Raw genomic sequence first — 72089 nt, 5'->3', positions numbered from 1 at the left:
ATATTCTCAAACCATAGGGCATGTCTTATTTTTATGCTTACATTATAAAAATTAACGTCTTGGACAAAAACCATCATACCAATGATCTCCATTGACTTTTACAGCGGCAACATTTTCTCCTTTCACCTGTTGATTTTTTTTTTAAGTAATTTTTATTTTAAAATTAAATTTAATAGCTATATTTTTAATTATTTTATGTTGAAAATATTTTTCAAATATTTTTATTTTTCAGTTTAAATTTTAGATTTAAATTTAATATTTAAAAATTATCTAATATTTTTCATTCTCTTCTATTTCTTTGTCAGTCCCTGAGGTTAAAAGACAGTTCCATCTTCTAAAGATTTTTAATGTTTTTCCTTCAACAGATGTATGTATTTGTTTTCAAACAAATAATTTTCTTCATAGTTCTATATCTGCCTCCTATTAAATCCTCTTTATTGTTTGAAATCTAGATGTGGAAAGTGGAATAAAAGCACATATTGCCATTCAGAAGAGGAGCTGGCATCACTGCAAATAAGATGCATGCCTTATAACAAAAGAAAAAACAAACCAAAAATATTGAATTTTGTAAAAGAGTTATCCTAAGCCCCAGGATGAATCTTTATTCCCATTTGGGAATTCTCGCATTACATAGAGTGATGGATTCAGAGTTATCTAAAAAATATGTGTCACAACCTGAAAAATTTTTCTAGTTGTGTCATGAAACTGGACATTTTCTCAATTTCATTGAGAAACCAAGAATTTTTGTCCAGTTTATAATGTAATTGTAGTGAAAAAGCAAGCTCTTTTCAAGAAAAAAAACACAACACATTATTTTTCTTGGTTAAGATAGTATCAGCAAATAAAATATTATCAGAAATAATTAGTAATTGATAATTTGGTTTCCAGTACTAATACTAAAATATAATATATTATCAGAAAAAAGTAACAACAATTGCTGCTTGGTTGACCAGTACTACTATGTGTCACTGAGTCACCAGTACTACTATGTGTCAGCTAATGCTGACATGAGCATGAGAAATATTATCATTTAGGTCAGCTATACAAGCCTCTTTTTTGCATTCTGGAATTTTATCTCAATGATAGTTAAATCTACATACTAAAACTAATGATGTCGAAGACGTATTTCCCAGAACTGTTAACTCTGACACACATGGATTAATGTGTCTGTACACAGACACACAGATATTTAATTTGACTTTAGTAAAATACAGTGCTGCGTCTTTTGTGAGAGTAAATTATCAGGATTTTTCTCAAAGATATTCTCAGCTGTGAGGCCATCCTATTTTCAGCCTGGGAGCTTCAGCTCTTTGAGTAGGGGTATTCTAGTCTAAATAGGATTTTGAAGATTCTAGGTAATAAATAGTTAATAGGAACTAAATAGTTAAATCTGGTTTGATCACTAAATGTAAAAATATGAAAAATCGTATCCAGATTCTGAAATGGTACCGTTCATCCTCAAAATTTTAAATTTGGAAATTAGAAAGCATCTATAAACATCTGGTGTCTGAACATGGTATATCTAGGAGTTACTGTGTCCATTTTATTTGGAAAAAAACCCCAGCATTAAGAAATCTGATTTGTTCAGGAATTTGACCAAGTTTCTGCTGCCAAGAATAAAAATATTCTGAGTCCAGAATATTGATTCTGTTCTTACATTATTGTAGTTTTGGATATTTGGGTATATTATAAATATTTTGATATGTTATTTGGTATATTTGGGTATATCCCTATGTGTATCTCTACCTTTTTCCTGTGTCATTTTCAAGTTCTAAGTGTATGTCAAGAACCTGTTGCTCACAGAACAGAGAATTAATCCCTACCCCAAAATATCTCCATCTAAATTGAGTTATCTGTTAGTTAATAGATAACTAATACTTTTTCTTACCTATGGGTGCTTTATTACACCATTTTCATCCTTTGTAAGTTCTTGTTTCCAGACATAATACTTCAGCAACTCAAAAGAATATAGGAACTAAATTTAAAAAGTGCATATACATAGTTGAAGACCTCACTGTCTTACTCACTTTTCAGTTGTTCTGATAAAAATTGCTTTGAATTAATGGGTAGTACCCTATTGACTTTGGAAGACGTGGAACAGCCTGAAATATACTGACAGTATTCTGAGAAGCAAATGTCAGAAAGTGTTCATATCATGTTAAGCAACGCGAAGTATACATACACAGATGAAATGTTTATCACTTTTGTTGATAAAAAGAAATCTATTGGTTTACAGTATGGTCACATTCAAATAATTTATATAAAGTAAACCAAAACTGCTATTGATCAAATTATTAATTTTACTTTAAAACTACCATCCATTTCTAAGTAATGGCTTAACATTACTGGAATGTAAATCAAGAAGATTCTCTGACAAAAAATACAAATTAAGATTACAGACATCTCAAAAAATTCTCCAGCCAAATCTAAGTGGAAATTTACAGCTCAGAGCTTTGATTTAGGCTTTCTTGCCTTCATCCCCTGTCCACATACTTAAGATTGCTAAAAGATCAAAAGCATTGCAGAGTTGTTCTTATGGCCCTGGGAAGGCATTTTCAGCACCTTATTAAAAACAGAAATCATTTGGAAGTCTTAATCTGGTTTTGCTATTAGCTGATCTGAATCATTTGAACAGTATTTTATTGTAGTATACTGTACAAACAGGAAAAGCATTTGAGACTGTCAAGGCATTTTTATGGGCGGAAGATGCATATCTCCAATGAGAGTTTCAACAGTAATATATAGGAAGTTTATAGTTCTGATATCTTGAGATTTATATTTATATTTTTCTCCTTTATTTGCTGAGAGTTTTTAAATTGTTGTTTTGCTTATTTCAGAGAAGAAAGTGTGAGACTGGTTTTAATGAATGAAGATGCAGTCAAAGTGTACATTTCTGTAAGTTTTCTCTGGAACTTGTATCTCCTGATTCATACCAAAAGTCAAATCAAAACTAATTTCTGTGTCATCACTTAAAATCTGTGGGTTTTCTGGATGATAAGTAAACTTCCATAAAAAACATCATTAATCAGTCCTATGGATAGGCACATATGTATAGTCAGGTGTTTTCTTGATATTCTGGGGGAAAAGCTGGATATATGAAGCAGTAGTTTCAGCTTCTGTGGACATGTTCTTTGTATGCATTCTAGCTTCACAATGTACGTACAGAGAATAGAGTCAAGTAAGGGGATAAGAATAAGGTTTCTGTTTCCATTAACTAAATTTTGCTACATCTGGACTGTAGCAAGCAGGTTCTTGTACACTTTCCTGCTCTTTATAATCTCTGCCTTTCCTCTGGTTGGCTAGTTAATTGTTTCGTTAGTTGATTGATTACATTTACCTTTGAGAAGGTGCCAGCATGGCCCACAGCACCTATTTTATTAGTATAGTTCAGGAAACTAAGATTTCCTTCTGTGGATCCATAGAATTCAGAAGTTTAATTAGGCCATGCCTCATCAGAAATTCCTTCCAGACATCAGGTCTGATACCATTTCGCAGAACAATTCACACTTTGTGAGCTCCTCTTCTTTCAATCATCTTCTTTCTGTGAACAACCAAAAAGAAACATTCTGCAGCTGAGAAAAGTGGGTTTAAATACCTAGAGTTGATCTCAGATTTCCTAATAGGACAATTTTCCTTTAGAAACTGCCACTTTGACTAAAATAATTCACTGAAGGGTATTTCTTTCTTAAGATCAAGAAGAAAATCATCACAGTTCTTGTTGGTCTGAGGTTGAAGGATTTTTATAAGGTGAAAACTTTATTTCTACAGTTCTGTGTATATATAGATCTTAAAAATCCTGTAACAGAGATGTTTATTACAAAGTTTAAAAGAATTATTTTATCTTGAAAATGTAAATAATTAGGTTTTAACTATGTGTCATTTCCCACAGAATGCTAATTCCTTTTCTTCATAAATGAAATTGTGTCTTGGAAAACACTTCTGGCACACTGTGGTAAATTCTACATGTAGTGCTATTTGGTAGCAAATTTTATGCATCTGCCATGTTGCCTAGCGTGAAAAAGTAACAGTATGACTTAAAGTTCCTTACCATATCTCATATGTTTAGGTACAGTTTTAATATTAAATCAAAATTCAGAACAGATAGCAATCAAATCTGCAGTCAAAATATAGTTGTTAACATGTCATTGTTACATGTCAATTATGACACTACTGTGGCAAACTGCTCAAATGCTTACATACATAAATGTTTTCTGCATTGGCCTAGACTGCTCAGGACCCTATATATAAGACTATAATCAAAACTCTGCCTGTGGAAAAGCCCCCACTTTTTCTTGAGATATAATTGAGATTGAATGATTAAGTTACTGCCATGACTGAATGACAGCAGAAAAAAAAATTATTTCAGGATCGCAAGAGTGGTTTCTTCAAACCAAATAAATGCATTTTGTTTCCATTTCAGTGTTATGTTAAATTTTAAAAACTATAAAAATATATTTGATTTCTAAATAATATTAATGTGATTTCAAAATGGAACATTGCCTAAGAATTACACTGAAATATTTAGCAGAATCAGTGTTCCAACTTTTTCACCTTTAAAAACTTTCACAGAAAATTGTTTTGTGAACTCTGGCTTGACAGACAATTTCATTTGATCCAGAACTGCATTTTATGGCAGAGAAATTATTTGCCATAATAGGATCAGCTGTAATGCAGACTAAATTCCACTTGTTAAAAACAGGAGTGGAGACCTCCCTGCTTCTGCTTAATGAGCTCTGTTTTATTTTGCAGTTTTTATGGTAAACCTGAAGGAATTAAGAACCAGTTGGCAGGCTGACTGGGAGAGTTACTTAACACCTAATATTGTCCCTTCTTCAGCACTTGGTCTTCAGGATGAAATAATGGATTTATTTATTTTTTTTTTTTTTCAAAATATCTGGTGATACTCTGGAATTTAGAGAAAATCTCAGATTATAAGCATAGGAGAAACTGTTAAGCTTACCTTGTTTCATCCCTAGTATGACAACCTGCAGGACTTGCCTGCATTAACTTGAATTTCTAAATATATTTATTTTAGAAGTTCTCTAAAAACATTTCTTGACATACATTCTGTTTTGTTTGTTACCTTCTGTGGAGTACCAGGTTTAAAATTTAGTTCTGATAGGTACATGGATGCTAGGTAAGCTTCCTGTAGACATATTTAGCCAGCGACTAGTGTCTATGTCTACATCAAGAAGTACAAGGGTGCCTCCCATCTCCCAAAGCTATGTTCTTTCTCAATTTCAGTGTGACTTAGGCATGCTCTGTGAAAGGAGGTAAGGACAGACATCCCGAATATGACCTAGAGCATACTCCAAGAGGTCTCTCATCTAGGTAGCCCTAGACGTCAGCAACACCGGAACTGCTGTGCTCTGGCATGCCACAGCACAAGGAGTCTGGGTGAAATGCAACTAGCTGACTTATTAGCCTGCACAGGTTTCTTTCACTGTGGAAGAACCTGTGTGATGTACTAGAGGTTGTATGTATTACACTTCGTTAAGATACCTGATCTTGACAGGACTCTGTGTTTACGCTGATACACTTCTGTTGGCAACCTCAGCTTCCTCAACATAGCTAGGCCATCTTTCTGTTTTTCCCTCTTCTTACCAGTTGCCAGTTAAATACCAATATCTTCTCTGTTAAATTCTTGTTACTGAGCCAAGTAAAGAAATTTCTTCCTGACTTTTCCTTCAGGAGAGACCTCCACAGAACTAGTTTGGCCTAGCTAATTATTCCTTTGTTTTTTTTGATCCATGGCCTACTGACATAATATTTGTACAGGCTTGAGTTCTGGCCAACAGCTTTCCTGGTTTGTTCCCTCTAATACCGTTTTGTCTTTGACCCCTCTCCTACAACCAGACCACACAATAATAAGTCTCTGTTCAAACCAGCTGGTGAATTCTCTTAGATATTATTCCCTTGCTGCTAGTTCTTGCGCCAATCTCTGACCAATGCAGGTGGATATCATTTGAACCTTGTGCTTGTACATGATGTTTTCTGTGGTAGGTAGGAATACTTTTGTCACCTCCCTTCAGTAACTTTCCAACTCTCAAGTATAAAATTAAGAAAATTAACCATTTTTTTCCACCATCATTGAGAAACAAGCATTACAATATATTAAATATTTTCAGACTTGCTTTTCTGCTACTGCTGTATTTGATAACATCTTACTTTTGTCCTAAATTTGATTATGAATTAGCTCCCATGTTCTTCAGGACTGTTATCCCAGGAGCAATCAAGATTTTGCACCACACTGTTCATACTATGGCTTGATACAGATAAGTTTATCATCATATACTCAGCTGTGGAACAAAATGTGCCTTTGGAACACCTCTTCAGAAGAAAATTTAAACAAAGAAAAACTCATTCAGCAGTTTCAAAGGCATGCTTAATTATCAGCCATTAAATACTGAATAGAGTAGCCTTCACTTAATAAGTAACAACTTTAGAACAATGCTGTGCAGGTGGTTAGTCATTTAATCTGGTTGATGTTCTCGTTTGATCATTGAGTCTGATACAGATTTTACTGTTTATATTGCTGCCCTGCCACCTGGCTATCACCCAAATGAAAAGCTTGGCATTACGAAGAAATTTTTGTTGGTGTCTGGACATCTGTCCCATCCTGCCAGGCTTGTTTCTGTTTAACCACTACATTTGCTGATATAAACTTGATTGCTATAATAGAACTACAAGGAACAGAAGACCCAAATGTTATATACACTGCAAAAAAACTATCAAACATTAAAAATATTATAACATTGAGAAATGGGTAAATCTATATGACTTATAAAATACACATTTCCTATATTTTAAAGCTTCATTTGCAAACAAGAAGTTACACTGGCCTGGTTACAGAGGTAGCAGCAGAGTTCTCTACGTACAAAACCACTGAAACCTTACATTTTCTACAGCCATTCCCAAACTGGCTTGCAGAAAATTTCTTCTTCAAAACACAAATTGCTCCTAAGTGAAGAAAAACAATATAATCTTTAAAAACTTATTTTCTATTCAACTAATGATAAATTCAGCTCTTTAAATAAATTGTAAGCTATTTCCAGCAAGATCTTTTTGGTAAATGTGACTAGCACAATGGAGCCTTGATTCTTTTTCTGAGTAGTAACCAAAAACTTATGGTATTGGAAGCAGTAGAAGTGAACCTTTTAGTCATTTCCAGTTGTTAGGAATAGGTCAAAGCCTAACCATTTTATTTCTATCAAGAAACAAAGGTAACTGGTGTAACTCTGAATAAAGAGAGCTTGGGGTGGGGCAGAAGGTAACTTGCAGCTTTTCTTCTTGTGTGAGAAGTGGTGAAAGGGAAATAGTCTCAGAGTTTCAATTGTTTCTGTCTCCCTCCCCTTTTCCTGTTCCTTGTCAACTCATCACCCTCAATTTTTTGTTTTGGTGGCCCTGAAGTTCTTTCAGAGCTTTCTATTCCAAAAGCCACCCATCCTAGACATCTCATGTCTGCTACCGTGTCCCTTTAAACAGTTAGAAGTGTTGTCAGCCAAGAATTTGCAAATTTCCCTATTTCTGTCCTTTCCAAAATTCTTTTTTGCCTTTGTCCTCTTTGTTCCACATAAAGCTTGCCAGTGCCATCCAAGTTCTGAATCCCTTCTAGTACACTTGCTCCTAGCTTGCCAGTACCCGTACCTGAACCAGGTACTGTCTCATGCAAGACTTGAAGTCCTCTGAGCTCTTCAGCTTTCACTCACCTCAAAGTCCTGGCTCCGCAGAGTCCCCATCTGAATGGCCCACCTAAGAAGGCTGTTATCCTACTTTTTTTGTTCCAAGACAAACCATAGCTTCAAATCCCTTTACATACTACTTTTCCCATCCCTCTTGTGTTTCTGTTAGGCAGCAGCAGTCTTGTTATTAGTTGCTGTAGCTGAGCATGCCCACCCATGCTATTCCTGAAGAAACAAAACACTGAAATGGCTTTTAAAACAGTCCAGATACATGCTTACCATACCAAAACCTGGCATCTGGGCAAGACTCTAAGAACAGGAAAGAAAGACATATCTGAAAAAATATCTGATTACTAGCCCTCTACAAATAACTCCCATCATCAGAACTAAAAGGGGAGGCTCCATCTTTCTTCTTTTTCTTCACTTTAATATCACAATTTAATTCTCTAGGTGTTACTCAAATAGGTGACCAAAAAAGCTCTAAAACCCATTTAGTTGAGCTTATTCTGAAGGTTAGTTAAAGATTTCACAATGCATTTGTAACTTCTGACACTAAAAATCAAGCCCAATTTCTTCAGATACTTATGTGAATGCCCTTTTAGACTTTTGGTGTAGGATACAAATATGATTTCAGGTTAAACCTACAGAACATATGCGGTGGCATTAACGATACACAGACTTCAAGTCATATTACGTATGCAACAACTGGTGTCTGTTCTAAGCTTCCAAAACCATGGATATATTTTGATGTTGTTTTGGTATGGGTAGACATAATATTTGAGTTATTCACCAAACGGAGTTACTCACCAAATAATAAAATGTTACAGCATTCTCAAGTTAATAAAATTTCACTAGAAGGTAAATATTACCTAATCCAGTGCATCCACTGATGCCGAGAAGCACTGATATGATGAAGGGAAGAGTGTTATACATAATATCCTGAGAAACTGCACCACACTGAGTAAATCCGCAGCAGACAGAGCTCGTAGACAAGTTATGATAGCAGCTTTAGGGAAACCTGTCAAAGGGAGAAGAGCAAATAACTATAAATGTTCTGCTTACATTAATAATTTTGCTTCAAACAGAATTGTTTGGAATGTACAGGGAGAATTGTCTTCTGAGTCTTTGTCTGTCCTGTCCTTCAGTCTTTACTTCATGATTATGCTTCTTTAGTCTTTTTGCCTGTAAAGGCTGTTTGGTCCTCTCATCTGTTTTGTCTGTGGGAGAGAGGCCATATCCTTCACAGATGAGTGCAGACTGACTGTGCACACAACGTTACCTCACCACAAAGCAAGAATGGGAAAGCTTCTGAAGAGCCACTGTGCTAGTCAGCTGCTATTTGAAATAGCAATAACTTTTATAAAGTTGTTTTTTTTGACTGGAGAAAGGATTCTCTTTTCCTTCCCAGTTAAGTAAGGTGAAACTTCATTATTCAGGCCAGTCTCAAAGAAAAAAGTATTCTCCCAAGGCTCAAGCACTTGTGCTGGGCATATTTCTTTTTAGTGTAGACCTGTGAAATTCTGTCGCTATAGAATCTAAGCAGCTGTTAAAGACTGACTTTATTGGCCTTATATTTAAGAAATAAAGTTCATCCATAGGATATCTATGTTGATATTCACTAACTGGAATTACACCCTTGTTATGCCAAGGCAAAAATGTTTTAAAGTATACTATGCTTTTAACTAAATGAATTCCTCCCTATCTTGATGTAAAAATTCAAGTTCTGTCTTTTTGGGTGCCTATCTTGTTAAATGTATACCACCTTAATTTTCAGAGGGCTACAACTGTACTTTGTTAGTACACTTCCTCACCTGTACTTCCTGATGTGAAGAAATAGCTGTGTTTCTTGTGTTACTGACAACTTTAAGGTGAACAGGGTGATCTGACACCTTGTCAATTTTGTCTGGTATAGCGTGAGCATACTGGAAAGGAGAACTGGTGCTCAGCCAGACGGCAACATTGTTTTCCAAGAGTTGAAACATAAATTATTTCTCTATTGATTCAAAACAATCTGCCAAGTCAAAAAATGTATATGATTATTATTAAAATAATTACAACTACAGACTTGATTTACCTGCATTGGAATTATACAACCTAGCACTGTGTACAGTGAACATAACAGAGTCTGCAGCAGGACTAGCCCACCTATTGGACAGTGAAAAAAAATCTTGATGTTTAATTTCCTTATACTTCTCATGTGGTTTTAATTGTAACAAGGAAAACTCCCTGATCTTACTTGGTGATGCTAATATAGAGAATTTAATTGAATCTGTATGTTATAACATTCATTTTAAAGCTTAGTACATGTACCAAATAATGAACCCTCATTGGTTCATACGAATTTATGGAAGTATTGCCAACATGTATTAAAGATGGGAAAAGAGGAGTCAAAAGGTTAAATAAATTGCCCAGTATTACATAATGCACCAGTAAGAGGGCTAAAATTACAGCTCATTATGTGGTACTCTGTACTCCAAACAATGCCACCTTGGGACCACTACTTCAAAGTAGTTCTAAAGTAAGCATAAATTCGTATGTGAAAATTTTGAGCAAGATCACCACTAACAAAGGGAATCTGAGTTTTCCTGTAGTCAGTGGAGTTATATGACACCAATGTGATGCTCGTATATAAGAAGGGTTGGAAGGATGATCTGGAAAATTACAGGCCTGTCAGCTTGACTTCGGTGCCCGGGAAGCTGACGGAGCAGCTCATCCTGAGTACCATCACACAGCACGTACTGGACAACCAGATGCTCAGGCCCAGTCAGCATGGGTTTATGAAAGGCAGATCCTGCCTGACAAACCTGATCTCCTTCTATGTCAAGATGACCCAACTATTGGATGAGGGAAAGGTTTTAGATGTGATTTACCTTAACTTTAGCAAGGCCTTTAACACAGTTTCCCACAGCATTCTCCTGGCAAAACTGGCTGCTCATGGCTTGGATGGGCACACGCTTTGCTGGGTGAAAAACTGTCTGGATGGCCGGGCCCAAAGAGTTGTGGTGAACGGAGTTAAATCCAGTTGGTGGCCGGTCACGAGTGGTGTCCCCCAGGGCTCGGTGTTGGGGCCACTCCTGTTTAACATCTTTATTGATGATCTAGAGGAGGGGATGGAGTGCACCCTCAAGTCAGTTTGTGACATTGTCTTACGTGACAATCTAGGATTCAAGAAAAGTTCAGCAGTCTGGGAGGCTTTTCTGAATGATATGGTCTCCCCTCTACTTTAGAAATATTTTACCAACAATCTTTGTTATGTTCAGAAAGCTTATTTACATTTTTAATAATATTCAGTGAATATACTAACTTGTGGATTTTTTGCAGCAAGCAGGGTCTTATATGTTACTATAAAGCATATGTAATGTTGTATGGGTAAAATAGCACCTTAAAAATGAAAGTACTGTGGCATTCTTTGTCTACAAACATAAACCAAGTTAAAGTATGTAATGCATGACTTTTTAAAATTCTAAACAAAATTTTTAAATCTATTACTTCCTGTACTCTCCAATTTGTAAAGTGACATTCTTATTTAACCTGAAGTCTGCCGATTATTCTTCTTTATTATGTCATGTCACATAACAGGCACTTTTTTTTTTGTTCTATATATTAAAAAAATGAAAGTAGCTACAAGTTTACTGTTATAATAGATGTGCCATTAAAACATCTTGTGTTTCATGTCATAAGTCTCTTTCAATTACTTTCTGCCTTTCTCAGAATGTTGTTATTTACTGTCCAAGAGCACTAACAAAAGACATCATGACTTTCATGGGTATTAAGTTCTCCTCAACTGTGACTTGAAAACATTTACTCATCTTTTCAGGTACCAGCATGCAAAATTCACTATAGCTCCAGACAATAAATTTAGCTCTAGGGGAAGTCTAAATGGCAGAATTTATAAAGTGAACCAACATACAGACATAATCTTAAGAGCAACTAAAGAAAAGGGATGATGACATAAGACTAGGCTCAGGCCTAGGTTTCTCTTAAGCAAGATCAGAAATAAAATAATAGTCTGGCTATAGCATTCTTATATTACTTCTATTGCCAAATGTAGCCATGATGTGTAAGTAAGAATAAAACAGACAAGAGAATAAAGCAGGCTACATGATGCAATTTTGGTCTTCAGAGCTGTTTCAGGATTAATTTAAGTTCACCCTTTTCACACTTGAATGTGCATGGAAAGGCCCCCCAATCACTTGTTTTAGGGTTGTTTGAGCAAAATACTGTTTATGATGAAGAAAAATAAAACACAAGTTAAAGGAAATAGCTAGAATATATAGATGAATTAAAAGAGAATATTAGGAAAGAGTGACTATTATGAAAGAGTAGGCACTTCCCTGAGTGAGACTATAGTCATACAGCCAGCTGCAATCCAGAAGTTATACTGCCATGACGTGCCCTATGCCTGGAATGACAAGTCTGATACCTGCTTTTGGCTGCGGTATCCTGGCTGTACCACCTAGCTAGCTTTTGATTCCTGGACTATAGAATTCTCCAGAACATTTACAAAAGGTACATGCACAGGAATTTAATTCACACTCCAAATGAAGGAGGTGCTCAGAAGAGTGAAATATTTCTTAAATCTAGACAAACTCAAGGAACTTTGGAAAAAATCATTATTCATATACTGTGATGAGTAACTTACAGTTTAGCTGTGAATGCAAACATCTCAGATGTTCCTGTTCTTATCAAATGCATATCTACTTTATAGTCTATGAAAAACCGTTATACTCTTCTTACAATATTAACTAGTGTTGAGCTTTGGCATGGTTGGTTTTGGGTTTTTTTGTGAAGTCTCTCTGTCAAAGAGATAAGTCCTTGAAATCTGACTGTGGTGTTTCTCCTTTGTATTCTTTACACCAAATTTCACACAGTGGAACTTTGCTTCATGTGTATCCAGGTTTGTATCTCTGCATGGTCAGAAATAAATTTATTCTAGTGAGCCAATATGCTCTGGGATATTTTCCCTGAAGAATTGGAAAGGCATTTGAGAAGTTAGCTTTAAATACCTTATTCCTTCAGCTTTGTTTTAATTAATTTAAACTGGTGTTTCCAGTCTTAGTCTTCATGTATCTGATGAGAGTCATTCTATACCAAAAAGTATTGCTCTATGAAAACTGACTGCTAGCTCTCCTCAGTCTGAACTCCCTTTGCCTGTCTGCTCTGGTCTGGGTTTAGTCTCTTAGAAAAAGGGAAAACAAAAGAACAGAGCTGCCACCTCAGATACAGAGCTACTACATGTCCACTGCTTTGCAGGCACATGCAGAGTAGCTGTGGGAGACAGGGGATGTACTGGAGAGAGAAAGAACAGGAAGCAGTCAGTCAGTTAAAGAGCAGGTAAGACTATCCAGAGATGTTCTTCAGTCCCAGCGGAATGTAAACAGCCCTGTGTGTTGGCCCCAATGTCAAGTTCATGTCCTAGTTCTCTGAGGTATCTGAGATGTCTCTGAAACACCTGAGACACATAGCATTTATGTAGTTGCTCTTATAGTTAATATTGCAATGACCCTAAAAGCATGTACAAGACTAAGTATCTCTCAAACAAACATTAAATAGAGATCCATCTAGTTCCCCAAATTTCTGCTGTGGAAAAAAAATACCTTCAAGATAGAAATAGCCTTTAAATAGCCTTAGTGGTTTGAAAAGTTGCTACATAGCTTTTGCTTTAAAACTTGGAAATACAAAATCACTATTGAGTTCAAGAAAATTGGCCACCACACTCCCTGGTATTGGTTGGGGTTTTCTTATGTTGTAGAGTCAGAAAGGGGGGAATAGTGGAGTTTTGTTTGCTTACTCTCTCTGCTTTGTTTCTGTTTCTTTACAACTTTTCCTCTGCAAAAACAACAATTAAAACCATTTATTTTTAATTATCTGCTTTTATTTTTAATTAAAACGGAGATTCTTAAGTATCTCTGGGTATTTAGAGCTTGAACTTGAAGCACAAAAAGCTAAGAAAGTAATCAATAGTATCAAAATCAACCATTCACTATTTATCAGTATTTAGGCAAACCACATGAATAATGAAAAAAAAATGAAACACAAGAAGAGTTCCAAATACAGTGAGGCCAAACATTCACTAAGTATTAAAATCCATATTCTGTTTTCCAAGTAATCCACCAGCATTTACAGAAGAACAGCATGCTACCTTTGCTAAAGCAATCTAATGAATAGGCATCAAAAATTAAGTTTTGAAGCTCAAAATATTGTTTAATTAATATGAATAGCTTAAGATGTATATCTAATGGAGGCAAAGAGACAGAGAAGAAAACTTCAGAAAAGTTTCATGCAAGCAAATAAAAGAATGATTCTAATCTGATTTCAATTATATACAGTGGATACTGTAATGTGTAAACAACACCTATAAAACAAATGTAAGCGTAGTTTAGCTGATTAAAACAAGTGCTTTTTCTACCATTTGAATGACAGGTAATCAGTATTTTCTTACCTTTTTTTTGATTTTGTATTTTCATAAGTGTCCCATATTCACTTAGATCCTTTCTGCCTCTGTGCATGGAGTACAGCACCAAGTCATGCAAGGAGGATTAGGCCTCACCCTGTGAAAGGGTAAAGCTGTTTCCTAGGCTGTTAGCTCAATGAAGTTTAAGATCTGTCTGTGCCTGTCTTTCCTGTGACAGGTCTGAAAAGCAACCAGACTTCATAAGAAATGTCTTCCCCATTTGTATGAATGTCTTTACTTACGGTATTCAGTTTCTAGAAAACCTGTAGGCCATAACCTTTTTCCCTACAATTGAATGAAAACTATGATCTACCAGCCGGGTAGATCACAGTCTGTGCTGCGCTCTGGGGTTATGTTTTCCCAGGTGCAAGACCTTATGGTTCTCCTCATTGAACTTCATAAGGGGTCTTGCTAGCCCACTCTTCCAGCCTATCCAGGCGTTCCTGCAGGGTGGCTCTCCTTTCCAAAGTGTCCTCTTCCCCACTCAGCTTGGTATCACCACCAGACTTCATCAGGCAACGTGTGATCCCATCATCCAGGTCATTTATGAAGATACGAAACAGCACTGGGCCCAAGATCAAGCTCTGGGGGACGCCACTCGTGACAGGTTGCCACTTTGGAAAAGAGCTATTTCCCACCACCCTCTGGGTGCGGCCCGTCAGCCAGTTCCCCACGCACCGCACAGACCACTTGTCCGGACCGTGACGCATGAGTTCCTCTGGGAGGAGGCTGTGGGGACCTGTATCGAAGGCCTTGGAGAAACGCAGGCAGACAACGTCCACCGCTCGCCCCACATCAACCGAGCGGGTGACTTTGTTGTAGAAGGCGATCAGGTTTGTTCAAGCGCCATTTGCCCTTGGTGAATCCGTGCTGGCTTTTCTCAGTCATGTGCCTCGTTTGACTTGGGATAGCCCCCAGGAGGCTTTGTGCCGTAACTTTCCCAGGGATTAAAGTAAGACTGGTGGGCGTAGAAATTCCTGGTTCCTCCTGTAGGCCCTTCTTGTAGAGGGGGGTGACATTAGCCTTCTTCTAGACTTGTGAACCGTCCCCCTATCTCCACAACTTGTCAAAGATTATGGAGAGAGGCCTCACAATGATGTCAGACAGCTCTCCTAACACCTTCGGGTGGATAACGCCAGGGCACTACTTAATTCCTTTTCTATGTTTACAGAACCAGAATGAATTTATTAGAACAGATTCTTTACATAACTCAGATACTTTCACAGGACCACAGAAAGTTTGAAAGGCTGGAAGGGAGTGATGGATGTCGTCTTGTCAAGGCCGCCTGCTCCAGCTTGAGCAGCTTAAGAGCTGCTTAGCCAGGATCGTGTCCAGACTGCTCTTCAGTGTCCCTTCTCCTGTCACTGGGCACCCCCAGGAGGAGTCTGGCTCCCGCTTCTCTGCAGCCTCCTTCGGGCCTTTTCATAGATTGGTCAGATCCCCTCCGAGCCTTCTCTTCACCAGGCTAAACAGTCCCACCTGGGGGACTCAGCCTTTCCTCAGAGGAGAGATGCTCCCGTGCCTTAATCACCTTCATGGCCCTTTGCTGGACTCTCTCCAGTATGTGCGCCTCTCTCTTGTTCTGGGAGCCCAGAACCGGACACAGTGCTCCAGGGCTGGCATCACCAGTGCCAAGGAGAGAGGAAGGATCACCCTTCCTTGACCTGCTGGCAAAGCTCCTAATGCAGCCCAGGACACCGTTAGTGTTCCCTGTGGCCAGGGCACACGGTTGGCCCATGATCAAGTCGGTGCCCACCAGGACCTCCAGGGCTGCTTCTGCAAAGCTGCTTTCCAGGCTGGGCCGCCTGCCGCATGTGCTGGTGCCTGGGCTTGTCCCTCCAGAGGTGCAGGACGCTGCGCTTCCCCTGGGTGGACTTCCTGGGGATCCTGCTTTGGCAGGGCACGACCCTAGGTATTAAAGAATGACAGGTATTAATGTGTGACACAGTTTGTATAGTTTTGGTTTTATCTTAATTTGTGACAGGTCTGAAAAGCAATCAGAATTTCAGAGTCTGTGGTGATTTACATCTGGAATGACATTTCCCTACTCTGTAAGGAAGTTAGCATAAAGATAGTTAAAGGAGGAACACTTTGCTACAATGAGCACTGCTGAAGAGACTAGAAGGGAGTCAGTGATAGCGGCCAGTAGGAGAGGGCATAAGTCAAAAGCAAGCTAACAGTAAGAGTTTTGCAGCACACTCACCCAGCACTTTGCGGCTCAGAGACTTCCAGAATGTGTCTTTACACCTGGTCACCCTCCAACGTGATTTTTCTTCTCGGACTTGCATATCTAGGTTTTGAACATCTGAAAAGCTTGGTATGCACAAAACTGGGCAGCAAGAAGTCCCACTGCTTGATCGCACAATAACCACCTCATGATTCCTTCAAGTCATCCACCTGCTGCTTTCAAGTCAAGCCACCTTGCTTTTCATTATGTGATTTTCCTAAAAGAGACAGATACATTGCATGTTGCTTTTATTCCAGCTCTCCGCATCTCTGGCTTTGATCTGGTGCACTGTATTTGCCACTCAGAAATTATGGAGGTTGCCCCCAAACATCCACTCTAGAAGGCTCATCCAATCACCAAGCCATATCTTCAGCTCGGTTCTTCTTTTTTCAGATCCTTTTTCTTTCATTGCATGTGCAGCTACCTCTGGATTGATTTTAGTCAGAAGGGGTAGGAGTCCATTGATTCTGACAAATAGTTTCCCAACTTTTAGTACTCTTAGAAGTGAGTGGTACAGCTCGTGGGGCTCACAGAACAGTCTCTGATGCACGTTTCACAGAATCACAGAATCAGCTAGGTTGGAAAAGGCGTTGAAGATCATCCAGTTCAACCAGTTCCCAACTACATCACATCCGTACGCACTACATCAACCAGACTCTTAAACACCTCCAGGGATGAGGACACCACCACCTCCCTGAGCAGCCCATTGCAACGCCCAACAACCCGTTCTGTAAAGAAATGCTTCCTAATATCCAGTCTAAACCTTCCCTGGTGCAGCTTGAGGCCATTCCCTCTTGTCCCATCGCTTGTTACTTGGTTAAAGAGACTCATCCCCAGCTCTCTGCAACCTCCTTTCAGGTAGCTGTGGAGGGTGATGAAGTCTCCCCTCAGCTCCTTTTCTCCAGACTAAACACCCCCATTTCCCTCAACCGCTCCCCGTACGACCTGTGCTCCAGACCCTGCACCAGCTCCGTTGCCCTTCTCTGGACACGCTCGAGTCATTCAATGTCCTTTTTGTAGTGAGGGGCCCAAAACTGAACACAGGAATCGAGGGGCGGCCTCCCCAGTGCCGAGTCCAGGGGTCAGATCCCTTCCCTGTCCCTGCTGGCCACGCCATTGCTGACACAAGCCAGGATGCCATTGGCCTTCTTGGCCCCCTGGGTACACTGCTGGCTTCTGTTCACCCGACTGTCAATCAGCACCTCCAGGTCCCTCTCTGACTGGCAGCTCTCCAGCCACTCCTCCCCAAGCCTGTAGCGCTGCTGGGGGTTGTTGTGGCCCAAGGGCAGCCCCCGGCATTTGCCCTTATGGAAACTCCTCCAGTTGGGCTCAGCCCATGGCTCCAGCCTGTCCAGGTCTCTCTGCAGAGCCTCCCTACCCTCGAGCACATCAACACTCCCACCCAACTTGGTGTCATCTGCAAACTGACTGAGGGTGCACTCGATCCCCTCCTCTAGATCATCAATAAAGATATTAAACAGCCCTAAGTGGCTCGATTTTGAGTGGCCCAAAATTGAGCCCTGGCTTTGCTCTTCAGCTCTGCAAACTACTTAACTTCCAGAGCATGATATAAGCAGTTTTAAAAGTAGCCAATGCATTCTTCCTTCAGCTAATTAAAAAGAATACCTTCAACAATGACATCTCAAATTCAGAGAGATTATGACATCCTGGAGGATTTTTACTAGGTCCTGGTGGAATTTTACAAGAGCACTTGCTACCTGCAGTTAAAACTGCCTGAAGTGGCAAAATTTTATGCAGCGGCATAGAAACATGCCTCACTTCTAAAACTTCAATTTCTAGGGCTGTAAAACGTCTCACCTGATGGCTGGTGATCTACTGTGTTTTTGCAAGTGAAGGAGCTTTACTTCAGTAAAGCTAGGTATGGGAGAATGCAGAGTATTGTCACACCCTGGAACTGCCTCTTCCAATATCCTTACAGTTAAAATGACTCGAAGGGAACAAATGGCATTTGACCATGGGCCCCAAAATAGGGCGTGTAGTTTGTGTGTACGCATCTCTGAAAATATGTGTACAGTCCTGTGCCCGTTTGGAGCTAGACGGGTTCAAAGGGCCAACCAGTCACCTGTGTATGGCTGCTGGCAGGGCAAAAGACACGGTTTCTGAAAGCGTCACTTTGGCTGTTGGGCTGAAGTAGCGGGATTCTGTTCCTGTTTTTTTGCCATTGTCGTTGGTTATATTTCTATCAGACTCCATACCTGGAATTTACTTGTCACTACAAGAAAATTATGTCCTTGGAAGGAGATGTCTGCTAACCTTCTAAGTATGGTTAGTTTTGTTTCAGCTGTAAACTGGAAACGTGCATGCTCACAATGGGTCTGTATTCATGACTTACGTGAACACTGATGCAGAAAAGCAAGGTGACTGCAGAAATCAGTTCGTCACGGTGCCGGTCTGTAGAAGGGCAGGGTACACTGTCGTTCTGATTCTCACAGACAAAGGAAAATCATGCAGGAAATTTCCGCGTCTGGTGTGACCTTCTCTGTAAGGAAGTTAGCATAAAGACAGTCAAACTACGCAGACACGTGGCTCAGCGTGTATCCATTCCTGTATGACCGCATCTTATTTCTGAACCCTTTTCTGCTAGCAGGTCTGCAAAATGCCTGACCTAGTGGCTAGCAGGCAAGTCATTTTTTGCAGTGGGAGGAGGAACACTTCACTACAATGAGTGCTGAAGAGACTAGAAGGGGGTCAGTGATAGCGGCCAGGAGCAAATACCTAGGCAAGGGCATCAGACAAAGGCAAGCTAACAGTGAGAGTTTTGCAGCACACTCACCCAGCAGTTTGCGGCTCAGAGACTTGCAGACTGTGCCTTTACATCTGGTCGCCCTCCAACGTGCTTTTCTTTCCGGGGCAGAGAAGAGCACCGAGTCGTGAGTCCACGCAGGAGGAGAGATTTGGGCGCCGCCGTAGAGAGGCTGCACCGGGCAGCGCAGGCTGGTAGGAGAGCAGAGCCCCGGGACGTGGGGGCAGAGGGTGCGGTGACAGCAGGACAGGCCGGGGGGGATGAGCGATGGCGTACGGGCTGGCCCTGCAGAGCCCCTGGCTGGAAACATCTGCCCCGGGACCGGCTGCTGAGGTGCAGGCTGAGGCTACTGAGAGCCTTCTGGCTGACTTGTGGGCTGGCACGTGCCCCCGCTGCTGGCCCAGCCCTGGCTTCGGCAGCTCCCGGGGCCTGGTCTTAGTTTGGCCCCCGGGGTGGTCTCTTGGGCGGCTGCGAAGAGCCGCGGGAGCTGCCGGCCCTCCTCTTCGGGGCTCTCCGTCTCCCCCCCCGTGAGCGGTCCCTGCCGCGTCTGGGAGCGGAGGGGCCTGCCACAGCCTCCCCCGAATCCTCCTGCGCCTCTTCCCGCTCCCCGTGTGTTGGGACGGGGGCGTCCGGGGGGCTGCCGGGACCCCCGCGAAGAGCAGCGCTTGATGTTCCGGGGCGCTCCTCTTCACGGGCCTCAGCCGGGCTGCCAGAGGGGGCTGCGCCAGGGGCAGGAGAGTCCCTTCGGGAGGCAGCAGGACGAGCGGGGCTGCCCTCCCACTCCTGGGCAGCGTGGCCGTCCTCGAGGCCCAGCAGGCGGTGGGCCTCCCCGCTGCAGCGCTGCACGACGACATCGATGAGCTGCCGTACGAATGCGGCCGCGCGATCCTGGAGGCAGGCCTCCATCATCCGGACGAGGATGTCTTCGTCCAGCCCAAAGAAGCCCAGGAGCGCCAGGGTGAGCTCCTCCAGCACAGCCGCTGTGGAAGGCTCCTCCGCAAAGATCAGCCCCAGCTGCTCTCGCAGCCAGGGCAGAAAGCGCTGGAGGAGCGCTGGGTGGTCGTCAAAAAGGGACGCCCAGGTGTCAGGCTGGAGACCACCCAGAGGAGCCCTGGGCACCGGCTCCTCCGCCAGCGGCTGGGGTGTTACAGGGCGAGGGAGGCTGCGGGTGCCTGCCTGCCTGGGCACTCCTCCTGCCCGGCGAGTGCCAGCTGGCGCTGCTGCCAGCCCGGATGGTGCGATGACGACCTCTTCAAAGTCGTCATCTGCCCGCACCGAGTGCACGATGGACTGCACTCGCCTCTTGCAGAGGGGGCACTCGGGCTTGCTTTCAGCCCACCGCAGGATGCAGCAGTAGCAGAACTGGTGGAGGCATGGCAGCACATAGGCAGCGTCGTCCCAGCTGTCCAGGCAGATGGGACAGCGACTGCCTGGCTCCGTGGCCATGCTCTCCACCTGCTGCGGTGAGCCGGGAGGGAGCTGCGGATGGTGAACTGCTCCCTCTCTGTGGTGATGCAGCAGCCGGTGTCACGCTACAAAAGGAAGGGAGGCCGCGGTCAGTGGCTGGCCCAAGGACGGGTGGAAGAAATGCCCAGGTCCCTCAAGAAGGAAACCCTCCCGGCTCCCCAGGGTGAGGTGTCCCCGCACAGCTCACCTCTGCTGCTGCTGCGAGCAAGCCTCCTGTGTGCCCCGGCTGCCTGCACCTGGCAGGGCCGGGGAAAATCCTCTGATGGCTCTGGGGTCAGGCAAGCAGGAATACTCCGCGGCCAGACCACCAGCACCAACGCCTCGCTCAACACTCCAGCCTTGCGACCTGCTCAGCTGGAGCGCGGGCACGAACCAGCCAGGGGGGCCTCAGCGCCTGGGTACTAGCAGCGAGGAATGCCGCGTCACAATCCGTCGCTCGGTGACATCAGAGCCCGGTGGAACAGGACCCATCGCCCGGGGACTCTGTGATATCAGAGCCCGTCTCTCAGGGTGATATCAGAACCCATCTGCTTGGCGACATCACAACGGGCCATCCTCACCCACGGCACTCACCCCAGCCATGCTGACGCCCTGGCGCCTGCGTCTGGGGTCACCGCAGCACCCCTGCCCGCTCCGTCCCCCGTCTCTCATACTTGTCCTGGGTGTTTCACGCCAGTCACCGAGGCCTCGGCTGCGTCTTCCCAGGACCCCACCAGCTCGCTCCGGCCCTGGCAGACGTCCCCAGACACATATGGCGGGAGGGCTCACTTGGTAACGCACCTTGCGCCTCCCTGGGAGGCCGCAGGACAAAGTCCCTCGGGCGCTCCCCACAGCCCAGCACTGCTGGCCAGCCCTCGGGGCTCCCCCGCTTCCCCCCACGGGCGGGCACAGGCAGCACTTGCCTCCCTCTGGCAGCTTTTCTCCCGTCTCTCTCCCCTAGGCAGAAGGCACAGGGGTGATCCCCTCTACTCAGCACATGTCAGGCCTCATCTGTTTAAAGTGAAAATATTTAGAGAGTTTTGTGAGAGCAATTCAAAAGTGTAAGCTTTTCAAATTTCTGGAGGCTTGATCGTTGACTTGAGGTGAATAATCATGGTGATATAAAATGAATGTTATACAGTGTATTTTCATGTGCATACATTTACATGTTCCTCTTAATATGTGTTCAGCTGCATGTATGACAGAAATTTTTTGGATGTAATCCACACGAAAGCATGTAGTCACCCTTTCTTGAAATTCACATTAGAATTTAAGTGTCACAACATACGAGTAAAATGTTAACAAATATTTTTATAGTATAGATCTGCTGAGGATAAATCTAGGTCAAGTGCTTCTTGCACTGAGTCGCACTGTTGATTACAATATAGAATACATCAATGCTGAGGAGTAAACATCACTGAATATTGATTCAAACTGTAGCCTGTAACATTTAGAATAGGCCGCAGTGCCTATCCACATGGTCTCGCCTCTTAGAATGAGACCATTTTAGAGAGAGAGTTGACAAAAAGCTCCATGGTGTTCTAACACTCACAGTCTATCTAGACTATAAAAAAAGCAGGACATCACTATCTGATGTAATTTAACTGTCTCAGCACAAATAGACAAGGGATTATTATTAAGTGATATATGAAATCATAATTGTAATAATTTTGAATCACAGTCTTTGCATCCCTGACTGAACCACTGAATGTAATTTCTTTTTGAACAGAAGTATATGAGAACCTTTCTTTCTGGTAGTATATTGGCAGTAATATACACCAGAAAATTAAATATCAGGTGTAGCAAAAGCACTCTTACCAGCTCACAATACTGGCTATGATATGTTTTTATATCCTTTTAAGGATCAGGAAGCCCTGGAGTGGGATGCCCAGAGAGGCTGTGGCATCCCTGAGCCTGCAGGTCAGCCTTCAAGACCTGCGTGGCCACAGCCCAGAGCATCCAGGTCTGTGAGTCATTGCTGACCCTGCCCTGAGCCAGTGGTTGGACAAGAGACCCTCTCAGTCCCATTCTATCAGGAGTGGCTCAGTGTTTTGGTTATTGGTATGATCAAGCATGAATGGGAAAATCTGAGCATTGAAACCTCAGGACTGGCAAGAAAAAGGGTTGTGAGAATGGTGGGTGTTGATAGCAGTCACACTAGCACTTCATCAAGATCACATCTACAAGCAGCTTCTCAGGACACTCAGGCAGGGACAAACCAAAGGTTATATCTCTTGTCCTCTGTCTCACCTCAGGTAGTTCTGTCCAGACTAGGTGGCAGTACACATGTAGCTGCTTTTAAATAGGTGGATACGACATTATGCATGTGATTAGGTGAAATAGATTTTCAAATTATTTTCAAATTAGATTTTCAATAGATTTTCAAAATAGATTTTCAAATAATTTTCAAATTAAAGTCTCCCTCTCCTCCATTCTTTGAACTTTGTAACTTTATTGGTGTTTGTTGATACAGTTTGCAACACAGGTTTGGGGCTGTAATGCTCAGAATGCCTCAGAGGACCCTCACAAACATTGCCTAGAGACCAGTGGTGCAACATAACCTAAGTAATGAAAGGATAAGATTACTTATCATATTGCGTTGCCCTTCTGGCTTACACAGGATTTGGCAGGGTGTGGGGAGGTTTGCAGACTGTTATTCAGGGGTTAAAGTTGTCCCATTTATAAATGAGGACAATGTGCTATAGGGAGTCTGAAAGAAGACCATGGCCTCTAATTATTTGTATGCCCCCAGGTTCTTAATTTTCGTCAGACATTTCAATATAAGTTGCCTCATGTCATCAACAAGTATATAGAAAAAAGACTCTTGAATGCATTACATTATCAAAAGCCATCCTCTAATTTGGTCATATAATTTGTTGTGCAACGTGGCCACAAAGCAACGAAAAAAGACAAGAGAAACAAGAAAGCAAACACAGGAGATGCCAAAGAAGACCACACAATTTCCTAAGGAAAATCTGACAAGGAAAAATGCAGCAGAGGAAACAGTAAGAACTGTAGCTTGGTATCAGTGGGGCCTAGCTGGAGGACTGTACTTCAGTTTGTGCCCATGGCCTCTTTTTCTTTTGCTGGGCACCACTAAGAAGAGTCCAGCTCTGTCATAATTACTGTCCCCATTAGGCACTTACTGGTGAGATCCCCTGAGTTTCCTTTCTCCAGCTCTCCCAGTTCATAGTCCTCATACAGAAGACACTCTCGTCCCTTAGTCATCTCCATTGCCCTTGGCTGAACTCATTCCACTACGTCCAACAGGCACTTTGTTATTGGTCGTGACAGCAGCACAGGTTTTAATGTGAATAAACTTGAGGCCTTTAGCAGCCCAGCAGCTCCAGCAGCCAGGTCTGCTCAAGAGCTGTGCTGCCACTTGCTGAAACTCCTGCTTCTGGGGCGTGTCTCACCATGGTCATGTTTCAGCTGATCCCAGCACCAGGAGATATCCACTGCAGCCAAGGGAGCCCACACCAGAGCAAGGGAAGGTGTGAGAGGGACAGAGAGGCTGAGAGAAACTCAGTAAGTGCTGCCGATCCGTGGCACCTTGTGGCGCTCAGCAGGGCTGGAGGAGTCTGGGGGACAGTGGAGGCTATGGGCCAGGCAGGGCAGGAGGAAAGATGCTGCTCTAATGTCTGCCTTGATTTCTCACCACCCAAATCTTTTTCATTTGGCAGCAAGTGAGATTTATTTTCCCCAAGTGGAGTCTGTTGTGTCCACAACAGTAGCTGGTAGGCAACCTCCCTGACATTATCTTGACCCATGAGCTTTCTCATACTATTTTTGACCCCAGCCCTGCTGGGGAGGGCCTGGGTGAGAGTTTGGCCATTCATCATGGTTAACCTTCCACAATATTAACTTTGCTCTCAGACATCAGTACAACATATTTTGTAGAGGACATTCCATCAGACCTTCCGTACCACTACTGATTCAGAAGAAATTAAATTGGTGGCCCAAATGAGTCCCCATCCATTCCTGTCTTCTCTGTGGTTTGGGACTTGGCAATGTTTGAATCCTCCTTGCAGCTGGAGATAGTCCCTCTCTGGTATATTATGTTGGTATTAGCTGTTTCCTTAGTTAACCTCAGCACCATAGTGACACAGCTCAGATTCAGGAGAGGGTGTATCAAAGGTCAGAATTTACCCCTAACTTCCTGCTGGGAGAAAAGATGAAATAACAAACTGGAAACCCTACAGCTGAGATTTGCAGAGAGGGACCAACAGCAATAGTATCTGTGACAGAAGGGTTGTAATTGCAAGCTCGTTAGGCAGCTGGATTTTATATCAACCTATAAGTGAAAGCATTTCCAGTCAGTGAAAGTAGACCATAAATACTTCACAAACTGAGGGAACTTTTTGATGCCCCTAAGCCCAAATACTACACAGCATTAAAATCCCCATGTAACACCTTGGCAATAGATAAGTGAAATTATCCTGATTCAACTGATTGATTTAATCATCATATGTAAAAACCTTTGAAAAGACGCTTGCTCTGAGTCCTTCAAGGATGTGTACGGTCACAAGACCAAGAGCTTCCAACAGCTTGGACAAGAAGCAATGCATATGTTTCCTCTTTTATCTACAGGCAGTGTGCACAGGACAAGGTTTTATGTGCAGAGCTGTCACACAGCCAAAACCGAGGAGGAATGAAATCACTTTTTAATATTACATGTGTTTGTGCCAGAGCACTTACAAAGAACAGGTTCACTTGAGCTGTCCCTAAGTGAAGACAGTCTTTTGCTGCTAAGAGCAATGGAGACACGGGGTAGTTTTGAGAACATCAAGTGCCATAATGAAATTAAGCAAAACCAGGTTGTGACAGAGTTACTCTGTGAAATCCAGAGGCTTGCATTTTTCACTTTATATCTTGAGCATACTTGTCATGAGAGTTATTTGCATTAAACTATACTCCAATTTGTTATTCACAAATAGTTGAAGTCAGGTAACTAAACCTCCTTTACAGCAGGTTCCTTTTATGTACACTGCCTGAACTTGAGTAATGTTAAAGACATGTCACAGAAATTAACTCCCTTCTGTATGTAGCAACACATCTCCGAATGCTCTTTTTCTTTGTAGTGCTTTGTATTCAGCAAATACTAGTTAAAAACTGCACTGCGGTTGCAGGGCTCCTGAATTTGTGTTATATTACCATACTCCAGAAAAGGTTTATTCAAATACTACACTTCTGCATTGTGCTTTGTTCAAAACAGCAGCCTGCAGTTTGGGGAGCTTCAGTGTCAAAGAATATAGCAGTGTCTTCCTTGCCATGCTAAATGTGTCAAAGAGGAGGTCTTTCTTGCCGTGCTAAATTTGTTGTCATCTGTAGCTTGAACTGAGTTCAGGAATTGTGCCTGCAGATGAGGACTGTTACCAAATGCAGAGAGCTGTATTACACTGCTGCAGAGGAGAAGGCATTCATCTCCATTAATATGTAGTCCTGGGGTTTGTCACAACTGATGAACATCTTGCTATTTAGAACCAAAACTCACCATGCTTTTATTTCCCCCCTTGAAATAAATCAGCTGAAGTAGAATACATTGGGCATAGGCCCATGGTTGTTACCTAGGCAGAATGCCCTTTGAAATCAACCAGCCCTTTAAAACTATATAAAACACTGGTAACTTCATCCCTGTGTTTGCAAATTATGTTCCTTCAGCCTCTTCTCTGTTTTAGTCTCCTGACTGGTACTTTAAGCCTTTACTAGTTCTAGTAACATACCCATGGTGAACTGTCTGCTAATGGAACTATTGAGAGCAAAAGAAAAGTGTGACTATATGTCAAGTCTGGCCTTGGAGTCTGTGGTAACCTTTCAAAAATGTCACTGGTGCTTGTTGCAAAGCTGTGGTGTGTTCTTCTGATGCTTGTCTCCTGCAGCTGTGTCCTGGTTTAGGCAGGGATAAAGCTAATTTTTCTTCTTAGTAGCTAGAATAGCGCTCTGGTTTGGATTCAGTATGGGATTTGGTATGAGAAGAGCACTGATAATATACACTGATGTTTATGGTTGTTGCTAAGAGATCAAGGGCTCTCCAACTCCCGCTGTCCTGTCCACGTGCAGGAGTACAAGAAACTGGGAGTGAGCACAGTCAGAGCACTGGACCCAAACTGGCCAATGGAATATTCCACATCATGTAAAATCATGCTCAGTATATAAAGGAGGGGTGACCAAGAAGGAGCCGGGTTCTCCCTCGCTTCTGGCATTGCAGTTGTGGGATCTTGGTGCTTCGGTGATACGCTCGGCAGTGTCCTGGTTCAACAAGGATAGGGTTAGGTTCCCCAGCAGAGAGAGAGGGGGAAGGTATCTCCAGCTGGGTTATTCATACCATGCTGACGTCAGGTCCAGGGGCGGAACCTTTTTGGCTTTTTGGTGGCGGGACCCCACACATCGGCTTTGTTCCGTGACCATTTTGAGGTATTTCTCTGTATATCGTTTGTCTCGTTCACTATTCTTGCAGTTTATTGTTGTTATCATTGCCACTGTTGTTGTTCAGATTGTTTATCACACTGTTGTATTAAATCTCTTCTTATTTTAACCCGGGTTTGTGCCTCACTTCCAGCCCGACGGGCTGAGGGTGGTGGAGGGGCAACAGCAACGTGGTCTCCGGTCCCGGCAGGGCTTAAACCACAACAGGCGGGTGGTGAGTAATTGCATTGTGCATTACCTGCTTGTCCTTTCTATTATTGTTGTTGGTTTATTTCAATTTATTTAAATCATTAAACTGTTTTTATCTTAATCTACCGGTTTCCCTTTAGCCCTCCAATTCTAACTCCCATCCACTAGGCAGGGGAGGGTGAGCAAGGGGGTGTCAGCTGGGTTCAAACTACAACAGGCTGTCAAGAAAGCAGAAGGCTGACATAAGCTCTCAGTTTTGTTTTGTGACTAGACTGAAGGAATTTAAGATTGTGTGCTCACGCCTGGCCTGGAATGAATTTGTTTTGCTGTGTACTGCAGCAGCATGTGGGTGCAGTAGTTGTAAAAACAGATAATGTAAAGCTGTAACAAGGGTGAAGGCATTGGAGGGGACAATATGTAAGGACAGAGAATTATGGAGTGTTTTGCTCTGTAAACTAGTGGCTCTCATGCTGCTTCTTCCACTGCGGTGTATTTGAGTCACATTCTTCAGCTCTGACATTCTGATTGCTCTTTGATATCTCTCGCCTCCAGGTCTTGATCTGCCCATCACCAAGGACCGGCACATTATGATAACTGAGGAAAACAAAGCACCTGTTGAACTCAGCCCTGTGGTAAGGAGAGGTCTGCTACAAGGACATCAGCTTACAGTAAAAGTATAAAGTAGTGCAACAGAAAACATGCTCTGCAAACCAGGATTTAGCCTTCATTTGGAAATGTTTCCTTTCATTATAGGATTTGGCCCAAAACTCCTTAAAATTCCCTCTCTTAAAATGAGAAGGGAAGCATGTGAAGCTTCACCTCTCTTCACAATTGAGATGGTTTTGATCTATTAATGCTCACGTGTAGCCCTATTCATAATAGTGTGGAGGAGAAAACACCCTGAAGTGTAGTGCCTCACCTCCTCCACACACCATGTGTGCTAGATGTGCTGGAGGATCTTTGCAAGGAGTTTGCCCTATCTTCACGTCATGTGTTTTTCTGACACTTGTGACACCAAGTTTGAGGAGAACAATAACATACTGTTTTCTTTCCCAGGTGTATCTTCTGCTTAAACAATTCTTGCTCCATCTTTCAGGCTCCATCCTCTTTTTAATGTTTCCACTTCTGCATTTTAGAATAGCATATGCTATTTTCTAAGCCAGCCATTTTAAAAGGTATTATTTGACTAACCTCCCCCTGCAGTAACTTGAGCAGCTGTGTTTGTGTTTGTTACCTACTGTATGGTGAATCGGTTACAATGATTGTTGTGGCTAAAGAGGAACATCACCATCAGATGATTGTCTCCTTCAAGTTCACATTGGGAGTTGTTCCAAGGGCTTAGTAGATGCACAGGTTTTAGGGTCAGAAGGAGACATTGTGATCAATGCATCTTGCTTCCCATGTAAAAGAGACCTCAGAAATTCACGAAGTGACTCCAAGTGTCAAGTCCAGTAACACACACTGGAACCGGAGCATATGTTCTAAAAAAAATCTGTTCTTGTTTTTTAAACTATTGGTGAACAGAATTAATATTCTTCATGATCATCCCACTTAGTTATTCTACTGGTTAATGTACTTCTCTGTTAAAATATGTATGTGATAAACAATTTAAATCTTTCCCACTTCAAGACACTGTTTCCTTTGTGCTTTTGTCAGCTGGGTAAGTATCAGAAGTTTTTTTATGTAGACAGGAGGGCCAGGGTCGAGTCACTTCTGACCTTGTACATATTTCATTATCAGCGGAAGAAGCTGACTCGTTATATTGTGTCTTGCCTTAAAAAAAACACTTAATTACATATACACAAAGTGAAATTTAGGTCTCTCAGGCAGGCAAGCCCCAAAACACACACATTTAACTTTGTAGATGGAAATGAGACTCTGATATATATAGCTTGTGATGAAACTCTCCTCATAAGAGTGAATTTGTCTAAGATGTTTCTGAGCTTCACACTTAGCTTGGCAGCGTGTATACTGATCCATGGCAGAGATGCATCTCAGGGAAATAAAACAATTCCTCAATAGATGGTTTGAATGACAGCCAAGCTCCAGTTAGTTTAATTTCAATCTGTCTTAATTCTGAAAGGATGATATTACAAATATGACTGTTGAATTACATGTTTTCTATATCTGTCTTGTAAGTGTCTATGAAAAAAACATACTGAAAATCTTTGGTTTCAGGATTGGAGCCTGCAGTCAGAAGACAGACAGTGCCAAAGGAGACAAGGCTTATGGCAGAAGGAAGGTTTGTGCCCTGTACAAACCTTTAGAAGGAGCAGATTTACTTGCTGGAGGAAAAGGGAGCCTTGGGGATAGGACTGCTTGATAAAAGGTGAAGGAGAGTGAGACTGGGAAGAAAATTAGGGTTTCCTCAGGCAGCTGACTGGTGGAAGAGAGTTCCCAAGGCAAAATCAGGTTTTTGTGTGGGAGCCTGGAGGGTATCAAATACCAGAAATCAGAAGAATGGAGAATGGGAGGCTAGAAACTAAAACAAGTATGAAGATGGAGGAATCCAGACAATATGGCTGGATTTGTGTTAGTTTTTATTTTAAACAAACTTTCAAACTGATTTTGTTTCTAGCCACAGGCAGGGATGCTGCAGTTGCATTACCACAGGTTGACTTTAAGGGCAGTCCAAATATTTCAGTTAAATTAAACTATGTCCTCTTGATTAGGGGCTGCTGCTTAAACTTTCATTATCATGTGAATCTTTTGATTGTTTTGTTTGAAATCCATGGTAATTCTAGAATGGACAAATTCTACTCCCATTACACCCCAGTAAAGTTAATTGTTCAAACTGAGCTTGTGAGGACTTAGCAAATATAAAAATGAAGCCATGTTCAGCTATTTTAAATAACACAAACCGTAGAGACAGTGGAGAAACCATGTTGCACCATGGACTCACAGCAGAGTTTCAGTGCCTTGGGACTTATGTTACAGCTTCACCTTTTTGCTTGCACATCTTCTGGATGCATTTCAAGAAAGTTCCCTTGTGCTTGCAGCTGGCGCAGAGGGGTTTGCCATGATGCTGGGCCTCCTGGTGACAGGGGGAACTGCTGCCCTTGAAGGAGAATTGTCCTCTTCTAGGTATGGCCATTGCTGGAGATTTGTGACTCCCCTTTGCCAGCTGTGTTTTTGTTATGCAATGTTTCTTTCAACACTTCAGCTAAGGGCTCCACCACAAACGCTGCTTCATATTCCATTTGTCCTTTGCATCTTTTCCTGCTTTTTGAGAAGCTCTCTCCTCATTTGTGCATTTCTCTTTTCTTTAGACTATGGTACTCCCCTCTTTTCAATATAACTCTTTCTGCTTTAACCTTTTGCTAAGCAAAACATGAGTCAGTTTGGTCTTAGCAGCAGGAATAAAAACATATGGAAAGATCACGGGCCCATTGTTATTTCCAACAGTTTTTACCGACTTCATGCTGTCTGTCTCAAATTCAGAATTTTCTAATTTTTCTGTAAGTCAGCAGAGACTTTGTTCTTTTCCTGGGAGATCCATTTTAGAGCAGACTTTAAAATACACGCATACTGTTGCAACAGACTATATGTGTACATAGCTATGCATTTATCTATACTTTTATCTATGCCTGTGCCTACACCTATGCCTACACCTATACAGGCATCCATATCGTTTGTATGCATTTATACATCTCAGGGAATTAGGGATTGATTTGATGGAAATGTTTACAAGACTGTCAAATCTGGCCAGTTTTAAACTTCTTTGAATTCATTCATTAACAATAAACTTGGGCAGTTCTTACACAACGTTATTCAATACCTGCACTTATAAAAAATTCTGATACAATCATATTCTGTATATATTACTCTTATACAATTGTCCTGGTTTCCCCAGCAGAAAGACAGGGGGAAGGGATCTCCAGCCGGGTTATTCATACCATGCTGACGTCAGGTCTGGCGTGGCAGCGTGGGAAGCTTCCCTTTGTGGATTTTGTCACAGGGAGCGCATGAGCGAGCTGTCTATAACCATTGTGGTATTTCTCTGTGTATCTTTTGTCTTGTTTACTGTTATTGCTGTTTATTGTTGTTATCGTTGCTACTGTTGTTGTTCAGATTGTTTATCACACTGTTGTATTAAATTTCTTCTTATTTTAACCCGGGTTTGTGCCTCACTTCCAGCCTGACCGGCTGAGGGTGGGGGAGGGGCAGTGGCAACATGGTCTCTGGTCCCAGCAGGGCTTAAAGCAACACAGCCTTTTTTGGCGCACCAACATGGGGCACGAATTGTGTTGAAATAAGAATCAAAAAGGGACAGACCCTGACCAGAGTGTGTTAGAGCAATCTGTTGGGTGTAATTTTTCTGTTTGTATTTGTACTGTTTGATAAGAAAATGTTTGCAATGCTGGCCCACTTGCCTGCGTGGTGGGGCTGGATTAATCCTTATATCCACTGTGTGTTCCCAGTACTGGTGTTTGTTGTCGGTGGAAAATGTATAAAGGGGATTGTTTTGTCATATTGGCTCCTGAATGCTTATAATTCATTTGTATTGCTGTTTGTGGGGGCGGGCCGGTACCTGTTTGCTGCCTGGGCTTTTGTTAGGGGTCTCACCCCCTCTATGGGTGAGCCAGGGGAAGAGATCCTCTCAGTTTTTGGGAGTTTCAACTATCCTTGGAGCCTGCAGGCCAGTGTGATTGTGGCACAATGCTTTCTGAATGTCTGCCTGGTTTCAGTTTTGGCCAGGCGGCACTTCTCTAACAATAGCAGTGCCCGGAAACCTGCCCCGAGGTCAGATAATAGTGAGTGGCAAGGGGGGTGGGAAAAGATGGGCAAAGGCCTGAGTCGGTGGGCACCTCCAATGCTTTGGCATTTCACTCCTGAACAAATGCAGAGCCCTGATAAATGGAAGGAGTGCTTAGAAAGGGTGTGTTACCAAACTGGCAAAACCCAGGAGACACAACTCACTGCAATGTGCTGGGGACTTGCCCATGCCTACCGTGTCCTCTTTAATACTCACTGCCCTCAAGGGGGAGAAAGGGCTGCAGGATCTGAGAATGAACATACTGGTACAGCAGTTGGGCCGGGGGAACAGGCAGAGCCAGTCTCAGTCGCCTCCACCAGCACAGCAGATGAGCCAGAGAGCCAGCCAGTGCCAGTGTCAGTCGCCCTGATACAGAAAACCAAATATACCAGAAAGTCAGCTCGCAAAGTGGGGGATGGGGATGAGCCAGGCCCAGCGCATGAACAGGAGGAAAGGCCAGTGGTGATCATCCGATCTCTTTCCCTGACTGAGCTGCGAGATGTGCGGAGAGATTTGGGCCGCCAGGGAGGCGAGCAGATTTGCACCTGGCTGCTCCGATGATGGGACAATGGAGTCAGTGCTTTTGAAATGGAGGGAAGAGAGGCCAAGCAGCTGGGATCTTTGGCCAAGGATGCTGGCATTGATAGGGAAATAGGGAAACAGACTCAAACCCTCAGCCTTTGGAAGCGACTCCTGCTCAGTGTAAGGGAGAGGCACCCCTACAAGGATGATATCCTATGTCAGCCTAGTAAATGGACCAACATTGAGAAGGGCATTCAGAATCTCAGGGAACTGGCTGTGTCTGAGATGATCTATGGTGATCTGAATGATGAGCAGTCACCCATGGGCCCAGATCAGGCCCCTTGCACACACCTGGTGTGGCGAAAGTTCCTGAAGAGTGCACCAGAAGCACACTCGAAAGCACTGGCAATAGTGTCCTCATGGACAGACACCCCCACTCTAACACTGGATGGAGTGGTTGGCAAGCTCCAGCAATATGAGGGAAATCTCCCCTCATCTCAACGTTCCTGGGTCTCAGCTGTGGAGGATCTGTCTCAAAGGATCCAGAAAACGGAAGAGGACATGTCCTACATTCCACCTGCACGGGCTGATGTCTCAGCCATTAGAAGTAAACGTTTCCCCACCCAAGAGAAAGGCAGCAGAAGGCACACACCATGAGGCACCCTGTGGTTTTTCCTCTGTGACCATGGAGAAAACATGAGGAGGTGGGATGGACAGCCCACTGCTGCCCTAGCTGCACGAGTAGAGCAGCTGAAAGGGAAGACCGTCACGAAAGGGGAGTCCTCCAAGAAGAGCGCAGCTCCAGTGTACAGTCAGAAATCCCCCAGGCAGAACAGAATGGTGAACGTTATGTCTGACCCTCTTGAGGGGACCAGTAAATCATTCTTACAAGAAGTGAGTGATGATGAGCAGGATTAGAAGGGCCCTGCCTCCAGCCAGGTGGAGGAAAGGGATAATCGGATTTACTGGACAGTGTGGATCCGATGGCCTGGCACATCAGACCCACAAGAGTATAAGGCTTTGGTGGACATTGGCACACAGTGCACCCTGTGCACCCTGATGCCATCGAGCTGCAGTGGGGTTGAATCCATCTGCATCTCCGGAGTGACAGGGGGATCCCAACAGCTGACCCTACTGGAAGCTGAAGTGAGCCTGACTGGGAAGGACTGGCATAAGCACCCCATTGTGACTGGCCCAGATGCCCCGTGCATCCTGGGCACAGACTACCTCAGGAGAGGGTACTTCAGAGACCCAAAAGGGTACCGGTGGGCTTTTGGTGTAGCTGCCCTGGAGGAGGTTGAACAGCTGTCCAGCTTACCCGGCCTCTCAGAGGATCCCTCAGTGGTGGGGCGGCTTAAGGTTGAGGAGCAGTGAGCGCCGATTGCTACCAGGACGGTGCACCGGCGGCAGTATCTCACCAGCCGAGATTTCCTGGTCCCCATCCATCAGCTGATCCGTCAACTGGAGAGCCAGAAGGTGATCAGCAAAACTCACTCACCCTTCAACAGCCCTGTATGGCCAGTGAGAAAGCCTAATGGCGAATGGAGGCTAACTGTGGACTGCCGTGGCCTGAATGAAGTTACGCCAGCAATGAGTGCTGCAGTGCCGGACATACTAGAGCTCCAGTATGAACTGGAGTCGAAGGCAGCCAAGTGGCTCCAGGCTGACTGACTCCAGACTGCCAGAATCAGCACTTTTCATTTCCTGGCTTTTCTCTCTTTTAGTTCTTTTACAGTTAATTAACTTTTCAGGCATTTTCATTTTCATTTGAAAGAGAAAACAGTTTCAGAGTCTGTAGCCTAATGGTCAGAAATTACATTGCTGCCTTACCTCCTATGCTCCATGGTTCAGATTCTGTTGTTTCCCCTTCGCATATTGCTGGGTGTGCGCTTTTGGTCAAGTTTTGTTCCTCAGCATGATTTTCTCCTGAAGTAGCTCACACTACTGCTTAAGCAACAGCCTTGTGTAGTTCCTTTTGCACTGAATGTGAGTTACTGATGGGCCAGGTTGCATCTGAGGTTAGGATTAGTTTACTGTGAACAAAGAGAAGATTTTTTCGTTCAAATCATGTGGCCAGAAGAGAAGATCCTGCCATGATGCTGATGACTCTTTGTTCTGATTTTGATAAGGACAGTCAGAGTTTAGCCATGTATCTGGTATGTGACCTGTGGGGTGCAAGGAGCTCCAGAAGGTCATTCCAGAGCAAATGGCTCTAGTTATTGGTTTGCAATCTTCTCTTCAATTTGGGGCTTTTTGATTCTTGTTTTTAATTTTATATCTTTCTCAAGCTTTTCCTGACCTGGTTTATCCCACCTCGTGTTCTTAAAACTTGTCTTAAAACTGATTTTTTCTTTGAAATGGATGCTTTTCAGCAAAAAGCTGGGTTTGGGGATTTAATTTCTTTAATGTTTTCTTGAAACTGTGTTTGGAAAACTGTCATATTTGAATCAATTTTTAAAATTATATCTCATCATTTATTAGCACGCTTTCTAATCTATTTCTGTGACTACAGCTTTATATCTTGACATCAGCAATATTTGCTGACTTCAGTGTATGTGATCTCTAGACTCCTCCAGCTTTTCACTGTTATAAGGACTTTCTGCCGTTATTTGACCAAGGTTTCCTGATTACTCTCTCATTCTTTTTCCTCACTGAGTGAATTAAACTTCCGTGCCTTAGCCAGGGTGAAATTTGCGCTACCTTGACTTGAATGGGTTTCTAATTGTCTCTTAGCGTTTACAAACAATCAAGTGGATTTTGATATTTTCTTTTTTTAAAAAAAAAGCCAACCTTTGAGCTGTTCCCTTTAGGCTGATCAGTGAGGATGAATCAGTACAACTCAGCCCTCTAATATGATATAGTATGATATGATATAATAGATAATAAATGAATATAAGTTAATAAATAAAATAGAAATACTATATAACATGATATGATATGATATGATATGATATGATATGATATATGATATGATATGATATGATATGATATGATACAATATGATATTATATATCTCATATTATGCCATATCATATTATAGCATATATCATATCATATATCATATCATATTTTTATATTCGATTCTGTTATGTTATATCATGTTATGTCGTTATGTCATGGTATATCATATTATGTCATGGTATATCATGGTATGTCATATTATATCATGTTATGTCTGATTATATCATATTATATCATACCTTATTATATCATATTATGTTGTAACATATCTTATGATATCATGTTATATCATATTATATAATAATTTATTATCAGTAACAGCCTGCATGTCAGTACTGAATTGATTAGGTTTGTTGGTAGCAAAAGATAGAGCACATTTATTTTTTAGTGCCCTCATGTTTCATATTTAATTATTGTTGTAAGACAAGAATTGTTTTTTCTTCCCCTTCAGCTTCTGTTGCCTAATAATATTTCTGGACTTTTGCTTCTCATTCTGTTCAGCTTTCATGTAGTTTCTCTTTACATCATCCTATCGAACACAGTTCTATCCTTGTGTCTGGGGAAATTGGCACATAAGTAGATCAGAAATCCTCCAGAGTTTATTGACTGGAAATATCTATTCTCCATTGTGATCTCTTAATTTCCTTTTTTAAATGAGTTATACCATAACTCTGAACAGCGCCTTGTATGTCACGATGTCCTGAACAATACCAAGGACCTTTATAATGGGCTTGCTGAAATCTTTCAAATCACTTCTTTAGAAACCCTCTGCTTCATCATAAATACTCAGTCTACTGTGAACTTTATTCTTGTTCAAAACTGGAGTGAACTACAGGACATTAAAAATTACATTTTCCAATTTAAATGCACTGCTCTTCTTGCAGCTAATATGGTCATATCTCCAAAGAAACACAGTATCTTCTATTGCACCTGAAATTCAGATCTTTCCTGAGAAAAAAAAATAACATAGAATCAAGTAATGAAAGCTCATGTAGTTATGCACCGACAACAAGAGTTACGAATGAAAGATTCCAAAGAATCCAAAATATTTCGTTTTAATACTGCCTAATGTTTGACTGTCTGAATTGCAACCCTTTGGAAAGTTACCGTTAAATACTCTCCTTACTTGTATTCTACCAACTTTTTGGAAGGAATAAGCCCTTCATAAAGGAAAAATATAGATCTCAAGAGACAGAAGAGCCTTGGAGTAATTGTTGCATACAGCAGGTTTAAATAGGAGATGTTGGTGAGGTTCACTCCAAATCTGTTGTTATCACAGAGTGGCTTGTAAAGTGCTTAGCAGACAAGATATTTCATAAAGGAAAATACAGAGTAAGTTACAAAAAAAGGGCAAGCTTCACATGCTGAGATGAAAGTGGTGTTAAATAACAACAAATAACCAAACAAAAGCAGAAGGGAACACTTGGGTTACAAAGAGATATTAACTTTGTGAATAAAGCGGAACCATTTCAGTTCAGAGGAATAGTCAATTAATTTCAATAATGGGAAGAAGTAACCAAGCTTTGGAAAGGAAGATTTAATCTGTCTCAACTTGCTGTAGATCCTAAAAGTCTTCAAAAAGCAAGACTGGCTGTGAAAGCCAAAATGCTCCATAAGGAGAAGATTCTTCCTAATGAGTCAGAGATTCCCTGACAAACTATGTGTTAGGAAAAATTACAAGTTAGTTTACTGGCAGGAGAGGGTGACTACTTCTGATTCAGGTCAACTGCAAGAGGATCAAGAGTGTTCTTTCATTCATTTCTTCACTTATGTCTCTGTAACTATGTTTGATATTCTGGATGTTGTGAATAATTTTATTTGCATTTTTACATTAACTTGGCTTGAGTTAAGAATCTAAACTGGCTAACAAGATGTTCTTTACACAGCAGCAGTGAACCTATAAACCTGGGCACTGGGACACTATCTACCTCCCAGAGGCAGACTCCTTAGAGTATCCCAAGGGTTCTAAAATGTACCCCACTGGGAGTGAACTAGGCAGCTAGAGAAGTGGTATCATAAAAGTTATGAGAATAATAAGCACCTTCAAATGAGTAAGGGTATCCAGGAAAACTTTCTTGCACTTATCAGATCACTTGGCAGCATTCTTTTCTACAGTGATTTTCCACTTTTTCATTAAAATACTGATTAACAAGACCTAGGGAAGGGAAATTTTATATTCAGTATTCTGGCTTCTGCCGATATTCTTACAGGAACTCAAAATACTGAAGAATATAGTCCTGCCCCAAGAAGATAGGGAGCTGGTGATGTACAGAAAGGGGAAGAGCCTGGTAGGATTGACACAGTTCTCTGGTAAGGTCTGAGGGCTGATGCGTTTCTGGTCTTGGCGGCTGGGGGTGGGGGAGTTGAGTTTTGTTTGAACGTAGTAAATAAAATATTGAGAGACATGGGATAAACTGTGTTTGTCCTCATTAACTTTCTGGTAATAAGCATAGTTTACAGTCTGATCAGTAGCCGTGGAATATCTATTTGACTTATTAGAGTCTTCCACTGCAACCAAACACTCCCCCCATTTTTTAAGCTGAAGTCAGTGCATCCAAACAGGATGAGTGAAGCCCCAAATATGGTTCTTTTCGCTATTGAGGTTTTCCAGATACATGACTTGCATTCTCCCAGAGGAATGCCCGAGACATGTTGGCTAGTAGCTGGGATTGCAGAGTCCAGACCTCATTGCTAATCCCTATTCATAGTGTATAACAGATCAATCATAAAACAGAAACTGAGAGTATTCAGTCTCTGAACTGTCACTCAAACACTGGTTTGATGAGTGCCTCAGCTTTGGAAAAGCCACCTTTGAATTCTTGTTCTACTTAAGGAGACTTCAAATGAAATCCTGTAGAAAGGTTTCATACCATTCTGACTTCATCACACACTGCAGATATCTTCTGGTACACAGAGGGTGTGTTGGGTCAGTAATCAGTAACATACAACTTCTGAGGAGAATTTTGCATTTCTATCATCAAGACTATAACAGTTTCATTTTGTTCAGGTTGAATAAAAGTTTGATTTTGCCACTGAAATGAATAACAAAATCATTGATGCTTGTTGTGTTGGACATGACTATGATGCAAAAATATCATTAGATTCTGCTTTCATGTGCTTCCCCTGCTTGTATAATTTTAAGATTGCTTAGAGATGATATAACTGGTTTGGTTTTCTTAAGATTTCCACCCAAATGGTTTTCAGCTGTCATATTATTGCTAAATATATTTAGTGTTCCCTCTTCTACCTAAAAACCAGACAATGGCTTCCTCAAGTCAAAACAAAGACATAGACCCACTCTCTTAGTCATCAAGCTTTCCCCTTCCTTTATTTCTATCTCAAAAGGTTCTTATTGTCTTGCTGAGTTTTTAAAGTTACACACATTTTAAACATGGGTATAAATGCAGCCATCATAGATAAACATAACTGAACAAAATTGTATTATAATAAATATAATCTCTTTAAATCACCATTTAGGGTCACATTTTCATTCATTGCGAAGAACTCTGAAAAGTGGTACCATCTAGTGATATTTAAAAGGACAGTATTTCAAATCAGTCTTCAGAGCACTAACAGTATTGCAGGTGTAGTATCAATGGAAAAAAAAAATGTCTTTTTTTTTTTTTTAAAGTAGTTTTTCTTCCTGCTACATTTATTGTCACTGTGAAGAGGATAGAGAGATGTAAACTTTTGGGGGAGAAGGGAAATACCTTGTGCTCAGTTATGATCCTTGTTTCTCCTAGATCTGTTTGATCATAAAGGTCTAATGTTTTCAATTCAAATTACTGCAGTTAATTACTTTAAAAGCATATTTCTAATTTCCAGCTTTTTGTGTGCAGATCTGAGAAACGCAACTTCATATTCCTTCAACATTATTGAAACAGAGGACTATATTACCATAAACAATTACTTGGTTTGCATTCAGAGAGCCATCTTATTAATAAGAGAAAAAATTACCATAAAGTTGACCTCATGAACTACACAGGGTAAAAAATAGGGCCATTGGTTATAAAATGGCCTTATGTTCTCAATAAACAATCAGGTTTTAATTTTTAAAAAAGGGCTTGGATATTTTGAATCTATTCTAATGCTATGACTGAGGCCTGTAGTCTATTAAATAATTCCCTTAATACCATACAGAAGTAACAGTGAGCCTCTGTCAGGTCCTGATGGCCAAATAAAGGACCAATGTTTTTTGAACATGCAGTCTGTAGCCATAGTGCAGTGTCTTTTTTTTGTCTGAATTGCCTAAATTGGTTGCCTAAATTTGTTGCCTAAATTTTGGCAACCTATGAAGGAGAAGAGGAGTTACTGTTGTCTTGTGGATGTTCCTGAAAACGTAGCACAATATGGTGGAGGGAGGGTGCATAGAAGACACCAGACGGGAGCTATGACTACATGGGCAGTAGATAAATCAGATCTATTAGTAAGAGTCCTGTTTCATCCTTGACTTGGAAACTCCTTTCTGCTGCTTCAATTTTACTTGTTAGATATTCATGATACCATATGCTGAGCTGGATCAGATAAACTATCAGGCAGAAAACTAACATCATTTAAAAAAAAAAAAAAAAAAGGAAAAAAAATGAAGAAAGAAATTATTAACATGGTCCTAGCAGATCAGTAGGATCATCTATGTAAATGTTGGTGCAGGGAAGAAAGAGGGAAGGAGACAACTATGTAAACCGTTTTCAGCAGCAGTTTAAATCTAGGTTGGTTTGAATTGTGTAAACCTGACCTGATTTGGACTACTGCACATCATGTTCAGACTTGAGATGAGATTTTTGTGCTCAGATTTTAGACTTCTGGGCAGGACTCAGGTGTCCAGGGTTCAGGTTTAGCAAAGGGAAGAGATAATTTTAGATCCAAGCCCTAGATTTCTTTATGCAGTGTAAAAATTCCCCTTATCCCCTCCCTCAGAAAATTTTTCTCTTTTGATTTTGCTGATACTTTAGCAACTGCTTAGGCATTTTACTGAGGAAAACTTAGTTTTTAAGGCTGCTATTGCACACCAGAAAACCTGCAGTTATATGCTAACAGGGCAATGTAATTATTCCTAGTTGGAAATTTATCATAGAACCATAAAATACTTCAGGCGTTAGGTCATCTACCCAGTCCATCTCCCTGATCAAAGCAGGGCCAACTCTGAAGATAGGCCCATTAGCCACCACATTTTAGTTTCAGTTCCTTACTATTAATTTGTTATAAATTAGTTCATTTCTTACAAGTCTATCCCTACTTTAAAGGAGTGAAATTAAAGCTGAGGTTTCATTTCATGTGTTGCTCTGGTAATATGGTACACTTCTGTTCCAAGAACCATACACAACAGACAAGTCACCACAAACATTCATTATGGAAGTACCCCATCAGCTGAGTGACAGTCATGTGAAAATAATGACCAGGCAGAGAATCCCTGAAAACTTACCCCTGCTGTGCAAATGAATGGTCTCTAAAAAGACTTGAGAGAGATCTCTTCATAATTTCTTTGGCAGCTCTGCTTTGCTTTCTGCTGCAGTACTGTACTCTTGACACCTACTTATTGCAGGAGACTGAAGTTCCCAGACAACTATTAAATCTCAATAGAGGTTAAAACTGACTGGGATTTTTTAAAAACATTTTGGTGAAAAATATTGATTTATATAAAACAACTCCTTTTAGAAGAACACAGCAGGATGAATGAATTTTTCTTTGGGAGGGGTTTCTTCTCAGCCTCAGGCTGGTCCAAGGCAATCGAAGAGAGTGTATGTGGACCAGGGGCTGAAGTTGTGGTTTGTGGGCAAAGTAATTCTGACAAGACCCTCACAAGATACTCAGATTACTGTAGAAATGTTAAGAAACAAAGAGAGGAGAGCTAGAACGTGGGTAATGCAATCATTAGAAGAAGGAGAGATGACTCCGGAAGAGGCAGATAATGATTTAAGAAGTAAATTGGAAAATGGACTAACAGTAGAAGAGAAAAGGACATATGCCAAATAACAGGGTACAGGTAAAGCTGGAAATCGAGCTGGTTCCACAACCTCATTAAAATGAGTTGCCAAACGGTTACATGGGAAGGATGAAGGAGGGAAATCTGACCATGATGTTCCCTCCTTGACATTCGGTTCCCCTGTATCGGGACCCTCCTCCTCCTCTTAGTAAAGACCCAAATTAATACCGCCGGACAGAGATGTAGAGGGGTGATCGAACATGCGGTCATAGAAGGACAGATGCTGCCACCTAGTGTTACCGTAATGGCAGTTGTTGTGCAAGGAAATCAACGGGTGTGGCACCCTTTGGTTGGAGGACAGTGAGTCAGATGCAACGAACTGTCATGGACTTTGGGTATGATAATAAACAAGTTATGACTGTAATACAGTCCTTTTTCAGCAATCAAGATTTAGTGCCAGATGATATCAGGGCACTAATGGAAATCATTCTTCCTACTACTGCTTTTATGATGTTTAAAGATAGATGGCAAAAGAAATGTGAGTTTGCGATGGTAGAGAACATCAATCGTTTGGATGGAAGTGATCCCCTAAGATTTTCTACGATAGATCAACTTATGGGGACTGGCATGTACAATGATGAGGCAGCGCAAGCAGCCTTACCACACACACCCCATCCCCACACCCCTGAATAACACAGCAATCTCAGGCTTTTGCATTACCAGTGCTACAAGAACTACCACTAATTGGAAGACCCAGGCTTCCTTATCATCAGGTAAAACAAAAGCCAGAAGAACCATATATGCAATTTACTGATCGATTGAAAGACACACTGGAGGCTGCACCTAACCTCACACCTGATGATAAAACGGCAGTGGGAAAGGATGTAGTATATCAAAATGCAAATCAAAGATGTCAACAAATTATTGCTGGTCTCCCACGAAGTGGGTGAAACCACAGATCGCAAAGAAGGATGACACCCTGTGTCCCGAAGCATTTCAGAGGCATCTACATCAACTGAACTTGGCCCTGACGCCGTTCCTAACAGCACTGCATCCAGCAAACAGTGAAGCTCTTTGTCTTCTACCAAATCTGCAGACATTTTATGTGGCTGTTTGAACACAGCTGCTCACCCAAAACAGCTTGATGAACATGATACAGCTTGTACAGAACACGGTCTGAATTGTCGACCCTGGGTTTTTATACATTGTGCATGGTGTGACAGGGGAACTTGGAGAGTCACACATGAGCAGGATCGGGAAAGCGTGTATAAATGTTGCTTGTGTGATGAAAGGGGTTATCTTTTATACTAGAAAAAATTGGTTGTCTGATTTTATAGGTAGGCCCATATATCAGCAATTAGCTGTTGGTACAGAAGGACAGGTTAGAGTTCTTAGAGAGCACCAGCAGTTTTTTAGGGCCTTAGGCCTAACTGAAGATCTTGGGCAAAGGGTTCTGGCAGAAATTAGCTTTGAGCTTTGTAGATGCTTAGCTTTACAGTGTATTAGGCAGAATAACAAGATAGTAGACAGGAGCTGTGGTATTGACATAAATGTCCCTCAAAGTTGGCAGGTGTACATAAAGATTGGAAAAGAGAGGTAAAATGATGGCGATACATCAAACGTGGGCAACATGGGCTATGTCTATCTTGATTTGTTGTGTAACAGATTGTGAAGGGATTTTTGACTTTATACTCAGAATGAATATTTGGGTAGCATAGGCAAACACATCTGGGATAAAGGATTTTTGTTTGAGTCTGCAGCAAGCAGATGATCCTTTTCGAACCTGTTTAATTGGCATTCCATTGTGGGAAAATGAAACTGATTTTGGTGCATATTGGAAACAACAGAGCATGAATCTGACTAGCAGTCAAAACAATGATGGTTTCAGCCCAAATAACACTTATATTTGGCCTTATATGCATAGCGCAGCCTGGCAGAAGACAGTCATTGAGAATTTAAATCAATTAATTTCTTTACCTTTGCAAGAACTGGATTTGGTGTCTAGCGTTGCACCTGTTGAGTATGTTAATGTTACCAGTATGCAGAACTGTGATAATATGGTTCCCCAACTCCAGTCAGTGGATGGCACAGGAGTGGTTTGGTTTGGTGACCTATGGCATATTTGGTTAGCACAGAATGGATGCCAAGATTTGTTTATAGGTTATCAAAATGTAACAGGGTATTGACTTTAGACTGATTTGAAAACAAGAGAGTTCCCCGTGAAAACCACAGGGGGTTTTAAACTTCCACGAGGAGTGGTTTTGATTTGTGGAGATTGGGCATGGCTTGGTATTCCTATATGACCTATTGGTGGTCCATGCTATCTAGGACGGCTGACATTCTTTACTTTTCACATGAGGGAATTATTGAATGCCAATAAAGGACATGAGGCAAGATCATGCAGATCTGTTTGAAACTTTGACAATACCAACGACAAGGTACAGTTGCCTTCATTAGCCACTGTTATAGCTACGTCCTTTTTATTGCCAGGAAGAATGGTTGCCATAAATGTGAAAAATATACATAGATTAGCATGTTGGGGTGAAAAGCAATTTAATTTATCTTCGCAAATGCTGAGTGCTTTGCTTACCGATGTTGATAGTGTTAGGCATGTTACTTTGCAAAATCGTTCTCCTATAGGTGTTCTATTGTTGGCACATGGGCATGGATGTCAAGATTTTGAGGGAATGTGTTGCTTTAATTTCTCTGACCACTCACAGAGCATGCACCAACAATTAGTAAAACTGCAAGATAGTATGAAGCATATTACAGAGGGATGTGATCCTTTTTCGGACTGGCTCGCTGGCCTCACATTAAGGGGTTGGTGGCAAACGTTGGTTAAAGGAGCATTGATAGTAATGATAATATTATTGATGCTGGTATTGATTCTTTCTTGCATGTTCTAATGTTTGCAACAGATGCTGCTATGTTTACTTGAGCAAATATTTAAGAAAAGAGGGGGAGATGTAGGAGTCTGGGCTGCATTAGATGGAAGCTAATGCAGAGAGGAAAATACAAGGCTGAAGGCAAAGTCAGCAAACGAAGGAATAGCTGTGGTCAACAAAAGCACACCAGTTTGAGCAAAACAAGATATAAGATAAGGAAGTTTTGGCAAGTTTTGGGCTCTGTATGTATAATTACAATTAACCAGTGGAAATGCTTGTAGAATCGTGTGGACAGCACATGTAGACAGCATGCAGTCTATCAGAGGACAGATAAGCATGTGTACAGAACTTAGTGTACTATAAATGTAACCAGAATCAGAGAATAAACCAATGATCTGATCATCGTATTGGTGTTGTGTCATTCCTGAGCCCGCACGGGAAGATAGAGACCCCGGCAATCTGACTTCATGAGTGTGTCTGTGTTGGCTCCTGAACAGGTAATGATTTCTCTGCATGGACAGGTGGCCAGTGTTGGGTAGTGAAATTTTGTGATTCATCTCATCCTACATGGACTCCTACATTGGCCAAGTCAACCTCAGGAGGTTTCTTATCCCTCCCCCTTGACTGCACAGGGAAGATAGACAATTCAGGTGTGGACACCTGCATGGTAAACAACTGAAATAAAGTGAAATTAATTTCACTTGTGTAGGGCTCCTCTTTTCCATTTGTCTTTCCTGTGTCCATTATCTTATTCCATTTTCATTTCCTTTGTATATTTCCTTTTAACTTCATGTTTCCTTTTGTTCGAAACGTAATACTATGATGAGTATTTCTTCCACTGTGAGTGCTTTTGATGACTCTGTGAATCAGGAGTGGATTTTATGAATGTGTAGAGAAAACTGGGGGTGAGGATTATGCAATTTCTCTAGCATACTATTATATGTAAGGATCCAGCAGAAATTGTGAAGAGAGTACAGGAGCTGATACTAGTGCCTTTTTGCTGATCATGCTAAAGCTTTCCTTCCGCTAACTCTCTGTTTAACTCACCAAGAATGAACAGAAAGCTTCAACTACGAACAAAAATTTTACATTCTTACTTTCGTGGTTTGAGCCCAGAGGGAAACTGAGCCATTCACTCACCCCTTCCCTCCCAGCACTGGGAAGGAGAAAAATTAATCAGTCTCAGGAATAGAGATAAGGACAGAGGGGTTGCTCATCCATTAATGGTCACAGGGAAAAGACAGGCTCATTAGGGGAAGAAAAAGGACATCACTTTAATTCAAAACTGTAATGATAATGACACTTAACAGACATAATAGGACAGTTAGAATATCTTAAAAACACATCCCAGCACCCCTCCCTTCTTTCCAGGCTCAGCTTTTGTTCCTAATACCTCTACCTCCTCCCACAGTGGGGCAGGGGCAGGGGATGGGGGGTGCAGTCACTCCACCACTTCTTTCTGCAAGGTGTGTGTGGGGGGAAGCACTCTTCTGCTCCATGTGGTATCCCTCTCATGGGACACAGTCATCCACAAACTTCCTCTGTTGTGAGTCCTTCCCAGCATTCATCTTGAGATGCTCCAGCATGGGTCACCCCTATGTGTGGCAGTCCTCCCAGCGCTGAACTACAAGAGTGGGGGTTTCTTCTTCCCACAGTCTCAGGAGTCCTCCACAAGGCCACAGGCAGATCTCTGCTCCACCGGTGACCTCCATGGGTGGCAGGGAGGGTGGCCCTGCTGCTTCACCATGGGATACAGGGGGGATCCGTGTTCTGGCACACCTCCCCACCTTCCTCCTCATTCCTTCCACTGACCTCGGTGCTCACATAGGTGTCCTGGTAAATGCTCCTCATAAAATCCCTACTCCTTCTCAGGCTGCCCTTCTTAAATACATTATCACAGAGGTATGGTGTCCCGATCCAACAGCAGGGAGGTTCTTAAGCGATCCCAAGAGCAAGATTAAGACAAAAACGAAGTCAGATGTCATACAACCTTGTAAGCTTTTTTTCCTGTAACAACTGATAATAGCAATAGGACAGAAAGAAGAAGAAAGATAGTCAGAATACCTAAGCAAGCAAACAAAAGAGATGCAATGAAATTAGTTACCACTACCACCACGAATCCAGCGGCATCCCATTGATTTAGTTTCAGTGCAAGCGATGGTCCCCCGAGTGAAGAGTACATGGTCCTTTTATCATCCCAGTCCCCATGATCAGTTCGCCCATCTCCACAGAGCTCATTATCATACTCATCACCCTGTATTCCCCCATGTGTGCATGCCCAAGTGTTCAGGGTGGTTGTACGGGGGAGAAGGGAGGTTCAGCCAGCAATGACTTTAGTTTCCGCACATCCTCCTCATCCCAACTTCCCCCCCATCCTGCATGCATTCGCAGCTTGGTGGATGTTATGAAAGAGGTAGTTGTTCCAGCTCTGGGCAGACACTGGGTTTTTCAGGGCTATTTTTGTAGTGTACTTCATGGCAATGGGATGTTGAGGCCTAATTTAGGAAGTGGTGCAGTGCCGAAACAGGCAGTTGAAATGGTCGGACAGTCTTACTCCACCCTGAGGCTCAGGAGATGGTAATGGTACAACAGCAATGCCGAGACAAAACAGCTGACACAGTCCCTCACACATGGCCACCATTGCTAATTGTCTTGGCCTTGGCCAGAGGTGGGTCTAACTTGGAGCTGGGGGAGCTTTTGAGAAGTTTTCCTTACAGGGGCCACTGCTGTAGCCCTCTCCCCTGCTACCAAAACCCCTGCCACTCAAACATAGCACACTTAGGTATATTGATGAGATCTGTCTTGAACCTTCTCTTCTTCAGGCTCCAGTCCCAACCCACTCAGCCTTTCCTCAGAGAAGAAATGTTTCATGATCAACTTTGTGCTTCTTCATTGGACTCTCTCCAGTGTGTCCATTTCTCTCTTGCACTGGGGAGCCCAGAACTAGGCACAGTACTCCATGTGTGTCCTCACCTGTGTTGAGAGGGAAAGGGTCACCTCCCTTGATCTGCTGGTGACACTCCTGCTAATGAGGTCTAGGACAGTCTTCTTTGCCACAAGAGCAGATTGTTAGTTCATGTTTAATTTAGTGTCCAACCCCAGGTCCTTTTCTGTCAAGCTGCTTTCCAACTGGGTGGTCCCCAGCATATATTGTGCATGGGGTTGATCTTTTGACTTTGCACTTCTCCATGTTGAACTTTACGAGATTCTTGTTAGCCCATTTCTCTAGCTGGCTGAGGTCCTGCTGGATGGCAGCATGATCCTCTGGTGTAACAGCCTCTTCTCCCATTTTTGTGTCACCTGCAAAGTTGCAGCAGGTGCACTCTGCCCCACCATTCAGATCATCAGTGAAGATTTTGAACAGAAGTGCACCCAGTATTAATCCTTGGGGTACTGGGCTACTAGTTACTGGCCTCCAACCAGACCTTACATCCCCACCCTTTGCACCTGGCCATTCAGCCAGTTTTCAATCCACTTCAATTCTGTTCAACCCAAACCATAGGGGTTTTTTTAGTTCACAAAAAAATTGAGTCGTTTGGTCATTAATAAAGCTGAAAAAACCCAGCTTGTACAGGCCGAATTATAAAATGACATGTTCCAAATTTTCCAGAGATCTCCAACGCTTACTTATGAGCTGTAAACATTCCTGAGAAAAGCCACTAAAATTATGACATCATTGCTGAGTCATTAAGCTGAAGACACTAATGCTTTGATCAGTCCTGGCTCAATTCTGATCTTAAAGCTCCTGAGTGGTATCATTTGACTTTTTTGAACATTTTCTTGACTAGCCCTTGTTTTTCACATTCTGGTATCAGTTTTAGCTATATTGATCCTTTTTTAACCTGGTCTGTCTGGGACGAGTCATATTGGTTGTACTCATTCTCGGCTAAAAAAATATGTCATCGAAGTAGATGTTTCTGTTAATTATTGAGGAAATAAAACCTGTTATCACTACAGCAAGAAAGTGCAGAAATTTAAAACAAATAAAAAAACCCTACCTGTAGACACATCTTAGCCACACATTTCCTACAGACTTAGGATCCATACAATTTTGCTATCTTCTTTATCCCATCTCTAGTTTCAGTACTGTGGTCTGCATGTAAGGTTGGCTTTTGGCTGTTATTCCCAGTGCTACAGTGGAGGCCAAATGGATTCCTCTTCAGCCTTTCTGGACCTCAAGAAACTTTATCTAGCTCACCACTTCATAGTCTCCTTTCTGGCATTCAATAACCCTTGTGCTATTTCCTCAAAGAAAGATGGACCTTGCAGTAAATAGGTTCCTCCATTAAAAAAGTATATTGATTTGCCATTTCAACATCAGTGTAGTTTTTTAGAGGAAAGTCGACAGCATGGTAAATTCTGAAATTATATGTTTATCAAGCATGCTGAACATGCTTCAGCTGTGAAGTGTTTGGTGATGAAAAGGCTTATTTTATAAGACAGCTGCATATTTCAGCATGAAATATGCAGAGAAAACATGGTTTTTTACATCAGTTTTAAATAAAATAATGTACTGACAAGAAAATTCAAAGCAGGTATTACTCTTCATTATCAAGTCCAGAATTTTATATGGACATGATCATGATCAGCCATCTTTCCATGATTGCAATTAGTTTTCAAATCAGTTTTATATTTTTTATAATTTATAATAAGTTATGTTAAAAGTTTTAAAATAAATTTAAATAAAAAATATGGGGTTTGTCAAGATTTTCATCTTTTCATTGTAGTTGTATCAAAATATACTACTGTAATAAATGTTCATAGCTTAGTAAACAAGCCTTATAAATGGAAGAGCCACCATATGCACACACAAGATAATACAGACTGTATGCATGTAGGGCCTTGGGAGTCATCTTAAATATAGGTTCTCATATCTACTTTAGATATACCCTAAGTGGGAAAATAAGTTCCAAGAAATAATTGTGATTGATCGATCTGTAGAAGGCACCTAATTAGAGATGTCTCAGTTCATCCGTCCCAACTATTTTGCAAATCTATCTTGTTTTTAGCAGGCTTTAGAGCATTTCTGCCAGTCTGGGTAGTGTTCCTTCTCTTGGCTCTCCCACTAGGGAGTTATGCCGTGCGAAATCCTAATCCATAGACTTTATATAATCTCAGATTTCCTTTACCCTAAAACTATGTCTGCTCAGGCTTTTGGAGACAGAATTAAACTGGCTGTGTCTGCCACTTGTGATCCAGCTCTGAGCTTGAAGTCAGTCTCTCAGCAAGACTTATTAGCTTCGGCATAGCACTGTACTCACAGCAGTTTTCAATTGAGAGCTGGCTGGAGTCCAGTTGCATGAAGCAGAGGCAGAGGCTTGGTTAGTCTTGCAGAGATCATGTGGACTTGCTCTAAATATGCTGAAGCACTTTATTCTTCCACATATTTGGAGTACAGACTGTCTGTTACCTTATCACAGAAATGGCACCAGCTTGCTCTGATCTGTAAAATCACTGCTTACCCCTATGCTATTTTTCTTAGTGTAAGCAGCATTTTTCAGCATAACAGTACTATGGTCAATATTGTGGACATTTAGGAACACATGTGAAGAATGTGTAAAGCATACAGATTTTGAATACAACTGTAAAACTCACTGCTAGCAAAATATAAGAAGTACATAATTTAAAATAAATCCTTTGTCCACATCCATTTCTCTGTTTCCTCATTTTTCTATGGCATTCTTTGGCCTTGGGTTCACGTCTTTTTGAAAGATGATAATTCTGTCTCTCTGGAGCAAGTAAGTAAGCCATTAAATTTTCCTTTCATCCAAAGAGCAGTTCTCCCCACTGGCCTTTTTTTTTTTTTTTTTTTTTTTTTTCCTTCTGATTCTGCAGTGTCTCTAGTTCACAAGTACTCTAACATCACTCAGTTCTAATTTTGCCACTGTTGATTTTTTTCAGTATCTATTTCAGCCTGTTTTGCATCTCTGCTCTACAGTCAGAAAGCTATTCAGAAAAAGCTGAGCAAATAGTTCCGCCTCGAGCATCAAGAGAAGAGACAGACAGACAGTGAAGTAGAGCTACAAAAAGCACAGCAAGTTACAGAGACAGTTATCTCAGTTCAACCCACACTGTGGTCTACAGGGGAGACATTGACCTGACCAGATTACTGACCCTAACTGTCCTTCGGTAGGTCAGTCTAAAACAGGTGGAATGTTTAGCAACAATTCAAAGGTATTCAGCTGTAATTTCTGGCACAGTATTTATATGTATACCACAAGTAAAAGAGCTGCACATATATCTGTATAGCTATATCTATATATCTGTACATCAAAAAATGTCACTTGTGCTCTGTGACCTTTTTCAAAATATTGCAGTTCCTGTTGTGTGCATGAAGACTAGCTAGAGGACATTCAAACAAAGGCTGTATTTTAAGTTTTTACTTGTGATGTCCAACAGTTAGGTAATAGCAGTTGCTAAAAGAAAGAAACCAGTGTGCAAAAACCAAGACAAGAAAGAAAATAATAATCTGTGGCATTCCTAAGGAGTCCACTGTGGGCAGTAACAAAGACAGTTCAAAACCCACAATAATAAATTGCAAAAATGTAGCCCTTACCCACAATAGATGTTCTATTACAAGTAACTAATAATTTAACTCAGGTAGGTGCCCAGACTGGTTATCTGCTACGGTAGAAAAACATAATTATGTGAGAAAAAATATCTGTCTTCAGACTCCACTCCTTGGAAAGTTTATACCTGAGTAGATGCCAGGCCAACAGTCTTCCTCATTCACTTGTGAGTGGCAGTGAAATCCTCTTCCTTTGGGACACAGGTGAGAGTCCAGCCAGCTCTCATTTTCCCCTTTGTCTAAGCCTGAGGTTTGTCTGATTTATTTTGAATTCTTTATCCATTTCTTTGCCTCAAATCAAGGTCTGAAAATGGGAGAAGTGTCCCTGCATGTGTTGTACTACTCCACAGGAAGAGAAATAAGCTCCTAGGCTCTTCACAATTCTAGGGTCTATTCCATTGCTACACAGTTAACAGACGTAATGAATCAAGATGAACAAATTCTGAAGTGTCTTTTACGGATGACTAGAGTGCTGCTAATAAGTTGACATACAGGTTTATGCTATGACAGAGTTCTTTCAAACTAAAGAGTTTTAGAAAGCTGGGAAACAAATGCTGCTGTCCCTAGAGTAAAGTCTGCAAACATGTTCCTTAACTACAGAACCCTTATTATAAATTCCTACTGACTTGAAGGCACATAGGAACTGGTACACTCATAAACAGAACCATTTTTACAGTCACTTTTCTGACTATAACAATAATATAAGATCTACTGTATAAATATGTACTGAGAAGTTAATCTTTCATTGACATGAAGTTTAATAACTAAAATATTTCTCATATAAATGCATACATGTAAAATAAACAGACTAACAGACCCTCAAAGTATATTACTATTTTTTATACAAAAAATCTATACACATATACATTAAGCATATTAAAATGTCACAAGAAGTATCTTGGGAATGTAAAAGAAAATACTTCAATCAGATGACTATTTGTAGTCAGCAAATAATTAAGACAATAATGTTACTGTCTGCAAAACAGAGATCTTTCACATAGAGTATTTTTCTTCACAGTTTTATTTCAAAGAGGAATTGCAGCATTGGTTTTATTGTTTTGGCTTGAATATTGCATGGATTTGTTATAAGGGTCCAAGTTTTGACAAAAAATCAGTGGCCACTTTCTTCTCTCACTATTACAGGGATGTTTATCCTTATTTGCTAATAAAGCCTAGCCATGAAGAAGAAACATTTAGTCCAGTTCAACTATAACGGATGTAAAGAAATGAAGGAACAGTAAGAGCATATCAATAGCTTTACACTAAGCTAACTTTGGAGGCAGATACACCTTGGAGTGAGGATGAAAATCACTTAGAAAATTTTGGCTTTTCTAAATTATTTTTGACTGCATTTTTATTATTACTTTTAATATTGCAAGGTTTGGAAGATCCTTTTTGGTAGTAATTTTCAATCATGCTACCCGCTATGTAAACGCACATCAGGTGTACAGGATTTCGACTGAAGGGTCTTACAATCACTGAAATGTAATTGTCAATATACAGATTTAGTTGCAATAAACTTTTTTGCTTTCTTGAAAACACATTTAAGAAGATTAAAACAAGAAACACATGCTACGATTTGCTTTCTGCAAGAGAATTTAAAAGAACTTTTAAAATTTATCCTTTTTAATGTAAAAATTAATCAATACCTGATGAAGTAAACCTTGTATGATAAAAAATTACAAATTCAGTAACATCTTGTTGGTCTGAGGTTAGAGCACCATAGCTACTTGACAGTCAAAGGCTTGCTGCTTTAGGTAAGGGGTTTTCTCTGTGTTTGATTTCAGTCAGAAGGATACATGCAGGTCAAACTGCATGACAGTGAGCAGATTTCCAGAAAAAGTGAGAGAGTTTTGTTTTATTCCATAATGAAAAATAAACTGGCATAAGAAACTGTCATTATGCCTAAATTATGAGCATTTTCTTAAAAATAGGTATATAAATCTATAGAAAGCAGTAGATTGTGAATTCCAAATGATTCTGTGGATAGTGAAAATTTGTCTACTCTTCTGCATTTGTCTGTCTTGGCATCTGGAGCTAAATAACCACTAAAAAAATCTTGCTCTTTTTCATGGTATCTCAGGGAGTAAAAATTCTACTGCTGTCATTAACTATAAACTCAAAAATAATACACATGTGGACATATTTAGTATGAACCAAGGTTAGATGCCTTCTTCACCTCTCAAATTATGTAGAAATACTACCAAATAAAACAACAGAAGAGTTGCATTTATAACATGTATATAAGTGCACACATTTGTGTACATGCATTTAAGTGCATGCTACAATATATAAAACTAGATATTAATTTCTGTCATTGTATTATTTTTATAATTTATAGGTGCTCTCAAAATATTTTGTTAAAAATGAAGGCAGTGAAAGACTTGGGTTTGTTCAGCAAAGTCACTGGTCTTCCCAACAGACAATTTGTACCACACTGTCTAGTAGAAAAGGCATTAGATAAAAATCACAGAACAGACTCCATGCCTTTCATTACTTTGTAGAAGCACAAATTTCAAACCACTGTGGTATTCCTGTACTGTCTTTCAGGTTAGAGGGAGGTTTATACATTAATCAGTTACTGCTTTGAGTTGAACAGAGATTCCATATGACCATACACAAGTTTAGTCTCAGGTAAAAGAGTTGTCATCTCTCTTTTTGTTTTACAGTCTCTCTCTAAAACACTCCACTCTTTCACGGTATTTGCTAAAGTCTTATCTTAAAAGTTAACTTTGATTCTCTGCAGCTACATCCCTTTTTTTTTGTAGTTTCCCTTTTAAATGACCTTAATTTTGATATAATTTGAGAATAAGGACCTCTATTTGCTATTTAACTAGCTGTGGTAAGACACATTCAAAAATAATGCAGATGAAATTTGCTTAGAAAATTCCTTGTATCTTAAAACTTTGAATGCCTTGGTCACATCTTATTCAGCCTCAATTAGTAGTGCAGAAACATGGCTGCTTCCTTTCATTACATTATTTACAGTAGCTCAAGTTGCTTTGTATTTTGTTTCACGTGATATAGTTTATCAAAGCTGTAGGTGGATATCAGAGCACTGGAAAATGTGGCTTATGCTTCTTCATTCTAGCATATGTCAGGCTGAACCATTATGGTCTAATGCACATATAGTGGCTCCAAACCCAAAATATTTATCAAGGTTGGAATGCATGATACAGTGATCTCATATTGGACATTACCTGGTTTGGATTTTTTTTTGAACCTCACAGTGAGGTAGCCTTCGATCTGCTGGTGGTATCTTGGTAGTCTGTGGTGTCCTGATTTTCTGTTATGAAGTGGTTGTTTCATGAGAACTCTCATTGCTCTTCCAGTGCACTGTTAATTGAGTAAAAAAGGAGCTGCTCTTTGAAAACTACTGCCAAGGTCTTGTGAGATCTGGAGACATGGTGTCATTAGTGAATTGTGTGAGACATTTGTGTATGCTTTCCCCATCAGCCAGACTAGGTGAGAGAACTAATATTGACTGTAGATATAAAGGAAGTAGATACCTACTCTTATTTACTGAATCCAGCAGTTGCAGCTGAAAAGTTCTTTGTCCACAGACAGCAATGTAAACCATTTTTTGTATCCACTGTATCATTCCATATTTCACCTGTTTTCACATCAGCATCCTACAGATTCATCTGGCCCTTATTCTACCATTTTTAACTTTATATTTAAGATTATTCCCACAGTCAAACAATATTGTCTTACTTAGAAAAACGTATGCTTGAGAGGTTCCATTAGAAAACAGAAAATAAAAGTAAGTTACTTTGAAGGATAAGCCTGTGATGCCAAACAATCTAAACACAAATCCGGATGTTTCAGCAAGCTAATGTGAAGAAAAATCTCTATAGTCTTTATTTACACTGTATAGCAAATATTTTACTAGGAGGAAGTGAAGAATGTTGACATTCCACCACTTAGACCCCAGTCAGAACAATGTTCTGAATGCCAAAATGTCAACATTCATTGCAGTTTCCTTCACATCAGCATGCTAGGACACACATCTGGCATCTTTCTCCCACCCACCCACCCCCCTCCCATCCACCCCCTTTCTGTTAGTATTGTAGATATGAAAATGCAAAGGCAAGATAATTCACATTTCTCAGTCAGCCATCTGTGTTCCGCTGTCTCTTCACCTGTTTGTAAAAAAAAAAAAAAGATATTCCACAAAACAGAAAGCAAAATAACCCCAGGTGCATGCATTATGTGCAAAAATCCATATTCGTTATCCATAATCTATAAACCCTGTGTTTCATGTAGACTTTAGATTTATTTATTGTAAAGTCCATTCCTTATTATGATTTGTAATTCTTACAGAATCTATAATTCTTATAGACTATAAGCAACATTAATTTTGTCTGTCGGTCTTTATCTGTGTGATAATGTCATGGTTCAATATTGTGAGTTCAAGGCCATTTCATGGACACCCATTAGGAAATAGGCTGAACTGCATGCTCCAAGGCTATTAAAGAAACACCAAAGCTATTAAAGAAATTTTGGCTCAATTCCTCATCAAACTCACACAAAATAGCCATTCAGCTTTTATGGGGGTATCTAGTAGCAAATTAAGACCATTTTCTCTATCCAGATCTTTACTGTTTTGAAGAGCGTGTAGCTTTCTTGCTTTGCTTTAAATCTACAGTTGTGAATGGAAAAGATTCTAGCACTGATTGTGGAGCAGATTTTGCCTCCTGATTTGAAGGGGAAATAAAAAAGACAAACCTCTTCTGTATGAGCCATGAAAATGAAGACATAAGGCTTGGCATCCTTGTCCAGGTTTTCATTATGAATTGATTACTTTTGTCTACATTTTCTCTCACAACCTGACTGCCTGAGGAACCAGTTAATAATACCCGTGTTTCTGAAAATTCACTATTCCATTTGCAAACAAAGTGAAAGAGCCCCAAAGAATCCATTATTATGTAGGCATAAATTATTCTGAACTATTCTGCAGGGTGAACTGCCACGCAGATTGGCTGATGCACAATGTTCTGTTTGCTCGTTGTATACACCTTTGCTCATTGGTGTACAGCACAGTTAAATATTTAATAATTTATAATTTAAAATTTTATATGCACCCAATTAAATCAAACCCAATTGAACTGGTATCGCTTCTATCATCACAAACCTGAATAAAACACAGTCACCACTATTATCATCAGTAAATGAATTTCCATTCGTCAGTCTCTGGTATCTCGCTTACAGCAATCATTTTAATTGAATTTAGAAGACTGAAAGCAATAAAGGAGAAGGTTTTTATTTCAAGCCTATATTCCTTTACACGTTGTTTTTCATCTTCTTACCAGCACTGCAAATGTTTTTGAGGTGTGATGTAAATGAGATGTAATTTCAGCAGAACTCAAAACAACATGAAACTTTTTGACAGGTTGTTTGAATATCAGAAGAATATGTGTAATCCCTTATGCTTTTTCAAAAGTTGACATATTGGCAGCAAACTGAATGGTGTCGCTTTCCTTATGCTTGTATTTTCTCATGCACACTAGCACTAGCCCCAGACAAAAAACAATTTGATGCAGCATAGTATTACCAATGTACAGTCACAATGTAGTTCAAGATAAACAAGCTAACATTGAAAAGAACATAATTTTCAAAAATTACAGTCACAAGCAGTAGGATTTTTTTCATAAATAGTTGAACATAGTGCATACTTTTTTATAAAATAGAAAAATAAAAAGGATTATTTTCATCCTTTTGTGTTGCTCTTGGATTTCAGTGGAGCTGCCCAAAATGTTCCTAAGGGCTTGTTTGGGGATTTGTTTGCTTCTTTGCTGCTGTAACACACTTCAGTATTGTTCAAACACAAGCTCTCCACCCATTTATAGGCTTATTGTAGTTTTGGTGTCTTTCTTAAGCATGCCACTCTCGCATCTCCTGCTTTGCCTCCCTCAGTTTGCACTGACAGCCCTAAGACGACTCCTGCTCCCCTCATCTTTAGATTTCCTTTTTTCCTAGGCCCAGGAAATGGGAGGATAGACTTTGACAGTCCTTTTGGAGTTAGGCTAAGAAATGGCATTTAGTAATATCCCCACTGCTTTCTCAATGACTCTTCGTATTCTTAGCCCAGTGCTCAATGCTTTGTTTTGTTGTGGTCATTAGTCATTTCTAAATTGCTGATGGTTTCATCCCATAAGAGCCCCTGTTGATTTAAGTTATGAAACAGATCAATTGCATAACTTTTTCATGAAAATGAACCGCGTATAGTTCATTGCCTTCTTTGCCCCAGAAATCCTCCTTACTTTGAAGTTCCAACATCCCTGTTGGTCACCCTCCTAATGTATCCCACCAGTATCACATTTAAATGAAGTAAGCAGCGTGAGGAAATTTAAAGTAAACTGGGTAGTTCTCAGCTTCTGCTTTTTAAACAGAACTGTTATAGCACCACAGAAATTAACCAAGTGGCTGGCTGCCATTCCTTTTACTCATCCAAATATGCTTGTTTGTATCACTGCAAATGAATCTGAAATACATTAATTCATTTTAACAACGGTGAGGAATGCCATACTCAGCAATACTACCACCACAGAATTTCAAAATGTCACAGGCTCATTTAAAAAGGTTGAATTATGTATTATCAGAGAAGAAGACTTTAGAGCTACTAAATTTAACCACAAGTCCTAGAGTCCCATGAAGAGAGCCCAGAATGCATGAAGCACAGAAAAACATGGGCACATTCCAACATGCGTGTCAAATGCGTTTCAAAACCACTCCCTGGATTCATTAAGATTGCACAAGCAAAGTGAATTTGCCTGTTCACTACAGCTGTAGCAAAAATCTCCTACCTTAAAGTCTGTCAGAGTTTTGTCAGTATAGACAAGCCTTAAATTGTGCACAATGAAGCCCTGTGTCAGTTAATCAGCTGGTGGTTTCTAGTAAAAGATATTTTCTGTATTTCCCAGTTAACTCATAACAGAAGAAAGATGTCCCCTTAGTCTCTAATTTGAAAGACTTAAACATGTTCATGCTGTTTGAACAGGTTTCTTAGCATATATTTGCAGGAATTTCCTTTACTTCTTTACATTTCCCTATTCTTTGGACAAAAAGGAGAAATATGCTCAAAGCTGTGCCTGTGTGTCCTCTCACCTTGTAGAGTAACTCTCTAAGCATGAACAGCGTGTCGTTGAGGTTCACCTCCCTCTGATTCAATTTTTTTTACACTTTCTTCTCTTTTTTTCTTCCTTTCTCCCCTTTCCCATAATCCCTCTACTTGTCATAACTGCAAGAGGGTCAGGAAATTTTCAGAGCTTTTTTTCATGTATTTGATATAACTTTGTATTTTCTTATCCCATTGCTAATGTTTATAATGTATATTGTAATTATAGGATTTTGTTAAGGTCTTGGACAATTTGACATTTCAGCCCAAGCACTTGCTTTTAACCTTGTCTTTTAGAAGAAAGTAATATCAGGTTTCTCTAACTTCAGTGTAAGTGTTTTTGTAAAGTTAAAATGTGATTGTTCTGCAAATACAGAATTTACTGTAACAGTGTTTTTACTTCGCACCTTGTAGACACATAAAGCAAATCAAAATTATATCAAAAGTTCTAGAGGTGTAGAACAAAATCACACTTCTGTAACTGTAGATAGTTGCATTTAAAATTTCAAAATTCATAGGACTATATATCTGCTTATTAATTTCAGACTAAATCAATACAATCTGTCATGCACCAATAAAGAGTAGGACTAATTTATTAGTTATATTTTTATTGTTTATTAGTGAATCTGTAAATCTGTAAAGAAGTTGTTTGTGATCTCGAGAATTACTTGATGAATTCATGAAAATGTAATACATTTTCTTTGGTGTTTTTTGGTTGTGGAGCCTACATCAGATCACAGAGAGGTAATATTTGATCTCTGAGGAAAGATTTCTGACAGCTCTCTGAAGAATTCCTTCAGCTGGATGGCATTTTGTTGACATTTGTCCTAAGTAATTTTCTTCAAAATTTACTATAATTACTGAAATGATATGAAAATATATCTGGTTAGAAGAATGGTTACAATGACCCTTTGCTTGCATTACCTGAGTTACCAACATTCTGGACCAAAAATAGGTACTGCAATACTTGAACCAGACAAACACCCCATCACTAGTTAGCATACTCAGTATGTTTATGTCATGGTTTAACAGACTAACATGAAGAAAGAACAGAGTTGAACCTTTATCTCAAAAAACAAATAAAAAAAAATCTTAGGCCGTTAAAATGTGTTAATATTTTCTTCTTCTTTTTTCTTTTTGCCTCTCTGCTTCCTTGGACACAACAAGAAACAGAAAGGAACTAGAAAAAGAGCTATCCCCTCCAAACCAGACTGGTTTGAATAAGCAACCTCTGGAACCATCCAGTAGAACTTCTCAGACTTTTGATATTTACCCAAAACTACAGACCTACTTTTCAGGCCTCAGCATCAGACACAACAATGAATAATCTATGAAATAAAAAGTCAACTCTGTCCTCAAAAGTCTTTATAGTTTCTTGCATTCTTTTAATCCATTATTTTATCCCTTCCTCTCCCATCCCAAAGAACACCCCCACACTATTTTTTAAAACTAATTTTCTTATTTTAAACCCTTGTCATCAATAAAAGATTTAATTATTTTTCCTACGCTCTCCAGACAAGAAAAAGAAAATAGAAAAATAAAAATATATTTATAAAATGGTTATCCCACTTGATCCTTTATTTCTCCTAGGAACAACCTTTTACCTTAGTAACAAGTGGATGAAGATTTATACCATCTCAAATTAATTGTAGGTTGAGATTTTCGTCCTTTTCACAGTTCTTCGCTTGCCATTGCCTCTGGAAAAACACTAGCTATTTACATTTCCCTCTGACACTTGTCAAGTAGTACATCATTCGGGAGCTGTCTTAAAGTCTGTGGGGCCCAGAGTACAGACTCTAGTTTTGAAATGTTCCTGTGGTGTGATTTGCACATAAGACCACAAGGTTTAAACCTTGTTGTCTCTAAATACAGCCCTTTCTGATCCAGTTTCTGCTCCTTCTTTTTTTCTATTTCATCCATCTTTTCCTCTGTTCTTCATTTTTTAGTCATTTGGGCTTCTTAATCTTTTACCCTTCTTTTTCCAGGCACTTCACTGATGGAAACATTCCTCAAGTTTTATTCTTCTGAAAAAGATTGAGGAACAGTCTGTGCAAATTAAAGTCTGTTTCACATTGGGAATGGAGCAACACCACCCCAGGCAGTGCTCCAGGAAGGACTGAAGCGACCAAAGTCATAAGAACTTTTCAAAGCACAAAGTGAGCGCCAAGGGTATTCACCTCTTCAGCACATGCCTATGCTCAGCAGTGGATGTTCTTATGGAAATTAGTACCAAAGATACCTTTACCTGGAAACTAGATACTGGAGTGAACACATGACGGATTCTCTTGTGGCTTGTAAGCATAGTCCTGAATGCCAGCAGTACAGAACTGCATTATCCCCAAAGGAACATTACAATGGTTTATGCCTCAATAAGCTACAGGGCCTTTCAGACCTCCAAAGTAAAGTGGGGAAGTGCTGTCTACTGGACAGTTTTCAGGATGTACATCATTTGCACACCTGTCATACAGTCAAGATGCAATGAAATAAATGTCATTTTATTACCTTTTAATACCTTCAAACTGCTTTTGGGTTGTGATATTTACCTGACAGCTCAGTCACAACGTGATACCTTTTCTCTATCATCATTATCTGATGCATTTAAAATGTTCATGATGATGTTTGGTTTCATATGTTTGTTCAAGATGCAGAGGTTCCTGTCTCATTATTCTTTTGCATTCTTCTCAGTATTCTTGCTTTAGTCATAAACTGAATAATGTAACTTGTTCTTACATGCCATTTTTAGAGACATAAATAATTTTGCCTGTTGCCAACTTAAAAATATTCAAGACACTCCATCTTGGAGAAATGCAAAAAGCAATATCGTTCTCCCATATGGCTATGAGCAAGTCAAGGAAGGAACTTGACAAATCTGTGGTCTGCTCAAAAATTATAGGAAGAATTTGTACAGGGGTTTGTTTGCTGTGTATGTTCTAACACACAGATAAATATGTCAGATAAATATGACACTTCCTCTTCCTTCACCACAGAAGTCACTTGAAAAAGGATCTCTAAAAAAAAAATGCTTCTAGAATCTTGTACTTAAACATAAATAAGATGTGATGGGTTGTATTTTTTTTTTCTTTGTGAAAGGAAAATTGAAAGATCAGAGCATCCTGAAAGTTAGGACAGCTAAACCAGACTAATCCTCACACCAGTCCTTTTGGCAACTCCTTCAGTGGCTTTGGGAGCCAACTGTGGAGCCAGCCAGCAGCACAAAGAAATCCAGCCAGGAAGACAGCTACATATATCAATGATGGAAAAAACGCATTCCAGAGCTTGGCGTCTGTGCTTCGATGATTGCCAAGCACACCCTAGGAGTGGCCACACATGTGCTGGCTTTTGCAGCAGAGCAGCAGCATGAGAGCAGGAGAGCTGTCTGAGCCACAGTCAGAGCAGTAGGGAACACACTGCCATAGTCCATTTCTTTCTTCTACAAAACGGAAGGTTTTCCTGAGAAGTCAAAATGAGGGTGCACATATTTTACTTAATGTATAGGAGGGACATTACTTTTTATTTACATGAATAAATTTTATTTTCAGTTCTGCTGAAACAGTTCTGACCCATTATTACAGCACTGTATATATGTAGCATCTCAGTTACCCCAAGTCATTCATATGGAAATTAGTTGGGATGAAAATGTATACCTGATAACCTGCAGCATTCAGACAGCATTCCAAATGCCTGTCTAAAGCCATTAAAAGGGATCTGACTTCCATTAAAGTTTTTACCTGTATATGCATTAAAGATTGTTCTATGGGGTGAGGAGCTCTTAAGAAGAGGAATGGTTGTACTTGTTCAGACTAAGGAAGGTTCCAGTGTTTGGGCTAAATCAGGTATCCTGACTCCAACACCGACCATATGATGGTGGCACCCATCTGGTATTGTCTGTGGAAAATTCTGGTTTAGTGTATGTTTGCTTTCTCTTCATTCAGTCCTGCTCAACACAGGGCCAGGCATACGATTCTCACATTAGAAGCCATAACAAGCTATGAGTCAGGAAATATAGTCAGCTATCAGAAACCAAGAATGTATCCGTCAGACCAAATGACAGAGGAATTGATGACTCTCAACAGCATCTGTACCAGATGAACTGGGAAACCATCCTGGATTAATACAAATTATGGCCTTTTTTTTTAAGATTGGCCATGATCAGAAGCTGCAGAATTAGATAGCACTGTAGAACTTCCAAGTAGCTATGATATCCGTAGAGCAGTTTAAGGAAGCTGTTGCAGTGTTGATGATCCATTATGTCACTAAATTGTTGAAAACTAGCTCAACTACTGAAACATCCAGGATCACAAAGGCATAATGATGGTTTAGAGGCACAACTTCCATCTTCTTTAATGAGTTAACAGCTCCTGTGTTGCACTTGTAGGAAACATCAACTCCATGTGATTTTATCAAGTGTATTAGATTTATGGATACTTATTATGAAGCAACAAAGATGACAACTATCTTCTACTGAAAAATAGAAAAGTGAGTTTGGAGCTTTTCAAAAGTTAAATATTGGCAACCTTAGACTTAAGCATTATTACATCTCATGAAGGATTAGACTGACTTTCTGTCACATATAAGGGATATACAAGGACTAATCACTGTAGTTAATGACGGTTGGAAGTTCTGATGTCAGTTCAAATTTAAAAGAAAATATAACTATAAGGTGCATGTAATCTCAGAGAAATAGTTATACCAGACATTCAGAATTGCAGTCCATGAAATCTGACCATTTCATGGGGATGAATTTGGAGTTTGCATGAAGTTTATTTTTAGCTATTTTATTCCTCCAACAAGCTTGAGTTTTTGTGAACGCAGACCTCTTTTGTTCTGAAACATCAAATAGTATTTTGTTAAGAATGCAGTCTCTGGCTCTCCTACTTTCTCTTGGAGTTAGAAATACAGACAATTTTCAGTGTGAACTTGCAGCTCCACCAAGATGAGTTGAAAATTTATTTTTATGTCAACAGCTCTATAGCACTGAAGTAAATATTTTTTTAGCATCAGAAACAAAACACTTGGTTCATATAGGAAAACTGAATAGTTCCAAGGATTTAACCCATTCTTCACAGATGTCACTGCTATTAACTGAAAAGATACAGGCAAGCAGCATTTCCCTTTACTACTGATTTATGCACTGTCACCCATAAAATCTGGGCTTCTTAGAAGACAGGAAAACATAGTAAGGAAGCATGCTTCAGGTCTGAAAGGTGAAGTGAAATCAGTACTACCATAACAGGACAGTGTCTATATACAATATACATCAAAACACTATAGTGGTTATTTATCAAATTACTTTATGTACAAGTTCAGGACTTTGCTTTATAATTAACACTGAGAACATTCCAGTAGAACTGATTACCTCAGCAAAAAGCCCAAGTTAATTTTTGTTTCCCAATATATAAGACTAATCAAATTCTTGTTAATTCTTTTTGGACATAAAGAAAGCCTTAGAGAATTAGGCCCTCACAACAGACATTAACTCACTTCCATGGAAACATGAGAATTTCTGAATGAATTGAAATATTAAATATGTAATTCTATTTACTTTCTTCAGGCCAACAGGGAAACAGAGCATTTCAAGCAAGTTGTGAAAGATAGCTGCAAATTGCTGACCTACAAGGAAAATCCAGAAGCTGGTTACTTGTTGTAGGTTGGTGTCAGAGCTATGTAACAGTCCAATTAGTTAAAAACTTTTGTATGAGGGATAGAAAGATCAATTACAATAATCTGAAGTGCAGTACTTCCAAACATATAGGAAAACAGTGACATCTGATATTTTTCTTGTACAGTAATAGTTATAATGGTTTACATATGAAAAATAGAAAATTGAGAGTGTATTTGAAGAATAGGAGCAGAATATCAAAGAGTGATTTTCAAGTAATCTGCCTATTGAACAACAACTTTCAGATTGCTTAGACAGCTCTATATATTAATCTGATAAATGTAACGGGCATAATTAACAAAACAATAAAGAAAAAAAATAAGTGAAACTGTTTTCATCTTTGTTAAAGGCAGAGGAAAGAAAGTAATAGCTTAAAACGAGTCACAGTGATGTTAAAAACCTGAAGCTATTATGGGGAATTGCCTGCTGGTACAAGACAGGTGGTGTTAGATGTGCTTGTTCATCAACTTCTCAGACATGTTTCCAGGAATAAAAAAATGTCTTCTTTTAAGTGACAAAAAGAAGTCTGTTTTCAGTGCTGTAATTTTTTGTGTTCTTCTAGATAGTCCTGGCAAATATCCATTCACAACAAATATTCCCTGAAAATGTCTAGCAGTGAAAATAAGTTCTTGCTCTGTGGTTTCATTGTAAAACTACTTAAATCTGTCTATCCTGGATATACTTCTCATTAAACAGGTAGTCCAATACTTAAAATTGCTCAAATACAGCAAATACGTTTTAATCAATATTTTACAAGGGTAGAGTTGATGTATCTTGTCCTGGTTCAGCTAGGATAGGGTTAAGTTTCCCCAGCAGAGAGGGGGAAGGGATCTCCAGCCGGGTTATTCATACCATGCTGACTTCAGGTCCAGGCGCAGGAGCACGGGAACTTTTCCTTGGGGGCTTTGGTGACTGGGAGCACACGGCGGGCTTATTCCATAACCATTGTGGTATTTGTATATCTTTTGTCTTGCTTACTGTTATTGCTCTTTATTATTGTTGTGATTGCTACTGTTATCGTTCAGATTGTTTATCACACTGTTGTATTAAATTTCTTCTTATTTCAACTCCAGGGTTTGTGCCTCACTTCCAGCCTGACCGGCTGAGGGTGGGGGAGGGGCAGTGGCAACGTGGTCTCTGGTCCCAGCAGGGCTTAAACCAACACAGCCTTTTTGGCGCACCAACGTGGGGCATGAATTGGGTTGAATTAAGAATCAAAAAGGGACAGACCCTGACCAGAGTGTATTAGAGCAATCTGTTGGGTGTAATTTTTCTGTTTGTATTTGTACTGTTTGATAAGAAAATGTTTGCAATGCTGGCCCACTTGCCTGCGTTGTGGGGCTGGATTATTCCTTATATCCACTGTGTGTTCCCAGTGCTGGTGTTTGGTGGTGGTGGAAAATGTATAAAGGGGATTGTTTTGTCATATTGGCTCCTGAATGCTTATAATGCCTTTGTATTGCTGTTTGTGGGGGCGGGCTGGTACCTGTTTGCTGCCTGGGCTTTTGTTAGGGGTCTCACCCCCTCTGTGGGTGACCCAGGAGAAGAGATCCTCTCGGTTTTGGGGAGTTTCAATTATCCTTGGAGCCTGCAGGCCAGTGTGATTTGGCACAATGCTTTCTGAATGCCTGCCTGATTTTGATTTTGGCCATGCGGCACTTCTCTAACAATAGCAGTGCCCGGAAACCTGCCCCGAGGTCAGATAATAGTGAGTGGCAAGGGGGGTGGGAAAAGATGGGCAAAGGCCTGAGTCAGTGGGCACCTCCAATGCTTTGGAATTTCACTCCCGAACAAATGCAGAGCCCTGATAAACCGAAGGAGTGCTTAGAAAGGGACGACCACCACGAAAGGGGAGTCCTCCAAGAAAAGCGCAGCTGCAGTGTCCAGTTAGAACTCCCCCAGACAGAATAGAATGGTCAATGTTATGTCTGACCCTCTTGAGGGGACCAGTAAATCATTCTTGCAAGAAGTGAGCAATGGTGAGCAGGATCAGAGGGGCCCTGCCTCCAGCCAGGGGGAGGAAAGGGATAATCGGATTTACTGGACAGTGTGGATCCGATGGCCTGGCACGTCAGACCCAGAAGAGTATAAGGCTTTGGTGGACACTGGCGCACAGTGCACCCTGATGCCATCGAGCTGCAGTGGGGTTGAATCCATCTGCATCTCCGGAGTGACAGGGGGATCCCAACAGCTGACCCTACTGGAAGCTGAAGTGAGCCTGACTGGGAAGGACTGGCATAAGCACCCCCTTGTGACTGGCCCAGATGCCCCGTGCATCCTGGGCACAGACTACCTCAGGAGAGGGTACTTCAGAGACCCAAAAGGGTACCGGTGGGCTTTTGGTGTAGCTGCCCTGGAGGAGGTTGAACAGCTGTCCACCTTACCCGGCCTCTCAGAGGATCCCTCAGTGGTGGGGCGGCTTAAGGTTGAGGAGCAGCGAGTGCCGATTGCTACCAGGACGGTGCACCGGCGGCAGTACCGCACCAACCGAGATTCCCTGGTCCCCATCCATCAGCTGATCCGTCAACTAGAAAGCCAGAAGGTGATCAGCAAAACTCACTCACCCTTCAACAGCCCTGTATGGCCAGTGAGAAAGCCCGATGGCGAATGGAGGCTAACTGTGGACTACCGTGGCCTGAATGAAGTTACGCCAGCAATGAGTGCTGCAGTGCCGGACATACTAGAGCTCCAGTATGAACTGGAGTCGAAGGCAGCCAAGTGGTACGCCACGATTGACATTGCTAACACGTTCTTCTTCATTCCAATAGTGCCAGAGTGCAGGCCACAGTTTGCGTTCACTTGGAGAGGCATCCAGTACACCTGGAATCGATTGCCCCAGGGGTGGAACCACAGCTCCACCATTTGCCATGGACTGGTCCATAATGCACTGGAGAAAGGTGGGGCTCCAGAACACCTGCAGTATATTGATGACATCATTGTATGGGGGAACACAGCCGAGGAAGTCTTTGAGAAAGGGAAGAAGATAATTGAAATCCTCCTGAAGGCCGGCTTTGCCATTAAGCAAAAGAAAGTCAAGGGGCCTGCAAGGGAAATTCAGTTCCTAGGAATAAAATGGCAAGATGGGCGTCGCCACATCCCAATGGAGGTGATAAACAAGATAACAGCCATGGCCCCACCAACCTCTAAAAAGGAGACTCAGTCTTTCCCGGGTGCTGTGGGGTTCTGGAGGATGTACATCCCGAACTACAGCCTGATTGTGAGCCCTCTTTACCACGTAACCCGTAAGAAGAACGATTTTGAATGAGGCCCTGAGCAACAACAATCCTTTGAACAAATTAAGCGGGGGATCGCCCAAGCAGTAGCCCTCGGGCCAGTCCGGGAAGGGCAGGAGGTTAAGAACATGCTCTACACCACAGCCGGGGAGAATGGCCCTACCTGGAGCCTCTGGCAGAGAGCACCTGGGGAAACCCGAGGCCAACCTCTGGGTTTTTGGAGCTGGGGATACAAAGGCTCTGAAGGTAATTACACACCAACTGAGAAGGAGATACTGGCTGCATACGAAGGAGTTCGGGCTGCCTCAGAAGTGGTCGGCACTAAAACACAGCTCCTCATGGCACCCTGACTGCCGGTGCTGGGGTGGATGTTCAAAGGAAAGGCCTCCTCCACACATCATGCAACAGATGCCACGTGGAGTAAATGGGTTGTGTTGATAATACAATGGGCTCAAATAGGGAGCCCCAGCCGCCCAGGGATACTAGAGGTGATTACGATCTGGCCGGAGAGCAAAGATTTCGGGATGTCACCAGAACAGGAGGTGATACGTGCTAAGGAGGCCCCACCATATAACGAGCTGCCGGATGAGGAGAAGCGATATGCCCTGTTCACTGATGGGTCTTGTCGCATTGTGGGAAAACATCGATGATGGAAGGCTGCTGTGTGGAGTCCCACACGACAGGTCAATGAAGCTGCTGAGGGACAGGGTGAATCGAGCCAGTTCGCAGAGGTGAAAGACATCCAGCTTGTTTGGATATTGCTGAGCGGGAAAAGTGGCCGAGGCTCTACCTCTACACCGACTCGTGGACAGTGGCGAATACCCTGTGGAAATGGTTGCAGCAATGGAAGCAGAACAACTGGCAACATAAGGGTAAAACGGTCTGGGCTGCTGAAGTACGGCAGGACATTGCAGCCCGTGTGGAAAACCTCGTTGTGAAGGTGCGCCATGTGGATGCCCATGTACCCAAGAGTCAGGCCACTGATGAACATCGACACAACCAGCAGGCAGACCAAGCTGCTAAGATTAGAGTGGCTCAGGTGGACTTGGACTGGCAGCGCAAAGGTGAATTGTTCATAGCCCGGTGGGCCCACGAGACCTCGGGCCACCAAGGTAGGGATGCAACATACAGGTGGGCTCGAGATCGAGGGGTGGACCTCACTATTGACACCATTGCAGAGATCATCCACGGATGTGAGACGTGTGCTGCAATCAAACACGCCAAGCGGGTGAAGCCCCAGCGGAATGGAGAGCGATGGCTGAAATACAGATATGGAGAGGCCTGGCAGATCGACTACATCACACTGCCACAGACCCGCCACAGGAAGTGCCACGTGCTCGCAATGGTGGAAGTAACCACTGGATGGCTGGAAACTTACCCAGCGCCCCATGCCACCGCCCAAAACACCATCCTGGGCCTTGAAACCCAAGTCCTGTGGCGACACGGCACCCCAGAGAGAACTGAGTCAGACAACGAGACCCACTTCCGAAACAACCTCATAAGTGCCTGGGCAGAAGAACACGGCATCGAGTGGGTCTACCGTATCCCCTACCACGCACCAGCCTCTGGAAAGATCTAGCGCTACAATGGACTCTTAAAAACCACATTGAAAGCACTGGGAGGTGGGACCTTCAAAGACTGGGACATGCATCTAGCAAAGGCCACCTGGCTAGTCAACACAAGAGGATCTGCCAGTCAAGCTGGCCCGGCTCAGTCGAAACCTCCACGTGCTGTAGATGGGGATAAAGACCCTGTGGTGCGCATAAGGAATATATTGGGGAAAATGGTCTGGTTTAGTCCTGCACCAGGCAGAGGTAAAGGCAAACCCATCCACGGGATTGCTTTTGCCCAAGGACCTGGGTGTACCTGGTGGGTGATGCAGGACAATGGAGAGGTCCGATGCGTACCACAGGGGGACTTGATTCTGGGTGAGAACATGCCGTAAAATATGCTGTGCCTTTGTAAGTTGTTATTTTATTATTGCTAACTGCTAAATGGCAGCTGGACATGACACAGATGGTATAGAATAAAGGGGTGGGTTATGTCCTGGTTCAGCTAGGATAGGGTGGATAGGGTTAAGTTTCCCAGCAGAGAAGGGGGAAGGGATCTCCAGCCGGGTTATTCATACCATGCTGATGTCAGGTCTGGGCGCGGGAGCACGGGAACTTTTTCCTTTGTGGCTTTGGTGGCAGGGAGCACACGGCGGGTTTGTTCCGTAACCATTGCGGTATTTCTCTGTATATCTATTGTCTTGGTTACTATTATTGCTCTTTATTGTTGTCATTGTTACTGTTGTTGTTCAGATTGTTTATCACACTGTTGTATTAAATTTCTTCTTATTTTAACCCGGGTTTGTGCCTCACTTCCAGCCTGACCGGCTGAGGGTGGGGGAGGGGCAGCAGCAACGTGGTCTCCGGTCCCGGCGGGGCTTACACCAACACAATGTACATTCCAGTTTGCCAGGGAAAATATATTTTCCATTACCCAAAACACTTAAGCTTTGTTTTATACTATAAAAAGCAGATAAATATTTTGATCATACTACCAGTCATTTTCAGAATTCACCTCCCTTTTCAGATAAGTAACACAAATATTATTTAAGATGAAGAGTAAGACACTGGTCTTTATAGGATAAAGGAACTGACCACAGCAGCAGTGAGAGGTTTACAAACAAGAACTGGATCTAGTTGTAATGCTTTTGGTTTCTGCTTTGGCAGATTATCAGACTTTTTGGATCCAAACATTGCATGGTAGCAGTAAAATCTGAACCTAAGTAAATGTAAATGATACAAAAAAGGATGTTAACACCTCTGTGCAGCTGCAGTCATGGTCAGTCACAATTTAAACTTTCCTATGTGATTACAAAGTGATGTTATGGAACTTGGTTGTTAACAGATTAGGATCTGACAGCCAGAGATAAAGTAGGAATTATTTTAAACCTCTGTAGTTTTCTCTTGTTTGGGAGTTTCAACGAGTAGTAGGGATGTGAAATAATTGGGCTGTAACTTGCACTTAGTATAGTGCAATACTATTAATTTTATTGATTCGAAAATAATAGCTCCAATAATTCAAATCATCTAGTTCTAAAATGAAAAATGAAGGAAATATCAAGTCCAGTTAATCTTACAAGTTAAAATGGTGTGTGTGGTCCCTGTATATGCCTCTGTGTACATTTGGCTGGCTATATCATAGAACCACCAAGAAATTCAGTTTAGTTGACAGACTGTTGAAGACTAGAACAGTTAATCTATTGGATGTTAAAATACAAAGAGAAAGAAAGCTGTGGTAGCTTGTATAGCTATGCCTCCATCACAGACAGGAGTCAGTATTATTTGTTTTTTTGGGGTTTTTTTTAGTAACAGAAACCTGTCCCTGCACAATTTAAAAGGAAGTTGTGTTCACAGCATGGATTGCTGTAAATTTTTTCTTAGTATGAAATAATTGCTTAAATGTAAAATTAAATGCTATTGGCAAACATGGCCTTGCTTCTCAAGTGAATCCTCACAGAGTGGTTGTACTTGTATGATAAATAATGGGAGACTACACAAACTGTGAAAGATCATGGTATCCTTTTCTTCTCTGTAACAAGAAAAATAGATATATCATAATTCTTCTGATATATTGACAGTAATTTAAATTGCATTAAATAACATGAGTCAAAACAGCTCATGTAAGATTATTTTGCTTTTCTTTATATATCCTGTGAAGTTCCTAATGAGTGAAGCAATCTAATATTTTAAGTAACCTTTATAAAATCAAAATGGTTATATAATAAATATATAAAATAGATTAGATCTTTACTATTATGCCTCAGTCATCATGGTTCACAGTTGCAGTAGCTGTTAGCATGCAAGACTGATAATAAGAATCCTTCAGAAACCCAGCAGTAGCTAGCAGTTTTAATTTCTTTTATCAATTAACCACTATCACTAGTAATGGATTATTAGGTAAACAAACAATGATAGACAGGATAATCTGGTAAACAAAAGATTTTTTCTTCTCTTAACTTCCTACCACCTGTCCCTCAGATCTTGTTCATTAAGGATTTGCTTTCTTCATTAAGCATTTGCTTTCAACCTTTCTCAGATTCTAAATCCCTGCATTTTTTCCAATGAATTTAAGCCTACTAGCAATAACCTGATTTTAGTTACCTTTTGTAGATGCCACAGGCTACTAAGAGAGTGTCAGCAAACAACAGAAAACAATGCCATGCACATACAGAGTGGAGAAAGCGGGATCTTTGTCAGAAAAATATATAGCATATGCTTCCCATGTATGTTGGTGAAGGTGACCTAAATGCCGTGTTTGGGGCAACAGAACAGTGCACTTCAAGTAGATCTGAGCAATCCCAGAAAAGTCTGCTCCAGTTTGGGGTATGCACTAAGACTCAGGTTTAATAGTATAATACCCTTTTTTAACTAAAATTCATTTTTGTTTTGGCACTAGTGATGGTGTTATTCTGCTTTCTGATAATTGTTCTCTGAGGAGAGATTCAGACAGTCTCTAAATGTTTATTAATGTAATATTTAAAGGACATAAATCTGTTAGCAAACAGAGCTTTCACAATTCATTTGAATCTCTTGTTCTAAGCATGGAACAGATAATCTCTTCTTTTATCCCACAGTCCATGAAAAACATGGAAAGGCTTCCAAAAAATGTAAAGCACAACGGCAACGCACACACACTCATAAAAGAGCAATATAATGTACCAATTGTCTAGCTGGAACAAGTCTTTAACATACTGGTCTACTTATAGTGTGTCCAATACAAAACTACAAATTTAATAAACTGCAGAGTACGTAATCTTTCTAGAGCATAACTATCTTTTACGTATGTTATTGAGTCACAGACAGCCTCTCCTCCCTAAATCAGAGCAGACAAGTGTTATGTAAAATCTACCTATTTAAATCCTACATGTTAGAAAATAAAAGGTCTTATTTAGTTTTTCTATCCATATTCTTGACTAGTGGGTCTCATCCTGAAACTCAGTGTGCACCTTCCCCTTTCAGTTGCATCCTGTTATTTACAGATATGCCCTTATCCATGGCCCTAGTGATTCTATGGTATTCTTGATATTCATATGCTTCATCTATTTATGGACTCTTCCCATATTTTCTGCTTAGTTAATACTTCATATATTTTGTCACAAGTCAAGATTTAAGTTCTTGAGGCATTTTTATGTTTGTTTTCCCCCTTTGATTTCCTAATAGCTTTCATCCCATGTTTGTGTTGAACTGATTTAATGACTTCAAAAGCAGTTATAGTTGCTATGTTGAG

The sequence above is a fragment of the Athene noctua genome, chromosome Z, assembly GCF_965140245.1.
Source record: "Athene noctua chromosome Z, bAthNoc1.hap1.1, whole genome shotgun sequence".
Taxonomy (NCBI): domain Eukaryota; kingdom Metazoa; phylum Chordata; class Aves; order Strigiformes; family Strigidae; genus Athene; species Athene noctua.
Note: the sequence above shows the minus strand (reverse complement) of the source record.